Here is a 71,606-nt window from a genome sequence, read left to right as displayed (position 1 = left end):
AGTTTAAGCATAATGTGCCACATGCACCATCTATGCTTTGTATCCACCAAAACAGCACGAATAGCTGCTCTCATACCTCTATCTTGGTCGGTAACAATCATCTTAGGAGCTTGACCCATGGATTCCAAAAAGTGCTTGAAGAGCCAAGAATAAGATTTTGTGGTCTCATTGGATAAGAGTGCAGCTCCAAATGTGACTGGCTTTCCATGGTTGTCCTTGCCCGTGAAGGGTGAAAATATCATGCAATACCTGTTTCATACATGTAAATGGTAGACTGCAATATTAGAGTCCAAAAACTGCAATATAATACACAATAGACTGCAAATATTAGAGTCCTAATCTACAATGTTATCCAAACAGAAACCTAACACATGGAATGCAGAATTTATATATAATCGAACAAGGCATTACCTATTGGTATTGTATGTGGAGTCGAAGGAGACAACATCACCATACAGTTGATAATTCCGCTTAGATATTGCATCGCACCAGAAAAGCGCTTTCAACTCTTTTGAACTCCCAAGCTGATAGTGATATGTGAAATCAGGACATGCCTTCTTTTTCCTCGCCATTTCATCTAACAACATTTGTGCATCAGAACCTTCGACATAAGTTTTCAGACCTTGAACATAATTCCTAAGTTCTGCCACGGTGATTCCAACAGTGTCATAGCCGCCCAAGAACTCATTCAAGAATTTGAATGTCATGGTGGGTCCAATATTGGCTTTCGTGCAGTCCCATATGAATCGCCTGTGTACTTCACCCAACCTACGGTTAATATACATGTAACGTCTAAATGGAAGTTCAATCATACTATGATTGTGAACTTCCACAAATTCTTGAACAACATACCCCAAAAATCCAGCCTCAAATACATACTTGAGTGATATTCGCGCCCTACATTCACACCTTTTGGATGTGCGTCTACGTTTGGTTATAAAACCCTCTTGTGCATGCATCTCATCCATTTCAATCCCCACCTTCAATCCCTCTCTGTTACAAACAAGATATTGCCACGTAACAACATCTCTAGTAGATTTGATTCCACATTTACGCACATCAAAACCAGTTTCACGACCATAAGCTTCATAAAAGGCAATACCCTCATCTAATGAATGGAATTTCTTACCAACATAAGGACGGAGTTCGTCGGGGCATGCTGGCACACATGCAACTGGATAAAAAGATAAAACATGAGGCAAATTAGTTCAGATACAATTAACTGCAATAAACGATAAGGTGAACAGCAATGTGATACACATAAACCAGCAATTATTGCATACGAAAATCTGACAGCAATATGACAGCAATTACTAAAACTATTAACAGAATCAGAATGAGCAAACAGAACAATTAGTACTACATAATCAGAATATAACAAAACATAACTAGGCAATTAAAATATAACAAAACACAATCAGAAACAACAAATAGAACAAACTATGCAACCATATAACAAAACAACAAGATGTAATACGTAAAACAGCAAATCATACAAAACAGAATCAGAAACAAAGCAACATTCAACCAAAAACTTTCCCTACAATCAAAATCACAAAATACTCTTCAATCTGACAAAATTGGCAAACAATCCATCACTAAATATGACAATAATCCATAGTGCGACAGAAAACACATGAAAAATTGATCGAGAATTGAGGTAATGACGAAATCCACCTGCTGGAAAAACATCCAGATCAAAATCGATAATTGATTCACCCATATTTGAACGAATTTATGGAATGGATTGCAGAAATAACAGAATCGATTGCAGAGATCAAACTGAGATGAATCGCACAGCTCGTGTCATTGAATTGGTCAAATTGAGATGAACTCAAACTGGATTAAACATGCTGGGTGAAATTTGGCGATAGATATTGCAGAATCGTGAATCAGAATCGAAATTGGTTGAAAAATTTAAAGAAATCTAGCGACAAATCCAGAAACGAAAATCTTTGAGAATGGAAGAAAAGAAGGGTAGCGTGAATCTGTTTCTGTATCAAATTATAAAGAGATTTCCCAATTTGCCCTTCAGCCTTTTAATTTGATTAAACAAAAAAAAAAGAGCTGCCACATGGCAGCTTAGCAACGGTCGGATTTCCAGATCCTAGGGCCCCTAATGGTGGTATGGTGTTATATTAAATGGTGTTGTCATTTTAGCACAACCCTATATATATATATATATATATATATAGGGTCTTGTTAGGTTGAGATTATTTACCTTAATTGAGAAATGAGATGCAATATGGGCCACTAATCCATAAGATTCATGAAATGTCAACAACTTGCACATTATGTCAACACGAGGGTATAATTGTAATTTTATTAATAAAATGGAGGAAAACATAAAATTGTATTTCAAATCATTTTCTAATTTCGAAGACCTTCAAATATGCAAATCTGCAAATCTTCATACAATTCACACAATTGTGCAAAATCGAAAACCTTCAAAATCTCGCTGAAAAATCTGCTGGTCTTCAAATTTCAATTCGTAGACCTTCAAAATCGAACAGTTTTCTGCAATGACGATCGAAGAGCAAAATCGAAGACAACCGGCGTTGAATCGGCTGAAGCAACGATCGAAGAGAATCGGCATTCCAAATCGGCGGAGATCGTGAGAGATGAAGGTGGAGAAGTGGATTTGACAAACGTTGTTTCTACATTTCTGTTCCGGTTCATCGATTGATACTTTCAGTTTTGGCTCGGACTTTCACTTTTTTTCTTCACTCAGGTTAGAGATTCAATTTTTTTTTCGTGTTATATGTCTTCTTTTTAACTATTTGTGTATTCATTTTGATTTCGAACTGTCTGATGATTCTTGTGCAATGCCCCGATTTTCTGATGTTCAATTGCTGAGAATAAAGTCTGATCGTCTTTTCTCCTTTTTTAATTAGTTTAATTTGTGTTCTGCTTTTTAGGTTTGCTTATGTGATTTTGTTGAAATGTTTTTAGCTGATAGTGGAGTGGTGAGTCTCTATATTTACTTTTTTTACATTTCTTTTAAATTTTGTAGGCGATCTGGTAGTAATTAGGAATCTTTCATTGCGACCTGGTTCTTGAGGGCATTGGAAAATTTGAGGTTTATTTTGTCACTTAATTAAAATTTATTTTCACAGATGGTTTCAGGAAAGTGTTTGTTCTTGATATTTTGATTCGTAATAAGTAGTGAAAGCTTGAATTTTAAATTTTAAGTAATTGATTCAGGTTAGGAAATTGATTCAAATTTTAAGTATATTACTTCGATTTTAGTGAATTAAAACACATCTGCATTTGTTTTCTTATGAATTCGAGTCCTGCTGATTTTTTTTGTTGATTAGTGATGGTAGAATCAGAAGAGATGGATTTGTTTAAAATTTTAAGATTATTGACATTTTATACAATAGCTATTGACATAGCTATAATAACAAACTGTATGATCGTTGAATAGCTATTGACATAATTTTATTCACATAGATTATGCTTGTTTGAATAACTATTAGGATGGCTGTAGAAAACATATGTATGGTTGTAGTAGTAAGTCAATAGCTATTGACATAGCTATAATAACAGACTGTATGATTGTTGAATAGTTGTTGACATAATTTTATTGACATAGTTTATGCTTGTTTGAATAGCTGTTAGGATGGTTGTAGAAAACATATGTATGGTTGTAGTAGTAAGTCAATAGCTATTACTTAGATTTTAGTGTTTTAAAACATATGTGGATTTGTTTTCTTATGAATTCAATTTCTGATGATTTTTTTGTTGATTAGCAATTGAAGAAGCGCAAGCTAATTAGACAGACGTGTTCAAGGCATCAACATGCAGCAAGCCATCTTGATATATTAATGTTCAAGGCATCTTGTGTTCTTAACTCTCTATCAGCTTCAACCGTCACCACATGCAGCAAGCCATGCTACAAGTGATCCAGTTCAATTAATGATTAAGTTCATCCTCATCATCATAATCTATATTTCTACGTTTCAGTAACTACATTTCACAAGGGAGTAGAGAGTGGTTGGGAGAGTGGTTGGATGTTGCTAGCTCGACGTGGCTACTTTGCGCACTTCTCCTTGCAGTGATTGCAGTTATTAGCTTCAGTGAACTTTCCCAACAAGTTTCGTTTTAACTCGTTGCTTCATTTTTGTTAACTGTTTTAGTAAACTAGGGCAGCTGTATTGAGCTATATGTAAAAATATTTGAATTGCATTAGACGTTAAATCCTTGGTAGAAGTTTATGTATTGATGAATTTTTGTGATGATCAAAAAAATCCAGCTGATGTAACTTTGTGCATATTAGGATAAAAAAGCTAAGAAATCTAACAGGTTGTGCCTCTTCCTTGCTGCAGGAAATTCGTAAAATTCATGAACATTTCACAGTCACTACATGCTCTCAAATTTGGACATTTCTTTGATGAAGTAAGTACATCATTTTATTTACATATGTTTCTCTGAGTTGACATTAGATTACTCCTACAATTTAGATACTAACATTGTAGAACTAATTTACAAGTAGTATGCAGAAGAAAGAAACAGAGAAAATATCCCTACATCGCCAGTTTCTGATCTAAAGGGGTGAGCCAAATCTTATCTTTTGTTATTTAGAATTAATTCAAATTAATTTGATATTAATTATAAATTACTAATTCAATAGGATGCTAAAGAAGAAGAAGTTGAAGGAACAAAAGAGGACGCAGTGGGTGATGACAATAATGAATCAGCCTCTCACCGCCAGCTGTAGGCCCAATGGATGACACACATGTTGAAACGAACAAAGAAAAGCAATAGGAGAAAGGAAAAGAGAAAGAAGAGAATATTGTTAAAATAACTAAAACTAAGATTAAATAGCATATTGTTTTTATAAAATGACTGAATTGTTGTTGACATGGCTTGAAAGTGTAGTTGACATTTAGTTATAATTGTTGTTGACATGATTTGTACGTGTTGTTGACATGACTTATAATTGTTGTTGACATGGTTTCTATGTGTAGTTGACATGACTTATAATTGTTGTTGACATGACTTATAATTGTTGTTGACATGACTTATAATTGTTGTTGACATGGTTCTATGTGTAGTTGACATGGCTTATAATTGTTGTTGACATGACTTATAATTGTTGGGTTGACATGACTTATAATTGTTGTTGACATGGTTCTATGTTGACATAGTATGTAACATAGTTGACAAGGCTTGTACGTGTAGTTAACACGATATGTACCGTAGTTGACATGACACTTATAATTCACATATCAATAGTCAGAATATCGAATGTCAACAACTCGTATTAAAATGTCAACAATTAAAAAATAACACTTATAATTTACATATCAATAGCAAGAATATATAATGTCAACAACTCACTTAAAATGTCAACAACTAACAAATAACACTTATAATTCAAATATCAATAGCAAGAATATTGAATGTCAACAACTCGTATTAAAATGTCAACAACTAAAAAATAACACTTATAATTCACATATCAATAGCCAGAATATCAAATGTCAACAACTCGTATTAAAATGTCAACAACTAAAAAATAACACTTATAGCAAAATGTCTACAGCTTGTCAACAACTTGTATATTGATTTTCGCGGATTCCTCCCTTCTCCTATACAGCTCCATCGCCGCGTTCTGTATCCTAGGTCCACCGCTCGGATCCACCTCCACCTCCAACACCGCCGGCACACTGTGCCTCAGATCCTTGGACGATTTCGTCACCTCCACGAAAACTATAACTTTAACCATGTTTATGTAACCCATCAATTTGTCAAGTTAAGCCATGTTATATAATATACTATACAAATTTAGATTATTTCTTTCCAATCAAACAACAACGAAAAAAAAATCATATCTTGCATATCTTGACATGAAGCCCGTATTTTTTATCTTGTTTTACATATCTTCTCATATCCAATTTTTTTTATCAAACGAGTCCTTCATGTCAATTACACACATATAATGTCAACTACATATACAATTCATGTCAACTACACATCAAATGTCAACAACTTTATTCAATAAATACTTTTTGACATGAATTGTACATGTAGTTGGATTGTACACGTAGTTGACATTATATGTGTGTAGTTGACATGAATTGTATATGTAGTTGACATGGATTGTACACATAGTTGACATTATATATGTGTAGACATGAATTATATACATAGTTGACATTAAATGTGTGTAGTTGACATGAATTGTATATGTAGTTGACATTATATGTGCGTAGTTAACATTAAAAAAAAGAAATAGTTAAATCTTGAATCTAACTATTAGCAACTAATTTCCAACTGGGGAATATCACCAAACACCTAGAGTGCATTATGATTAACCTTGATTCTCCAATCCAGCTCACATCCATCATAATTGATAATCAAGATTAACTATATTAATGTCACTATCCAAATTTCAAACCAACAAAAGATTGTGATTTACAATAGTTTCTGCTATTTACAATACTCAAATTAAAATATAAGAAAATAAACATAATAACGAAAGGAAAGTTCAGTCTAACAAAAATAAAAGTGTTTTGCTCGAATAAGAATATTGAAAAAGGAAATAAGTTACAATAAACTGCGAAGAAACTGTAGCTCTTCCCGCCTTTCCTCACAAAATCCAGCTCCACCGCCACCGCGTCCTCCATCTCTCACTGCCGACCAATAATCAAAATCGTTCCATGCAACAGCAAGGCTGCGCCGCCGTCTCGAGATCCGGCGTCGTTTCCAGTAACTGAACCAACAATGCTTCCTCCGTCAATTTAATCTCTTTCTTAACATTGAATCTCCTTTTCCTACTGGAAACCTTACGATCGGAAACAACCACCAGATCTCTGGATTTTCCGCTTGAAACCGACTTAATCCGCCGGAGCTCCATCATTTTCCTTCCAAAATTCTTCGCGTCAAAACCTTCCAAAACCGCTTCGTCAGTTTTAAATTCCAACACTCCGTTCTGCTGCGAATTCATCGATCCTCGCCGTAATTCATCACCAATTAATCAATCTCTGTTATTACTTGTGAAAAACAGAGGTAGCGATTCTCGTCCAGCAGCACCGTCTCCGCCTTCTTCGACATCTTTGTTATTTTTTTTACTTCTTTTTCGCCGTTCTATTTGATCTTCTTGTTCGCGTCTTTGTCGCTGGCGGCGGCGGATTCTCCATTGGCCGTGGCGGTGGAATCGAATTCATTGTCGGCGGGAGAATTGTGGATTTTAGGGTTTGGTTAATTGGGGAAAATAGATGAGCAAAAACGAAAATGGAGCAGGAAAAGTAGCGCTGCAATCCTAATTAAAATATGAAATTACCATTCAGCCCTTCTGTAATTAATTAAGCTAAAATATTTTTCATGTGGCAAAATCTGGACCACTCATTTAATAAAAATGAGTGGCTGATATTGCATCTCATTTCTCAATTAGCCTAAATAATCTCAATTGATCACAATCCTATATATATATATATATATATATATATATATATCAAGCCAAAATTGCCTCTAGAGAGGACTTTTTGTAAATAACTGATCCTCCTACATAACATACGAAAGTCCAAAATCTAAGCGACCAACAGCAAAAAGATCGTGAAACCGTTGGAAGAAATAGTTTTCACGTCACAAGGGGACTAGAAATAAAATAAAAACAACTAGCATCAGGACGGCCTCATAAAAGGGTCCGTTGCTGATGGTACATAACTAACACTACTCTATCAGTCACCATCCGAGTCTAGAGAGCTCAGTCACGAGCTCCCCTCAAAGCCATCGTCGCTACTGATCTCAATCGGGTCATCTGCAGCCTCTCCTGGTAACACCTCCAGCACGGGATGAGGTATCGCAGCGTCCGGAACTGCCCAAACCTCACGGTGTATCTCATCCCTAATGATAGTGAGGTCGTCCTGGAAGTATGCCAACCATCGTCTCATGTCAGCTGCCCATCGATCCTATTCAGTGTCCAACTCATCGGGTGGGGGTAGTCCACCAGGCAACCCCAAGAACTGTCTGGGCTCAAACGGACTCCTCATCAGTGGAGCTGCTTCATCATCTGCCTGATACTCGACCAGGTACTCATCGTTGTCTGGGGCAGCAATCATGGGGGCCTTGCCCCACCATGTCGGATCATGCTCTGGGCGAGGGAACTGGTGCACCCCCTGGGGTATGTCGTAGCCCGGGAATAGGTCCCTCTTGAAGAAGATTCTTCTTCTGTTTCTTTATTTCCCGCCTTGAGTCTCGCTTCTGATTCTTCATCTACTTCCATTGCTAATTAACCCCAAAACAGAAGTCGAACTTATCAGAAAACCAAATTATGAAAACCTAAAATTAAAATTTTTGAATAATCAAACTTTGTTTTAAAAAACTAAAATTGAAGCCATATAATTAAAAAACGAATGAAATCTCTAACCTGAATTAGTCGGTTCAGTGGTTTTTTTTTTATTCGGTGTTGATCTCCAAATCGGACTCCGTTTTTCCGGCGACGATCGACGGTTCATTCGATTCCATGGTATTTTGTTGTTCGGTTGTCATTGCTAAAACTTATAATTGTTTCAGAAACCTAGAAAACTGATTTGTCTAGGAGATGAAATCGCCTTTTTATTTGTAGATGAAGGGTTAGGAAATGAAAAAGAGTCGATTTTTGAATTCTTTAGAGTTGAATATTTTTGAGAGAGTAGTTGGAAGAGAAATTGATTATAACTCTGCTTTTGAGAGAGTGTATTTTGAAATGAATTTCTTTTCCGGCAAATAATAATAAGAAGTTAAGGATTTAACTTTGCTTTTGAGGAATGAAGTTTTACAAAAAATTTGAACTGCCATTTTTTTTCCGCCATTTTATTAGAGAAATGAATAGTTGACATTTAATATTTTTCTTATTGATATGAGAATTATTTAGTTGTTGACATTTCTTACACTTTATTGACACTTTGTTATTTGTTTTTGACATTTGATTTGTTGTCTGTTGACATGTATTTTATGACCATAATTCATGAACATGTGTCAATTAGGGGGAAAAAAATTGTTTGTTTTAATTATAAGTGTTTTTTTTTTTTTTTAGTTGTTGACATTTTCTATGAAGGCTATTGACGAGTTGTTAACATTTTTTTATAAGTTATTGACATTTGAAAATCAGGCTATTGTCAAACTGTTGAGTTTTTTGCTACAATTTGATGAGTTTTGATATGCAAGCTATTGACATTTGTGTATGATAATGATGCTAGAACTTGTTTTAAATTTAAAAAATAAGGAAAAACAGTTGTATAATTTTTTATTTAAAAGGATTTTTTTTGAGCTGTTGACATTTAATTCAAGTTGTTGACATATTAATATAGACTTCATGGTTTAAAAATCAGTTGAGATAATTGTTTTACATATCCATCTAAAAAACATGATAACATCAAATATTCAAACCACTCTTTGTTCAAATCAGAATAAAACAGTTGTTTACTTATTGCTTCTACGGCTAAACCATTCCTTGTACTTGTTTTGTAACGCAGACAATCTTTGCTAGTTTGCATTCATCCAGATGTTAGCATCGCGTATCATATCCATACACTTCTTGTTGCTCTCTGATGTAAGAATTGCTTCGCAATATCTTCCTCTGAGTAACTGTAGAATCTTCATGCCACGTGGAGAAAAGCCGACATTCCAATCCCTTCCCTTGCTGCCAAAGTATGTCTCCATATGTCTCATCATATAAACACCGTTGTCTTCTTTATTGGTGCTTGTGGCTCAATCTAAAGCAATAACTTTGTACATTTTCTGATAGATCTGTCATGTTATTCTCTATAAAGTATGCCTCAAACATATCTTTCTGCAAATATATAAACAACTAAACTAAAATTTGCATACAAAGCATTTTAGCAAGATACATAAATTATGTCAACAAAACTCTAAACATGATGTTAGCTATATTTAAAAAAGCATACCAGTATTGCAACATCAAAGCTATACTTTTCCAAAAATCTAGCTAGACAAACTCGATGCATGCAATGGGGACCATTTTTCCAAAAATAGAAGTGTACGACCAAAAAGCTGCAAAATAACCAATTCTAAGCCTAACTACCTACAAAACGCAAAGCATAATCGGAATTTAACTGAAACATGATGAAAACAGAACAATGATAGTAACTCAACGGCGACCAACTGATCGGACGTCAGAAAACGCCGAGAAACCCAACAAAAACTCAGATCTCTATCTCCTAGATGAAGTAAAACAAAAACGAAAGCAGAAGTTCAAAATCCATGCACAATTCAATTCCCCTGTTCAGATCCACACTTCGAATGCTAAATCCACTCCGGATCCAAGCATCCAAGACAAACTCCGGTCGAAATCATCTCCATAACTACAGATTCACCAATTCTCCACAGATCAACAACAACAACCACAGGATACTCATATTCCCCAGATCAAGTACGCAAGCATCCAACAAAGTGAATAACAATCAACCTCCGGAAGAAACTCCTCAAAACATAGAATCAACATAAATCAACACGGAATCAACACCATCATAACAAGAAATAAAATTCATAGATAAACAGCAAGTAGCAAAACGAACAAATCGACTTCGAAACGGCGAAGTTCGACAGAAATCAAAACATAAACGCTGGAAAGTAAATGATTGTATCTTCGCCCTCCTTGAGGACGGTGTTGCATAGATTTTCCCGAAGATTAGACCTCTATTCTACCCCAAAATTCCCATTTCCCAAGTGTGTGTGTGTGTGTGAGCTGAGAGCTATCGTCCATATCATGTGTGTTGCATGCTCCTCCTTATATAGGCGTGAAAGTGGGTCCAGCAGAGGCCTTTTTTTGTGTGAATTGTCTTCTTTGCCCTCAGCTTCGGACTCCCCTTGTCTAGCCATTTTCTTTCTCGATTCTGCTCATTTTTCGCCTTCTTCCTTCGCTAGTCCACTTCCTCCAATTCTTCCTGGACCTGGCGAATTTCCTTCACACACCTGGCTTAAACAATGTGTTAGACCCAGTAAATGGTGACTTTTCATCATATAACCGATGCATGAAATTAGCCTTATCAAACTGCTCACACTTAAACCATACTTGTCCTCAAGTATAAAGACAAGAAAAAGAAATAAGGCGAATTTCAACGCATGGTTATCCCCTGACCGACTCTCTAGACTCTAACTTAACACAGACTCCTAGACCCTAGACCTAGACACAAACTGACACACAAAATGACAAAACACTTACAGAAAAACACATAAACACATATGCATGAACTAGCTTCAACTTTTAGGCAACCGTCCCCACAAGATTAAGGTCAATCCAACAGGCTACACTTCTCCAAATTGTCCCCTTCCCTTCTTCCACCTAATCAATCTGTCGGTTCGTCAAGATAGCCTATTACTTTCCCAATTGTTGGATTCACTCGATCACTCATTCCTCACAGGGGATGTTAGGACCGAATCTCTCGTAATTTATTGCCACACCACGGAAGCGTCGGATTATGAGAGTTTTCTCCTTTCTACACTTCGTTCCCCCTTTTGTTCCTGGGTCAGGTTATTGTTGCTCCCTGCCCTTAGACATATTTTCCCTGGACTTCGTCCAACTTATACCTCCATTTTTTTCTCTCTTTTTTTTTCTTTTTTTTTTTCATTCTGGACTTCGTCCAGCTTATACCTTCATAACCCAATTTCCCCCTATTTTTTCTCCTTCAGGACTCTTCTCCTTAAGCATTCAGTGGCGGCCCCATTTCACATGTGTTAGCTCAAAATTGTTTTAGGCTTATAACTCGCTCTTATAGTGGGGCTTCACAACCAAGTCAGCTAAGGCATCTTCTATCGTTCTTACTTCATCCAGACTGACCTCGTCTTATTAAAGGAAAAGGCTTCAAAGTCGAAATACATCTTGTCTTCAATTGTTCTCACTAAGGAGATCATGTCGTATTATATTCACCAGCTCATGCGACACAAACAAAACCTAGACTTAACGACTCTTAACATTCTAAACACATGCAAGCATTGACTCCCCTCCCCCTCCCACTTCACTCAAGCTTGTCCCCAAGCCATCGTCGTGAAGGGGGGAAACAGGGCAGTCAATCCAACATACAACAAGCAATATATCCAAATAAACTTCTCACACTTAGACCGAGCATCGGGCTAAGTGGGAGAAGACAACATTAAAACAGAAAACACAAATTTCTCACACTTAGACCAAACATTGGGCTAAGTGGGAGAAGGTAGACACATATAGCAATTTTCAACAGAAACACAGACAATAACAAAAACATTCTAAAAAAACAAGAATGAAATTAATACTGAAAATAAAAGTTACTTGGTCATGAGGGGTAATTCATTTCTGGGTCTGGCCCCCTCGAGAGCCAGACTGGGGTGGGATTCCGGGTCGGGTCATCTTCACCTTCTTCTTCGCCGGCAGCTCTGAAGCATTGACTTCTTGTTGTTGTAGAGATGGGGATGTTGTCTGTGGAGATCCTAGTACGGCTGTCGAGATATGAGAGTTTGATTCGTTATCACCATCACACATCATGTTCTCCTTACTTTGTTCATCTTCCTCAACAGTCTGTCTGGCCTCTTCAGGATTACCAACTGGTGAGGTAGGTAAATTTTCTATATTTCTTTCTTCTATAGCCTATTCAAAAATTAGTTCAACAATGTTAACTTTCTAAACTGTAGGAGTAATCCAGTGTCAACTAAGAGAAACATATATCAACAAAATGATGTATTAATCTCAATATAGGTTGATTATGTGCTTACTTTATCGAAGAAATCTCCCAATCTGAAAGTTGGAAATTAATTCAAATCTTCAAGTGTTTCGTTTTCTTTTTCAGCATTCCGTATTGAATCAAACACTGCTTTCCAGTTATCAACAGCAACATTATTGTCTATATGAAATGACTGGGACAAATGCATGAAAGTGTCACTCACAGATACAACCGGAGATTTTCGGCTTCCAATTGCGCTTCTAGCAATATCACAAACAAATCCGAATAAATCATTATTCTTGATCTGTGAAGAAGCTTCTTTGAGGACTCTAACAAGATTGGTCCTGCCATCATTTATCTGATTGATGTATTTTACTACATTTTTCACCATATCTGATGGGAGTAGGTTCTGAGAAGAAGACCCAACTCCACTGTCATCTACATCAATACTTTGTTCTTCATTCCCTTGCTGTTGCTCCTCATTACGAACGTATCTCTTCTTTATATGTCCTAAACCAAAAACTTCTGCACTTATCTCTCTATCTTCTCTAGCCTGAAGGTGCTCACTTTTCCATCCTTTCATTAATGGAAATGTCCGAGGAACAGGACGCTTGTCTTGTGTAACTCTGTCAAAGTAGCAGAGCTGCATAAGTTAAAAAATGCATATAAATTACTAGTTTGTAGTGTCAACTCTATACACAAGCCACTTAAATAACTAATACAACTTATGTTAACTATAGTACAATCTATATCAATTACACATACAACCTAATGTAATCATGTTTATAATCTGTAATGCAAAATGTAAAACATACCATAAGGAAGGGAAGTGGTCCAGCAAAGGCATTCTTCTCTGTGATCGACCAATTTTGTTTTGCAAATTTGAGAACTGATATTATATACGAACACCAATTGACATTCCTCACGTTATCTAGATCATCAATTATCTCCTCAATCTTAGATTTTACCATTCCACATATTGATTGCTCAATCAATGTTGATTCTAGTAAGACCAAGAACATCCTCTTGAACTGTCTTCCTCCTTGAAAATCTTTTAACATAACATTTTCAGTAGCGCTATGGTTCACACTTGCTGGTTTCGTACCACATTGTTTTGCTATCTCCCTCATGAAAGCTGCATTACTTTACACTTATCTCTGGAGTAAGTAATGTCACCTCTTGGAAATCCATATACAACTCCACATCCTCTTCAGTGATATGAATTTTTTTCCCATTATTAAGCTTTATCTTGCACTTATTTTCTTCAAAATTTTTTAATAATGCTAATGCTAATCTGCTAGGGATGTAATCAATTTTGAAATGTAGGACACTCTCGAAACCCAACTCTTTCACAGAATTAATCTGTTCCTCATTCAGTCTGCTTAATGCATCAACAAAATACATCGGCTTCCTTTTCACTAAAAGCCTTTGAGATAGATTTTCAGCAATAACAATCTGTTTTCCATCCTCTACACTTTTCTTTTGCTTTTTCTTAATAATAATTAACTCTTTCTGAGATACTGAGGTACTCCTTTTTCGCTCGGATCTTTTTCTGTTTTCTGGTTTAAAATCAAACATAATAAATCTATATCAATTATACAAAGTATCATGAGAATAACAAGTGTACTCTGTTGACATCAAGTGCATGTATATTACTAAAATTATTTCAGTAGATATACCAAGCACAATTAACAGAATTTCAGGCATTAAGTATGCTCCGTCATTAACTGGTATTTCTCATATATAGTAAGAACAATTATCTTATTACTATTATGTCAATAGTTAAAGTTTATAATGTTGACCTACCCTCTCGATTGTCTTATAAAGTTTATGGCAAGCATACTCTATTTACATAAATAAGACTATGTCAACACCTATTTAAACAATCTTACAATATGTCAATAGCTATTGACATACTACTACAACCATACATATGTTTTCTACGGCCATCCTAACAAACATTGAAACATACACTATGTCAATAGTTGTTGACATACTACTACAGCTATACATTTGTATGTTTTCTATAGCCATCATAACAACCATTCAAACAAGCATACATAATGCCAATATAATTATGTCAACACCTATTCAAACAAGCATACACTATGTCAACAATATATTATTATAGCTATGTCAATAGATATAGCAAGCACAATTAACAGAAGTTCATTTATGAAGTATACTCTGTCAATTAACACGTATATCCCATATATAGCAACCACAATTATCTTATTATTATTATTATTATTATTATTATGTCAATAGTTAAAGTTATAATGTTGACATACCCTGTCGATTATCTTATAAAGTTTATGGCAAACATACTCTGATTACATAAATATGACTATGTCAACAACTATTTAAACAAGCTTACAATAAGTCAATAGCTATTGACATACTACTACAACTATACATATGTTTTCTACAGCCATCCTAACAGCCATTCAAAAGCATACACTATGTCAATAGTTGTTGACATACTACTACAGCCATACATTTGTATGTTTTTTACAGTCATCCTAACAGTCATTTAAACAAGCATACATTATGTCAATATAATTATGTCAACGCCCAATTCAAACAAGCATACACTACTGTTAACAGTATAATATTATAGCTATGTCAATAGCTAGTATATAAAATGTCAATAATCTTAAAAATTTAAACAAATCCTTAACTGGAAGGTGATGCTTGATCTCTTCCGTTTTTTCCAGCAGTATTGTTTGTTTCCATCTCTTCCGATTCTACCATCGCTAATCAACAAAAAAATTCAGTATGAATCGAATTCATAAAATACGAAATCCAGATGTGTTTTAATACACCAAATCGAAGCAATATACTTAAAATTTGAATCAATTTCTTAACCTGAAGAAGTCGCTTCAACCGTCGCCGATTTCGAGTGTCGATTCTCTTCGACCGCTGCTTCAGCCAATTCAGCTTCAATCGATGTTTCAACCGATTCTTTTCGATTTTGCTCTTCTATCGTCATTCTAGAAAACTCTGTTTGAATGTTTACGGTTTGAATTTTGAAGATCGGTGAGATTTTGCAGATTTTGAAGGGGTTCGAATTGCATGAAGGTTTGAAGATTTTTCAGCAGAGTTTTAGAGAGCTTTTTGAAACTGGTTTGAAAAACGTTTTTATGTTTTAAGCTTTTTTTATTAATGAAATTACAATTATACCCCCTTTTGACATAATGTGGTATTTGTTGACATTTTATTAATCTTGTGGATTAGTGGCCCATATTGCATCTCATTTCTCAATTTAGCTAAATAATCTCAACCTAACACGACCCTATACATGTAACCTAAAGTTTTAATTGATTTGGATACTCTTTTATTTTTCAATTCTATTTCTCTTTTATAATTTCTCCATTCTTGAAAATTTATTATTTGTTTATATTTTTGTTTATTCTAAAAATTTGTCAAATTTCACTTTTACTTGCCATTTTTAGTAGTGGACTCTGGTTCCACATCTGTTATACGCATATTTTAATATAAAACTAATGACTGTGTATTAATCAAATTTAGTGACTGTATAGGGATAACATAATATTTTTATTAAATATTTTTAAAATATAAACTATAATGGCTATACGTATAGGATCGCCTAACAAGAATGAGAATGAATAGAAAAAAGATAAAATATTACGGGCTTAATAGGTGATGGAAGCCCAAGCCTAAAATGTTAACCGGGAAGAAACGGTATTCTATTTAAAAGAAATTTTTTTTATGAAACAGTCAACGCTTGAGTTTGCAGCTCTAGCGAGCTACGGTACGAACTAATCAACAATTTATCCAAAATTGTAAACACATAAACACCAAGCCCAAAATCAAAAATAAAAATAAAAATAAAAATAAAAATAAAAATAAAAATAAAAATAGCAGAAAGAGCACAATACCTATGAGAGACACTAGCCCAAAATCAAAAATAAAAATAAAAATAAAAATAAAAATAGCAGAAAGAGCACAATACCTATGAGAGACACTGATGCAGTATTGGAAGAGTTATATTTTTTATTTTATTTATTTTCTAGTTAATATAATTAGTAGATGGAAAAATATTAAAAGTAATTGTTTTTCTTTCTACAAATTAGGTTTTCCTATTTTGCTTATTTTACTTTCAGTTATTTTCCTTCTAGTTTTATTTTCCATAAGTTTAGGATTCCTTTTGCCTATATAAAGGTCTTATTGTTGATCTTAAAAGATAGACTTTTGATTATTAATTTTACAATGAGTTTTATACTCTAGAGTTCTTAATTAGTTGAGTTCTTGATTACCAGTTCAGTCATTCTCATACATTTCTGCATCATTTGCATCAGACACCCAAGGATTAAGCCACAACAAAAGAGAGTTCCCAAGATTATGATAAACTCTGCACTTTAGTGTGTTGGTGCGGTCGACTGACCCCACCCGACCCCACCAGGATCCGCGGCTGGTTTGAAGCTTTTTATTAAATGTCTTACAAATAAAATTGTCAGAGTTTAGCCCAAACTAGATACACTCCCGTCCCACAATAAGAATCACATTTTGTCATTTCTGTGCGTCCCACAATAAGAATCGCATTTCACTTTTATCATAAACGGTTAGTATGTTGCACATTCCACTAATTCACTTTACTTACATTCTATTGCTATAAAATTAATATAAAAAAGTGAACCTCATATTCTACTAACTTTTTCGAGTTACTGTTTTTTACATGGGACTCCTATTATACGGATGGAGTAATGTTTTATTAATGTGAGTTTTGTGTGCGAACTCTAGCGACAACTAACAACTAACAATAATACTCCAAATATAAATATTTTAGTATTAAATTACCCCAAAAATACTTTTAGTATCAAATAGATTCGCTTGAGATGATAACGAAGTTAAATTTCTAGCTATATATGTTGCAATAAGGTCTAAAACTATATCAGTGTTCTATTTCATAATATCTTATACTGTAATACGACAAATGATGAAACATTGTTATTCTCAAGCTACTATTATCAAATTGAATTCATCGATCTAGACACTTCTTTTTATGCAATATATATTTTATACGGTATCCCCTCAACTCAATTCGGATCTCAGTTATGTAATGGAACATTGTAATATAGGCGTCTTTTAGAACAAATTTAATTCAACGATGAATATATATATACCAAGATGATCTTGAGCTTGAGTACTAATTAGAAAGCTTGCTACCCAAAATTATCGAATAATATGTACCTTCAAATCCCTCCTCCTAACAAAAAAATAAAAGAAAAAAACTTCGAATAATATGTACCTTCAAATCCCTCCTCCTAACAAAAAAATAAAAGAAAAAAACTACAAATTAAAGCAAGACAAACAAAAGTCGGGAAGGAAGAAAAAAACAAACCTAATTGAAGAGCAGTACTTATCTTAGAGAATAGAGATAATGTGGATGGCAAGCTAGGAATGAAATGTTTGAGTCTATCCATCACCAATAGATAAAGACGATCATAAGTGTGGGCTCGGTGCAGATATGAGATTCTATGTAAAATTTTAATAATAATTTACAGATTTTAGATTCTCTGTAAAATGTTAATATTATCTTTCTCTCTTAAAAATAAAAACTATATCCAATATAGATTATACCTTAAAATTAGATTTTTTAAAAATTTTCTGTTTTAGAATATGGACCTCACAATCCACTAACACAACTTCTATTATTTTTTCTTCTTATTTCATTTATTTTATCAATTTTTCTTTTCTTCTCTCACTTTATCAATTTTTTTTTCTTATTTTATCAATTGTACATTAAACTTGTGATGTTTTAAAAAAATTTTAAGACAAATGTAGTAATATTTAGTGATTTGGATAGTATAGTGTAGTATATTGCTATGTTGTATGTATAATCAATTCTTAGAAATTATTTTTAATTTTTTCTCTCTTTTTTGTACACATTATATGACAATATATTTAGACTATAGAATTTTTAATTGTAAAACTTTGACAAAAATTAATACATAAGAAGAAATTTCTTTTGTGCATGAAATTATAAAAAATAAAATTTTAAGTATTAGTAAAATAAGAAATAACCTGTCTAATAAAAGAAATAATTCACTTAGTGACTGTAATACGGATGTGTAATAAATTTCAATATAGTAGAGCATGTAAAAAAAATTATTGGCAAATGAAGATAATTTAAAGCCGGGTTATAGTAAACCGAATTCATAATTTTGGTCCGAAGATTAATCATTCTATTGTTTAGCCAACAAACGCACAAAAAAAATGCAATAATTGATCTCCCTAAGAGCGGCCACGATTTGGTCACGATCCATTGATTATGACTTACTCCTTTTTCCCAGATCGCCATTTAAATTGTCACGCCATGAAATAGTATTTCTTCCGTTCCATAAAAGATATCACATTTGTGGGATGGCATGAGATTTTAGGAGGTTTTATTTGTTTGTTAAATGGAGAGAGAAAATATTTTTATATTAAAGTGAGAGAAAACTTTTTCCAAAAAAGAAAATGTGACATCTTTTGTGGAACACACTAAATAAAAAAGTGTGACATCTTTTATGGGGCAGAGGGAGTACTAATTGTTGGTGATTGGAACTAAAAAAATTAACATATAATATTCCACATCGGTGTCAATAGAAAATTATAACTAGTATATAAGTCTTATGTCCTCTCCTCCTATTACCAATTGGTTTTAGGATGGAACCCATGGATTTCTATCATGGTATCAGAGCGGGTCGCCGACTGTGGGTCAAATTTAACTGACACTGCAGTGTATCTGGACTGAAATCGAAAAAATAACTGACCCAACAGTATATCTAGGCTTAAATTTGGGTCTGGTCCAACTGATCAAAAAAATTGGACCAGTTGTCCAAACGATCAGAAAAAAGTCCAACTCCTCCAAGGTTCACCTTGAAGGGTTTGAGGGATAGTGTTGGCAATTGAAACTAAAAAAAGGTTCACCTTGAAGGATTTGAGGGAAAGTGTTGACAATTGAAACTAAAAAAAGTAACGTATAATATTCCACATCGGTGTCAATAGAAAACTGAAACTAGTATATAAGTTTCATGGTCTTCTCCTTCTATTACCAATTGATTTTAGGATAGAACTCATGAATTTCTATAACTAATATTATAAATTATACTAGGAAAATTCATTAAAAAATACAAATTGTAAAAAAAAAAAAAACCAATTCATTTACAAATTTCATTCTATTATACTCTTTATTATTGACGGATCCAAATGTATAGTTCAAAGAGGTGTTAAATTCCTAATAATTATTTATGAAACATAACATCTAGTATAATATTTCTCAGCGTTGGTTTATAGCATTATGTGGGACAAAATTACTTGTACCATAGTACGTTTGCTATTTTTGTTTTGCAATATAAATATTAATACTATAGTGCAAGAACCGAAAGAAGAAGAAGCAAAGATGATATGTTTAAATGAAGAAGTTTTCCACGTGTCATACGATTCCCTCTGCGTTATTACACGTTATCATTTTTGCTGACTTAGCTCCAAAGTCATCCACCTTATATATATTCGATCAAAATCTCTTCATCCAAACACTGTCTTCCAAAACATTTTCATAGGTCACAAAAAGTTGCTATTGCAAATTAAACCAACCATAAATGGCTCCCGAAATTGTCAAGTCAACAGCCGGAAACGCGGCGGCGCCGGTGGTGGGCGCTTCCAAGCATGCCTACGTGACTTTCTTGGCCGGCGCCGGCGATTATGTGAAAGGCGTCGTTGGGTTGGCCAAGGGGTTGAGGAAAGTCGGCGCTGCTTTCCCGCTTGTGGTGGCGATCCTGGCCGACGTGCCGGTGGAGCACCGCCGCATCCTGGTGGAGCAGGGCTGTATTCTCCGGGAGATCGAGCCGGCGTTCCCTTGCGCCGGTGCCGATCAAAGCCGCGCTTATGTTAGGAATTATTTCCTTCTTAACTACTGCAAGCTTCGCCTTTGGGAGGTATTTCTTTTGTCATAACTTAGTTGAGTCGTATTCTGGTATTTTCTAGGTTATAAATTAGTTGTCAACTTAGTTGAGTCGTATTCTAGTAGTATTTTTTATGTCATAAATTAGTTGACTCATATTCTATTTCGACTTATTCTAGTCTTTTCTATGTCATAAATTAGTTGACTCATATTCTATTTCGACTTATTCTAAGTTAGTTGAATTTTTATTTTGGCAAAAACTTGTTCAATTCCCTATTTTACCTTTTTATTTATTTAATATTTGAATATTAATTATTTTAATTAAATCTAATTTCGAAAAGAAACGGATTAACTAATTTGAAAAACTGAAGGAGTATGTACAATTTGACACATTTGATCACATTTTTGTTTAGTCACATTTTTGTGGTGCATTTAATATGGTTTTTGTATGATGATGTGTAGTTTGTGGAGTATGAGAGAATGATATACATGGATGCGGATGTGCAAGTGTTTGATAACGTAGATCACCTATTTGAGCTTCCGAGTGGCTATTTCTATGGGGTTGTCGACTGCGTGTGTGAGATGTCCGGCGATGTCTGCCCGCAGAAGCTCCGGTGGCCGCAGGAACTCGGCCCTCAGCCTCCTTTCTACCTAAATGGCGGCATGTTTGTTTTCGAGCCTGATCTCACCACCTATCGTGATCTCATTCACACCCTCAGCATCACTCCTCCCACCCCTTTCGCTGAGCAGGTACTCTATCTAAATCACAAATTTTAAATGAAATATTATAATTTTTAATATACATAATAATATGATGAATTTTAATCAAATTGATCAGTCAAATAGTAATATTACAAATTTTCAGTTTTTCTGATTTATTTATAAAATAATATAATTATATTATAAATTCCATTACAAAAAATTTATCTTTCACAACAATGGTAAGACATTTTTTTAAAATAATCACAATTCAGGACTCAACAATTGTGACACATTTTTTTTAAAATAACCACTCAAAAAGAAGTTAAGTTGAGGATAAATTATTTTATTCTTTTTATTTTTAGGATGTCTCTATATGTGTTTTTTAATTATAGTTGGGATACTGATAATGAGGATGCTCTACTTGCAATTCTGTTCATCAGAATCAATTGCGCCCCCCCTGCGGGGGATAAGGATGCTTTAGGAGATAACGTTGATGGTATAGTTACATATACAAATTAACATTTTTAATTACAGTTAAAAATATTTGTGGCCGTTATTTGTAGTATTTAATTAAATTTGATCATTACCGTATCACAAATTTAATTATGTTGTCATTCGTTTCATAATATTTGAAACAATATTAAATCACAATTTTACACAAATTTAATTATGTTGTCATTCGTTTCATAATATTTGAAACAATATTAAATCACAATTTTACATTTTCTCACTCGTTCAAGTCGAGTATTTAACAATGTTATCATATTGTGAAACAATATTAAATCATAATTTTACATTTTCTCACTCGTTCAATTCGAGTATAAATAAAACAATGTTATCTAGGTACAAAATGAAGTGTTTTTGGTTGTGCTCAAAACTGCCATGGCATTTTTATTTTTTATTTGATGAAATGATATCGGCTTTTTAATCATTATAAAATGACATTATTTTCATTTCGATAAATGAATTGAGAAAAAAGTTTTTTAATTCAATTATTTATTTGAAAATTTACAAACTTAGTTTTAAATTTGAAATCCTTTATATAGATGTAGTGGACAAATTTGAAAAAATCCAATTGACATGATGTTGAAAATTTGTCAGGATTTCCTCAACATGTTCTTTAGAGAGAAGATGAAGCCAATTTCGCCGGAATACAATCTATTGGTGGCGATGTTGTGGCGACACCCTGAAGCTGTCGACGTGGAGAAGGCAAAGGTGGTTCACTACTGTGTGGCCGGGTCGAAGCCTTGGAGGTTCACCGGTGAGGAAGAGAATATGGAAAGAGAAGACATCAAGATGCTAGTGAGCAAGTGGTGGGATATATACAACGATGCATCCTTGGATTTCAATGTAGCCCAACGCCTAAGTAAGGGTTTGCCGTTGTCACGGGAGGTGGTGGTTCACTATAGGTCCGCTTCATCTGCGGCGTGATCAATGCCAAATGTTGACAAAAATTAAATAAGTGTTAGATATCGTATGCAACTTTTGTATCAAAAATGTCTTGCAATGGCCTAGACATTATATACTCCTTTTTTTTTTCAGGAAACTGTGGTTAGTTTTGATCATTTCTTACTTATTTACTTTTGCCAGTACCTGCTTTCTTCTAGTAAGTTTTGCTTATTTTATTTTTAAAACTAGACTTCTTATTTTTACTGGTAATAAAATTAAAAGTGAACTTTTGCAAATTCAGTCTTATTTATAATAAAAAGTGGAATGTATTTTTTTAAATGTTTGTACTTTTTTTTTATACCTAATAAAAATAAATATTATTTGAGTTTTTCAGATGAGACTTTATTTTGTATATCAGTTTTTAGGTGAGACTTAATTATGTATGAAATATTTTCGTTCTATTTTCGAACAGTTATGTTTTCTTTACTTTTTTGCATTGAGGAGTATTAGTTATTTTGCCACCATTTTTTAGAGTAAATACAAGAGCATATTTTTGCTACTCCATGACATAAATTGCATTACAAATTCTGAAGTCATTTGAGATATTTTTTACTCCCTCCGTTTTTCAATTAAACTTTATCCAATTTTTCATTTTCGTCCGTCCTACAAAATTTATTTCATTTGGAATCTTTAAAAAAAATAGACATTAAATACATCCTCAATCTCCTCAATGTGTGATCCTTATTCCCTACACAACTTCATTTAATATAACAATTTCTTAAAATCTGCATCGGGTCGGGTCAAATTGGGACAAATTTTGTGAGACGGAGAGAGAACTTCCCTCCGTCCCCTATTAGTTGTCAATTTTGGTTTCGCCACGAGTTTTAAGAAATGTAAAGAAAATTGGATTTAAAAAGTTAGTAGAATAAAAGTCTCACTTTTATTTATTAGTTTTATAATTAAATGTGAGTGGACTAAGTTAGTGGAATGTACAACATATTTATCATTTATGATAAAAGTGAATTATTTATCATTTATGGTAAAAGTGAAAATGAACAATTAATAGAGGACGGATGAAAATTGCAAAAGTGACAATTAATGGGGAAGGGAGGGAGTACTATTTCTTCTCATTTTGTCCTTTCTAACGTCAAAGAAGAACCGTTTCTTATTTTTTATTTCTCTCTTCTTTTATCTCTCTGTTACCAGGCCATTCATTTATATCTCTATCTAATTAATAATCTTACTTTATGCTAAAAGTCAACTTATGTTTTTTTATTGGAATAATGTTTTATGTTGATGCTTAAACCGATACTTAATTCTACCAGTAATAAATCGGGACTAATTATCCTAACTGTGACTATTTTTCGTTTTAATACTGTTGTTCATAATAATAAATTGGACTAATTTATGCACTTCTGCTTATGACTACGTTGAATGAAGAAAGAAAATATAAGAGAAAATAAAAAAGAGTAAGTTTCGTCCCAATCATGACTAAGCATATTATATTAATGTATATGAACTATTTATGCAGTGTTGTTTATGTGTGAAATGAAAGAATAAATAAAGAGAATAATATCTAGTTAGTATAATGTTGTTATGCATTAAATGCAGAGAGAATAACGTGTGATGTCAAAGCTGGTTTCAGTGATTCTAATAAATTTGTTTTTCCATCTTATATAGGTATAATTATATCGTTGTCGGTATGTGTATGACATCTCGTTACATGATTTTTTCAACAAATTTTAATACTCCGTACTCTTCCTTTTTTTGCTCTTAGTGTATAGACATAAGTTTATCATTGTCGCTGTCGCCATCAATAAAAGATTTAAGACTGTATAAAAATAAAATAGTGCACATAAACATTTTTTAAGTATTCATAACCTTCTAAAGTAATTTTAATACCCATTTGTCTAAAGATAGTTGAATCGGGTTCATTTCTTGGTCGTTACAAGGTAGTTGAGCATTTTCTTTATTAACAAAATTCTTTATTTACTCCCGTAGTTTTCTGTATCCTTCTCTTTCTATTTTTCTCTTTTTTAAATCTCGTACTAAAAACGCATCTCTACTACCTTAAAATAAATGAAGCACAGTAGTATTTTTTTTCTTTTCGTAAAAAAGTGAAAAAATTTATGATGTTTAAATTTTGTCGCACTTCATGATTATAAATAAATCAACGAATTGTGTCCAAAATCTGTCTTCCAAAAAATGGATCCAGAGATTGTCAAGGCAACAGCCGGAGCTTCTAAGAATGCCTACGTGACGTTCTTGGCTGGCGCCGGCGACTATGTGAAAGGCGTCGTTGGATTGGCCAAGGGTTTGAGGAAAGTCGGCTGTGCTTTCCCGCTTGTGGTGGCGCTCCTGGCCGACGTGCCGGTGGAGCACCGCCGCATCCTGGTGGAGCAGGGCTGTATACTCCGTGAGATCGAGCCAGCATTCCCTTCTTCCGATGCCGATCAGAACCACACATATGTTAGGACTTATTTTCTTCTCAACTACTGCAAGCTTCGCCTTTGGAAGGTATGCATTTATTTTACACATTTAATCACTTTTTTGTTTAATCATCTAATATGGTTTTTGTATGATGATGTGTAGTTTGTGGAGTATGAGAGAATGATATACATGGATGCGGATGTGCAAGTGTTTGATAACGTAGATCACCTATTTGAGCTTCCGAGTGGCTATTTCTATGGGGTGGTCGACTGCGTGTGTGAGATGTCCGGCGATGTCTGCCCGCAGAAGCTCCGGTGGCCGCAGGAACTCGGGCCTCAGCCCCCTTTCTACCTTAATGGTGGCATGTTCGTTTTCGAGCCTGATCTCACCACCTATCGTGATCTCATTCACACCCTCAGCATCACCCCTCCCACCCCTTTCGCTGAGCAGGTACTCAAATTATTACAGGGATAATAGTTCTTTACATCACGGAATTTGGTTTGAATAGTTTCATAAAGTTTGGAAATGAAATATTAAATCACGAGATTTTAGTTTTTAATAACGGTCTCGTGTATATAAATGTTTGTTGGTGATTCTCAAAATGATGTGTCTTATTTCTTTTTCTTTTTTTCTTCCTTATTTTTGGGAAAATGATATTGTTTGAGTACGGCCAAAAGACGTCGTTTTCTATGTGAATGGAACAAATGGAATTTTTTTGAAACTTCATAATTTAGTATTCCCTTTTTAAAAATTATACAGTATATTCTATTTTTAATCTTATGAGTGAGACTCCCTAAATTTTTACCAAATTTAGTGATTTAATGAAAATTATTACTATATGTTTAAAGAGATGTAGAATGCACATTCTCAAAGTCTTGTTAACATGGAGTTGGAAACTTGTTAGGATTTCTTGAACATGTTCTTTAGAGAGAAGATGAAGGTGATTTCTCCGGAGTACAACCTATTGGTGGCAATGTTGTGGCGGCACCCTGAGGCTGTGGACGCGGAGAAGGCGAAGGTGGTTCACTACTGCATGGAGGGGTCTAAGCCGTGGAGATTCACCGGTGAGGAAGAGAATATGGACAGAGTAGACATGAAGATGTTGGTAAGCAAGTGGTGGGATATATACAATGATGCTTCCTTGGATTTCAATGCCGCCGGCGAAGGTGGTGGTTCATTATAGGTCCCCTTTATCTGTGGCATGATCAATTATAATCGAGAAAATTAAATAAGTTGTTCTTATAATGGTGTACAACGTTTTAAGAACTGGACCAACAAGTGAATTGGTCAAACTATCGATTCATGGTTCAACCGATTATCTGTTAGAAAGTTTTTCAAATGAGATTTTTGTATTTGGTTTGAACTTTTAATCATTATTTTCAAATTTTGAATTTTGATTATATTTTTTATTTTTCATCATAGTTCCTTTTTTTTATTGAGTTCTCTTTCCTAATGTTATGAAATTATGGAAATAGTTTATAGGAGTATATGTGCTTATGTTTGTTATTGGGTAACTGTGGACCTGTATTGAAGCTACTCTCTCCGTCCCACAAAGATTGTCCCATTTTTACATTTTCATTCGTTCCACAAAGTTTTTCACTTTTTACCATTTTTGGTAGTGGACCTCATATTCCACTAACACATTTCTGCTCACACTTTATTATAAAACTCATATTCCACTAACTCATTCCTGCTCACACTTTATTATAAACTAATATATAAAAGTAGGACTCACGTTCCACTAACTTTTTCAACTCACTTTTCATTACATTTCTTAAAACCCGTGTTAGGTGAAAGTGGGACTATCTTTGTGGGACGGAGGGAGTAATATTTATACTCCCTCGGTCCCACATAATTTGGGACACTTTGACCCGACACGGGTTTTAAGAAATCTGATGGAAAGTGAGTTGAAAAAGTTGGTGTGATGTGGGTCCTATTTTTAAAGTATTAGTTTTGTAATAAAATATGAGTATGAATGAGTTAGTGGAATATGGGATCCACTACCAAAAATAGTAAAAGTGAAATAGGTAAAATTATGTGGGACGGCCCAAAATAGAATATTGGGTAAAATTATGTGGGACGGAGAGAGTATTTCTCTTTCGTATTCCTATATGAATACCTGTTTAGACACTTCAATTACTACACATAGGATGATAGAGATACTGCATTATTTTAATTTAAATTATTTTTCTTGATTGTATTATGTGAGCCTTAACCCTTAAATCAATTATTCCTAGCCATGGATGAAAATTGGAATATCTGTTTTCTTCTGTTAAAGCAACTCTACACTCAACTAATTGTTGGGTGGTTTCCTTTCAAAAGAAATAAAACAGACACTTATGTCTTGGCATCAAGATCTTGTTTGTTTATACTTCCTCCGTCCCACTTAAAATGAAACATTTGGAAATTAGCACGAGATTTTATGTAATGTTGTTTTGTGAGTTAATGAAGAGAGAGTAAAGTAAGAGAGATGAAAAAGTAGAGATAGAGTTATTTCCATATTAGGAAACGTTTCAGTTTTAATGAAACAACCAAAAAAGGAAAACGTTTCATTTTTAATGGGACAGAGGGTGTAGTTTATAACAAGGCAGTTTGAATACTCAACTTCAGAAAGTAAGAAGTTCATTACACGGCAAGAGAGCTAATGGGAAGCCATCAGTTGACCGGTTTACAGAAACACTATTGTCAGAAATGATTTTTATAAAAAAAGAGTGCAGAAAAGTCCACCTGACTCAATATGGTGGACGGAGGGAGTATTAATATCCTAACTTAATGACAAGAATCAAATATCTAAGCATATATAGAAAAGATATGATAAATTAATAACTAAACTAAATAATAGGGATGCTATCAGAATGTGTTGGAGCTATCTATTTCATTAGAGATTACAATCCATAGCAAAACGAAAATAATGTATGTTAGACCATAAGAAAGCTATCATATCTCGTTTAAGTTGTTTTTGGAATTCCATAACTTGGGACTTTATGCTCATAATGATGTGATTCTTGCTTTTTTTACTCTGGAAAAGAAAATTTTGATCAAACCCATATTTGCTTAATGGATACAATCGGCTCATGGGAAAACTTCATACGGGTTCGATGTACTTTTATCTTCAACCAGCAGCCCAGCATTCAACGTGGGTCAAAGCATCTGGTGCATCCACTAGATTCTGGCATAAGCTAAGTTTCGGGGAAATAGAAAAGATCAAAGTAGATTCTAATTAAGCAGCATACATTTACTCTTGAAATGATTCAAAATCTGATTTTCTATATTGGATTAAAGTAGACTCTCTAATTGCATCAGGATCGATTGAGCTGTATTAATACTCTTGATTTGTTCAAGATCGTCTTTTTTTGGTAAATCTAGTTGGTTTTCAGCTTAACTTTCACAATTTATTTGTTTTTTCAGCTTATCTTCGCGATTGATAGAAATGTATCTGATCGTCTTTTGATTTGTTCGAAGCTTGATTTTGTTGATAAATTTTGTTGAATTTTAGCAAAACTTTGTAATTACAGTATTTATTTCTATTGTTTAGAAGGTATTTTTTTTCTAATTGGTCTATTTACTTCTTTTCTTCTTCTTTCTTCTTATTATTTTTTGGATTTCGGGATCTGATACCTAAAAAAATCCAATCAGGCATGCGGATATGGATTATACTATATTGAACACTTTTCCTCTAATATTGTTATTATTATAAATATTTTAATTATAATTAAAATTATATAAATTGTGCTTCTAATTTTTTATAAGAAGTTTATAGTAATATTCTTTTCCTAGACTCTTTTCTCTTCCCCATTCTCTTATGTATTTTTCTATTCTCTCCTATATTTTTCAACTAGAAATTTCTACAATTCTTTTTCCCATCATCTTTTCTCTTATCTATTATGTTCTCTATATAAGTTGTTATTGATCGAGCAAACGAAACAGTTCTCTATATAAGTGTGTTATTGATCGAGCAAACGAAACAGAGAGAAGAGATTTAGGCAAGAGAAAATAGACTGGAAAATGAATATTTAGGAGCACAATGTTAAAAATGGTGAACGAAAATAGTTGAGAAATCGTCATTGAAGAAGATACAAAAACTGAGATGAGATAGAGAAAAACCGTCAACTAAAAAGGAGAGGAAAAGAGGAATATTTCAATAATGGACTATATTGCGGACTGAAATTAAACTGAGGATATATATTGTTGTCTGGATCTTATCATTTCTGATCCCTTTGTTCAGTACGACATTGATTTTAGTCTTTCATTTAGTTGGATTTGTTCCCTATGATATTGATTTTAGTTTTTCATTTAGTTTGGACTAGGTTGTGTTTTGGGATTTGATATGCTTTTGAGATAGTGTTTTAATATTGGAATGAACTTGATTGACATTAATATTATTCTTCATTTATTAATATGTGTACCATTTATAGGGATTCGAGCGATTCGAAAACACATAAACAGGTTTTTTTGATGATTTGAAGGTCTTATTTTGTTTGATTTTTCGGCTTTGGTCTTTGGGAATGAAATTGTTTCAACAAGTATCTAAATTAGTCGGGTATTTGAACAAATTGAAATGAAAATAAGGAGAAGAAGGTGATTTGAAGATCCACCAATTTCTTAGGGCAATCTTAAAAATCGATCTTGAACAAATCAACACATATTCATATGCAATCTATCGATCTTAATCTTGTTGAATGATAAAGAGAAATGATGAGTCAAAGACCCGATTTATAAACAAACTTGAATTACAATTGGACCGCTCGAAGACAAAAAATTTGGAACAGACAATATGGTAGACTCAGTTGAAGCCTCTTTATAGTACTATTACCATATGAAAATTTTTTGATTGATTAATAAAATAAAAAATTTACAAATATTTTTATTAATATTTTTAAAAACTACTTTTGTTAAATTAGCTAAATTTGAGTGTTTACAGTTTTATTATTTAGATGAGACCCCTTTTTATATCTATCTTTAATATTTTCATTGTTTCAAAATTGAAATAAAAGTTGTAACATTCTCAAATTTATTAAATTTGTGTAAATCAAACAAAAATCATCAACACATTAACTTTCTAAGTACTCTATTCATACATATAAACTTGTGGAGCTTTACATATACACTGATTTTCTAGTTGGTTGTCTGAGGCTATTTCATGTTCTGTTAGCCTGCAGTGGAGAGTTTGAATTATTATCTCCCAGCTGAACTACTACTAACAAGAATTAAGATTAACATGCCACAGATCCTTGCTAATTTTGATCTATATCAATTCCGAAAACAGCCTTGTCCTCAAGGCAGGGATGGAGATGTCTCCAAATGAGATTGTGTGATTCATCCATCATAATCTTGTGGCTCAATTAGCATCCAACAACTGACTATCAACCCCGGCTGCCTCCTCAGGATATACTATCATGACTTGCAAGGTCTTCGCAGGACAACTGAGTGGTGCTAAACTTTAGACCACACCGGTACAAGTACATGCTTACATGGTGCGAATGGGACGCAACATTTATTCAATAAATGCTTTTGAGAGGCGCCAAAACTGGAAGGTGATATCAATGGTTGGGGCCGGATTTATTCTTTGACGGTTACAAATTAATAAACAAACAAATTAGTTGAAGTCATAGCATGGCTGTAAGGACTTGCATTATCTCTCCACTGTGACAGAAAAGCAACGCCTTTAATTCCGTTCAAGCGGTTGATCCATCATCTACTCTACTGCATGAGGAATGTGAAAAATGTGAGCAGATAGTGCTTCTTGAATACGCGTCTCATCCGTTTCCCTGAAATTCTGAAACGTGGCTAGGCGTTGTAATGACTCCTACCTAAAAGCAGTGCCCAGTGGAGAACATGCACACTGTTGATGCTATGTATATCTGTTTATATGCTTGTGCATGCTTCAAGTTCATTAGAAAATTGTTCTTGTTTTTTTAGTACTTGTAGCTCAAATGGATCATGAGATTATAGATAGCGGTCCTCATAGTTATGCATACGTTACTTTATTGGCAGGTGATGGTGATTATGTGAAAGGTGTTGTTTGTTTGGCGAAGGGATTAAGGAAGGTGCAAGCAGCTTATCCGCTTGTGGTGGCTGTTTTTCCTGACGTTCCAGAGGAGCATCGCAACATGCTCTTGAACCAGGGATGTATCCTTCGTGAGATTGATCCTATCAGCAACAAGGAGAGCTCCTTTGCTAGGGCATATTTCACCATCAACTACTGCAAGCTTCGGCTTTGGAAGGTGATTGATTGCATTTTTCTTTCCTTTTTTGAAAAAAAATTAACTGTCAGGTCTGGTGATTGTTACATTGGGACAGTTAGCAGTTTTCACTGTTGCATGTAATGTTTAGGCTGTCTTAAGGAAGACGTTAATGTATCTTATTAATTTATATTCATTGAGTCCATTTTATTAATTAGTAGTAGTATTTTTCTAACTACATAAGTAGGCATAATATGAGCCACAAATGTACTCAAATTTAATATGAAATGAGATTTTTAAAATTTTTGCAGTTTGCAGAGTATAGAAAGATGATTTGCATGGATGCAGACATTCAAGTGCTTGCGAATATAGACAACCTCTTCGATTTACCGTCTGGTTGCTTCTACGCAGTGATGGATTGCTTGTGCGAGATGGGTGGCCAAACTTGTCCGCAGGTGGTTCCGGGTCCCCAAGAACTGGGGGAAAGGCCTCCGTTTTATTTAAATTGTGGCATGTTTCTTTTTGAGCCTTGTCTCGACACATACGCCAGACTCTTGAGCACCCTTGATGTCACACCTTTAACCCCATTTGCCGAGCAGGTAAAAATATGCCGACTGCTTCTTGAATAAGTTAAAGATCTCCACACATACTTGTCTTAGCAGTTCAATCTGCAGGATCTGCTTAACTTGTTCTTCAAGGACAGCGCGAAGCCAATCCATCAGGTCTACAACTTGTTAGTGGCAATGATATGGCGCCACCCCGAGCATGTTGAGTTTGATGTACTGAAGGTGGTTCACTTCTGCGTCGCTGGTTCAAAGCCATGGCAGTATACGGGGGAAGGGGAGCATATGGAGAGAGCAGATGTAAAAATGTTGGTTGACCGCTGGTGGGAAATTTATAACGATTCTGCAATGGACTTCCCTGGCTTCGGAGCAAGTAGCCAGGTTTCTGGTTGATGGTGATGAACCTTTTACCTAAATAAAGAAGACTCACATGTTTTGTGGCTGTCTTTAGTTTGCATGTAGTAGTTGGATTTGCTCATAGTCTTTGCATCTTCGACGAAGGCAAATTACCTGTATTATCCAGACCTGTTTGTCTGTTGCAGAGTTGCAGTACAAACGTCTGTATAAAATCTCTACTTAGATCTGTTTCTATCGCCCGAATTCCAACAATTTCCTAGTCGACTGGCTTTCATCAAAGCAGACCGAACTTACGTTGGTCTTCAGCAAGATCTAATCAAAGAAATTAGACACACAACTAAATCACAATTATTTCATCAAGTATATTGAAGTAATTTTTACTATTATTAAGTCATTAATTTTGATTTTGCAAATATCACAATTAAATAAAATTTATGAAATGAAAACATTGATTTGGACTAAAATGGGACTGATTTTGATTGTATTGTTGTGGATTAAACTATAGATAATGAGAAGAAAAAGAAGAAAAATATACAGTGAGGCTCTAAGATTTTTTTAGTTTTGTTTGGATGATTCAAGTATTGTTGCAAAAAAAAAAAAAAAATCTTGTGTGTTTTGGCCCCAAAACACAACATAGATAAGCAACATATGGTCTCTTCAAGGAGCAGAGCACAAACCAGTGCAGCATTTATAAACAAGAAAGCAGCATGGCATATTAGTAACATAACTTATCATATGCATTTCCCATGCTCAGCACGAGTTCAAAAATCTGAATTATAAAACAATCAGCCTCGACAAGGCAGCATGTGCATATACAAATCTGTGTTTCCTAAAACTGAATCACCTTACCTTCTATCATGGTTTTCAAAACAGAACCACAAAATAATCGAAACAAGCTTACTATAGAACGAGCATGAACACGAGATAGCCTGATAGCAGGTTATGATGTTGCAGATCATCTCCCCAATAAGGAGACTCGCTCCTTCTGTACAGCCTGTGCCAAACTTATGTCAAACAACTCGCATCGAATTGGCATCTCCATCTCATAGAAAGGGTTCTTCAAGACATAATCTGTGTATAACTCATATGTATGTTTCAAGAGATTCTCCATATGCTGAGTTCCAGGCTCACAGACCACAAAGAATTTAGTACCTACACAATATGATTCATTAAACTACAGTTATTTCATACATGATACCACGTGAGATGAAAAAAGCCCACAAAGTTTCAAGAATCACTAGGCAATATATAAGGGGGGCAGTGGCGAGATAGAGAAAACCGCCTTTACATAGGTAACTGTCAGGAGATTCCCAAGAAGTAATCATATATACATGCAATTACCACATTACTGCATAGATCTTTTTCAAGAAATAACAAATTTATTCCATTTACTTTTAGACCAGCATTAATAGTAGTTGTCAAACTTGAACTGCTCAACTTAAATTAAAGTATAATGCATAAATGCTGATAATAATTGACAGCCTCAATTGAAACTAAAAAGCTGACACGAAATAACGAGTTTGTTCGAAAACTATCAAGTCGAGATACAATGCTCGGCGATTTACAGCCCTTGGTCCCATGAATCCATGTTTGGTTCATTAATGAAAATGTTGCATCAAAATCAGTGACCTGTCTCCACAAATTATCAGCTGTATTATACCATTAGTACAGTCGACCAATTATCACAATCATGGGCCTAACAATATTTCACTATTTGACCCTGTAATGATTATAACTGAGCATCAGACTAACTTTATCAACCATAAGCAAACACGACTACCGCCAAAGGTATATATTAGGACTAGGCTCAGCAATGAGGTTTATAAAGAAGGTGAAGTGTTCGTGACCACTACAACAACTTTAGACTTAACAGTTTGAGATGAGAAGGCGCAAAGAAATTTGTTGGCACTTTTATAATGGAAATGACCAGAAGCAGCAATGGACAATACCAAGTTACCAACATGCATGGATGTACCTCAAAGTTGAAATCCAAGGTGGCTGCAAGCTGTTGGGAGAGGATACTTCAAGGATACTTTCACATTTTTGACACACAAGTTTGGTGTTGTATGCAATTTCCAGGTACATCTTTATGTTACATCTCATTTTCACTATTATTAATGATATGTGTATTGCATGTTACGCCACAATACTTTATGGTATTTAATGTTCATTTGGTGTGAATTGCAAAGTGAAACATGAGTGAAGAATGGCAATCAGCCAACCAGGCTTGAGAGTACAGTTTTATTAGCTGGTATCTAGAACTTGCTTGGGATTTCTAGCTTGATTTTCTATCAGGCAACGTCTTATGAAGAACTCCTCCTCATTTCAAGATGTAGTAAATTTATCTTCGTTTAATTACATCCATGTAATCGCTATAAAAACTAAAAAGAGAGCATGAGCATGAATAAAATCAAGCAAGAGAGTTGTCCTTACTTGTATGATGGGTCTCTCTCTAACAACCCGTAAGGTCATAGCTCCCATACATGAGCTTAAATATAACTTTGCCATCATAGGTCGATTTAGAAATCATGTCAAGGATAGAAATCCAGTCAATTATTTAGTCAATCACTGTAAAGGCGAATCCAGGTTATGTACCCACAACAATCTCAGATTCTCAAATGATCTTTCCAAACTGTTTATTAGAGCACTATGCAATTGTATGATTTGAACTTTGAAGTACATGTTCAACCAGAGGACAAGAGCAATGATGAGTATAAGAGCTACCCTAAATAGCTTAAGAAATTAGATAAAATTGCTGTAACCCCAATGAGTTAAACACAAAAGCCCAAACCAGCAATAGGAGAAAAATCTAACCAGTAAGAGACTGGAAACAGTGAAGATCGAAAGTATCAGCCTGAAGAAGCTCGATCCCAAAGCAGCCGGAAACGGGAGAGAGCTGCTGCGAGATGGCGTGCATCGAGTGCCAGAGACTCGCTAACCTCAAACTGTCGTTAGTGTCCATTCTTCCGGCTGATCCATAATCCTAAATTCAGTATTAAGATTTGCTCTTGAATTCCAAAACATCGAACACTAAACAGAGTGAAAGGTACAGAAAAAAGGCATTTTACCTTATAGAAAATGAGACCGCCAGATTTATTGATGATGTAGAGGCTGTAAATCGCCGCCATGGAATTGTGTGTTACTCCGATCTGAGGTTTATGTGCTCAGTTTTTACACGATCTCTGCAAATTTGGGGAAAATTAATTTTCCGCTGGAATCACATTATTATACAAACATCACATGAATCGAAATCAACTAATAAGTGAGTTGCCGGATGCTAAAAATGAATAAGTAAATGCTCAGATGGAAACTTCACCAGAAGCAAAGTAGTAGTATGTAAATCTGTAGCAGCGCCGCCGCCTCGCCCCACGCCACGCTCGGCAACCTTCCCCGAGTAATGATTCCTGCCCTGGTATATCGTTTCACAATGATTGAAAACTTCAATTTACCAATTTCATACGTTTAAATAGAAGTTGCATTATCAATTTATCACCCAAAATCATGCAATTGACGCATTCGGATGAACATGAATTTTTTTTAGTGAACTATACGAATAGTCCATGAATAATTATAGTTTATCTCGTAGTCTCTTCACTTTAAAAATATCTACATTAGTCCTTGAATTAAGAGTTTAGTTTAAAATTGGTCCTTTTAACATTTTTTTCACCCGAAAGTCTTTTTTGGACTATTAGGCAATTTTATCTTTTCACATTTTTAACTTTTTCAATCTATTATTATTTCAATGATGATATTATTTCAAAATTATTTTTTATTACCTTTGTCATCCTTCACTTTGTTTCTTTATTTCAATATTAGATTTAATTTTATAAAACTAAATTTAAAATTTAGATTTTTAAATATTAATAAATTATTTTTAATTAAAATTATTAATTTATGTATTATATTATAAAAGAGTTTCGTATGAGCTGGTTGCATTGTTTTATTTCCATATATATAAATGTGAGACGAAAAAAATACATAAATTAATAATTTTAATTAAAATAATTTATTAAAATTTAATAATCTAAATTTTTTAATTTAAATTATAGAATTAATTTGATATTTAGAAAATGAAACAAAATGAAAGATGGAAAATGGAAGAAGAAGATAATTTTGAAATAATATCAGATTTAGACATTTAGTATATCATTGAAATAATATCACATTGAAAAAGTAAAAAATGTGAAAAGACGAAATAACCCAGCAACCCAAAAGGGCATTTTCAGGTGGAAAAATGCCAAAAGGACCAATTTTACAATAAATTTTTAGTTCAAGGACTACTATAAATATTTTAAAGTCTAGAGACTATTTACGAGATAAACCTATAATTCAGAGACCATTTTTATAGTTCATTATGTGTCTCACTTTTTAAATTTAAGACGACTTTTATTAAACGTGTCATTTCAATTTTATATTTTTTTTATAAATGAATTTTACAATTCTACTAATCACATTTTGTTAATACTATAAAACTATAAAGTAGGATCCATTTTTCACTTATTTTCCTTTAGTTAAAATTGTGAAAGTGAGATAAATCATAGTAAAGGGCAAAGAGAGTAATTATTACTCCCTCCGTTAACGAATAGGAGTCCCGTTTTTTCCATTTTGGTTCGTCCACGAATAGGAGTTCCGGTTCATAATTACCATAAATGATAAAGAGACATCACATTTCACTAACTTATTCCACTCACATATCATTTAAAACTAATATATACAATTGAGATCAATATTCCACTAACTTTCTTCTACTCACTTTTCTTAACATTTCTTAAAACTTGTGCCGAATAGAAATGAGACTCCTATTCACAGACGGAGGGAGTATTCACTAATGTCACTATTTTTGAGATCTCATCTCCCATACTCAAAATGTCACACTTTAATTTTATTATTGTAATAATATTTGTTATATCATGATAAAAATATATCATTATATAATATATTGTGATTAACATTTATAAAAAAATTGAAATTTTAAAATTCATGAATTAACAAAGTAATTATCTATTCAAGTAGATTTCACATCAATCCATTGATGAATTAACAAAAATTTTGTAGTTTCGTTGGTCAGAAACAATGGTAAGATTAGGCGAAATATTGTGGATATGTACTGAAGTATCATAGTATGTGACATTTGAGTTACGAATGGGCAGTTTAAGATGACTTTTGTTCTTGTGATTTTATAAGTTCAACCCTGCAAGACGCAAGTCATGCCTGTCCAAGGGGCAGTAAAGGACTGTGGTTGTGGATTGTGAAATGAGAAAATAGTAGGATATCCATATTTAAAAAAGAAAAACAAGTAATCACAGTACATGATCACATGAGAAAATACCGAAAAAAAAAAAAAAAAAACTCCGTACTCTAAATTGGCGCCAAAAACCATCCAACCTTTCGTCTTTAAGACTTAAATAAGATGTAATCAATTTCCATTAGCTCCTTCAGGGAATCACTCAAACTATTTTGTTAGCAATGCTGTTTGAGAGCCAATCAAGCCCCTTATATAGCCCTTCTCCAGAGGTGGCACATGTGCTCTGGATATACCTGCTCTAACATTCACGACCCAAATAAGTATTATTTAATATTTTCGTATATTTTAGTATAAGTTAGGTTATAAATATATTTAGTGAGTATTGTATAGAGTAATACTTGTACTTATTAAATCGTGCCTTTCAATATATTTAGTTTGAATTCTTGAAAAAATTTAATAATAGATATAAATATATATAGATATAGTACGTGTAAAATATGTGATCATAAATAGTAAATATTAATATTAAATGTGTGTGTATGAAAGTGTATTGTTATGAATCTAGTGTGTGTATATGGAAAACTATATGTACATACAACTTTAATTCCTATATATTTTAAATGGTTTTATTATATATGATATATATGTTTAGTACACCTACTAATTATTAAAGAAATAACAAAATAAAAGAATTCAGAAAGAAGATTAGTCATCAAATTTATATACGTGGCCTATTTACTAAAATGAACACTTGTCTATTTTATAAACCTTCTCAAATCCAATATAGGATATTATGTATACAAATAGGCTTTGAAAATATTTTTAGAGGGGAGGAACGGAATACCAAAAAAAACTCTCTCGCATGCATATACACAGATCTTTATCCTTCATAAGAAAAGAAAGGGAGATAGAAAAATCACAATATTAGACAGAAATAGTGGTGCTTGGTAAAGAAAGAAAATAGAAAACTTCACACACACTGTCAGTTAACCAAAATCCAACTTCGGAAGAAAAATAGAGCAATGATTGCAACTGGGAAGCAGGAGCATGAGATTAGGAGCTCGAATAAATTATCTATTTTAATCAGATGGGTATAGATTACACTTTTAATTACAGTGCTATATGATTGATTGATTAAGTCGACTTGAAATGAATATTTGAATTATAATGAATATTTGAATTATATGATATGAATCTAATATAGTAATGTGTTATTTGATATTGATGGTGGAAAATGATATAGATTTGTGATTAGTGTAATAGATATGTTTTATATATCATATTGAAATTATTTTGTGAAATATGATATGGATTCGTGATCGGTGCAGTTATATATGATTGATGCAATAAATATATTTTATATATCGTGAAGGAAGCATTTGACGAAGTATGATGAGAATATGTAAGTGAAGCAACTGATTTGGTTTACGTATGATATTGGATCTATTTGAATCATTTGATTAAAGAGGATATGTGACGGTCTTGTTCTGGGTCTGAAATCACAGTGGACATATTGGGACCTTCGGGTCAATCATATTGGGACCTACAGGTCAAATCATATTGGGACCTTCGGGTCAAATCATATTGGCATATTGAAAATTTCGGGCAGATATCAGGCTTGATTTGTCACAGAACAACAAAATTAGACAGATATGCATATTCATATGGATGTGAAATTATTTATGATTATTAATGCTTATGATTATATGTATTGGATGGAGAATATGTTTGATAATTGTAATATGAAATTAAAGGTGAAATTTATATACATTGGATTGTGGCTCATAGATATCTATGTAATAAATAGATGTTGGTTTTCAAATGTATATGATAGAAGTGTTTTATTTGACATGTGGATTAATATCTTTAAAATTTTTGAATTTATTTATTTTAAGAATATATATCAGCCGGGTTGGGGTGTGACACCCGCAACCCATACCAACACACCGTCTTTAGAGTAAAAATAGGCAATAATCTACTTACATATAGTAAGAGATAGAGGGAGGGGGTACCAATGGCGTTGACGAAGGGAGTGAAGCCCAAGCTTGTCAGTTATCTCAGCAGCATTCATAGCATTTGGGAGATCCTGTTTGTTGGCAAAACTAGCAGCACGGCATCCCTCAGTTCATCCTACATAGGCACCACACAAACCCTTTTATAAGTAGGGTTAAATTATTCACTCAATATAAGATTTGAGCATAATTCTTCAAGAAATTTAATTGACTTCGCCACAACCCAGCATGACAAAAAAAAAGTTGTAATAAAATGAATTACTGATGATTTTGTAAAGCAAAAACTAAAAGTAGTCATGTTTTACCTCATTTAACATTCTATGAAGCTCATCCTTAGCCTCAACAACACGATTTCGATCATTACTATCAACCACAAAAATCAACCCTTGAGTGTTCTGGAAGTAATGCCTCCACAATGGTCGAATCTAGACAATGGAGGCCATAATGAACATAGTCGGGTGCAAGCAAGAAGCATAAAAATAACAAGGCATGAATATTGCTTTAGCTAAAAGCTAAAAAGAAAAAACAAACATGAAATAACAACAACGATATGTTCGTTTAGCTTTAGATTGCGTAAAAAGATTGAGCAATTGTTCCTAGAGTGTTAACAAGTACAATTCCTGGTAAAAGTTTCAAACTATGTAAACAAGGCATGAAAACTTAGTTATGCGCTAAAATGGCTTAGGTACAATAAAAGGCAGCTAGGAAATAAATCCAAGAATGATAAGAAGACTTCACCATAGGATGAGCATCTCAAGAGATGAAGCTGAAGCCCATGAAAAACGATATGTATTAATCTCAAGTAGGAGTAGTTAATTTCGCTATTCTTAAATTTTCAGAAAGCTCATAGACTCCTAATGCAGTACAAGCATGGCACTTTCTTAAAGATCTAAACCATGCATGATGTGAAACCTGGTGTTCAACATCATATAATACAACATCGTCGAGGGTCATGGGTTCATGGGGGTCCGAGAAGAGGGTGAACACATAACAAGAAGTCAAGTCAGACCTGGGTTTGATTCAAACAGTGATATTACTATCAATATTATGTCCAAATTCACTTCTAAGACCACCGTTATCTTCATCTTCGAAACAGCTTCACTTGAGTACCTTGCAGGCTACATGAGAGGAAGTTATGGCCATTTTACGAAAATCGCGCATTCTAGATTGATTTGCGCGGGCCAGGCATTTTGATGCGTAAAAACGTGTTGTCAGACGTTTTGTACAGTGCGCAAGTGCATTCTGAGTTTGTGCGGGCTGGACGTTTTCAAATCCCAATTTTGCACGATCGGACAATTTGTCCAGAAATTAGCTATATATGCAAGACATTGCAATTTTGCTCTCTTTTTCACACCTAGTATACATAGTTATGGTTTGTTTATAGCAACTTTTGACATGTAAACACTCCAAATACTTAATTTTGAGAATCTTCTTCATCTTTGAAGATTTATCAAAAATCTCTTATGGTTGAATTGTTCTTTTGCCTGGATAAGTTCAATGTTAAGGTATGTCTTATTAGTTCTTGTTGAGTTTAGTGGAGCCATTAGGTTTTTGTTTTGGTGAAAGTTGTCTTGAATTGTCTTCATTGTTTTGGAGAAGATTCAAAGGTCTCAATCATTAATCTAACTCATACACATTCATTTTCGTTTCCTTGTCATCATTTTCTTAATGTTTTATTTCTTTGTTATGTTTATTTGAATATTTTGCAAGAACATGTCTTGCGTAACATATGTTCCTTGAATCCACAAGATCCATATTAAAGCATCTTTCAGGAAACCATCATCAGGAAAAACATACATCTATCTAAAGGAGTCAGTTTGCTAAGCAAAGTATTACATACTTTGGATACCGACTAACACATGAGAAACAATTAGCTTACCAATTCCACCTCATTGCTTCAATGTCAGTATGTCACTCAACACAAACAGAAACTACTGAGAACAGTAACATTGACCATAGTCTATTACTAAACAATTAATCAACATTTTGACATTCAAATGGTAATATCGAGAAGCAACAAAACTATATAAAGTTATCGTAAATAAACATGTTTTCCTCTATTGGAACCTGATCTTAAATTTTCCATGAATCATTAAGAGTTCATTGACCTATCCTAACATTGTATATCAAATAAATATTTGCATCAAATATAAACTAGAATATTAATTCCTTCTAAGCATTTTTTATGGCTCAAGCTGTAATATGCTATGGAAGGCTGGACTAGTCCTATGATGCCCAACTAACTCGAGTAGCTCAGTAAGATAAAGAGATGCACATAGCAGGTTTGAAGCACCTTATTTTAATGTTCTTATGAGGATACTCATTTTGATCACAAATCTCAAAGGTACTTGAATGTCAATAATGCAGTTCAAAATGAGGTAGAGCTTATACCTTGTCTTGACCACCAACATCCCAGACAGTGAAGCTTATGTTTTTGTATTCAACTGTCTCAACATTGAATCCTGTAGGAGAGGTAATCACACTTCACAATAAGTATCTGGTAGGGACAAGGGCAGTGCAATGAATATATTTGGTTAAACACAAATTACAAATACAAAAGGAACCAACAAATATACTCGATCAAATTTATTTAATCAGTCAGAATAACTGACCATGAAATTCTAGGAGTCTACCTAGTCTTAGAAGCTGAAGTATGAGATTCTACATGCAAAATACTACTGTAATAGTACTACCTCCGTCCCTCAAAATTTGCTACACTTTGACCCGACACGGGTTTTAAGAAATGTAATGGAAAGTGAATTGAAAAGGTTGGTGGGATGTGGGTCCTACTTTTAAAGTATTAGTTTTATAATAAAATGTGAGTAGGAATGAGTTAGTGGAATATGGGGTCCACTACCAAAAATGGTAAAAGTGAAGTGTATCAAATTTTCAGGAACGGACCGAAATGGTAATATGTATCAAATTTTCAGGGACAGAGGTAGTATATCTTAAGAAACGTTACTGCAACAACAAGTTCATAAGAGGTCAGATTTTATTTAAAAGTTGATCAACATTCCAAACTATATACTTCATCCGTCCATGATAAATAATCATGTTTTTTCATTTTGATCCATCCATCAAATTTAGTCTTGATCTATCTATAGTAAGTATCTCTCTCTAACAGGAATCTCTAATAGGAAGGTCTCATTTTCCACTAGTAATATGTCAACCACTTTTTTTCTCCATTACTCTTACTTCACTAATTTGCTTTAAAACCCACACAGTCCACTGCTAAGTCTATTTCTCTTTATCTCTCAAATATATTTAAAATATGTCGCACTTTGAATGAACTAGAACTCAAACATCATTCCTTCTCTAATGTGTGCCTAAAATCTACAAAATGTGAAAAACTAGAAATTATTTACCTTCATTTAAAGCCAACAACTCCGAATTAATAGATTGGAGAGTTGAATGGATTATCACTCAGATTTACCGATGCCCAAAACCAATTTTTATCACTCAAAATAGCCTCATATGTTTAGAACCCAAAAACTCTGAAAATTTATATTCTAAATTAAAATCATAAAATAATCATATATTTATAATTAAAAATAAACCTTATTCAATTTCACGTCCTCATAAAGATTATTTGAAATGATACCACAAACTTTAGATTATTTACTCGAATGTGGAGTAGGATGACCAGAATATTGCTTTATATATTTTGTCTATATAAGCCAGAGGCGGACCCACTAAGAGCCATGGGGTCCCTTGGAACCCCCACTCAATTTGGATGTTACTGTATATGTAGTATTCATAATAAAATTGGCAAGTGAATACATAGCTCAGTTGGTCAATTCGTCGGCCAAGTTACACGGATGTCACAGGTTCCTATTCTTGTGGTGATGAATATATATGTTGATTTTTGCGATTTTCTCAGGCAACTAAATAGATTTATTTATCCATTAATTTATTCATGGTTCTTTACTTTCTCATAGCTAGATTAATATATTTATGTTTTTTCTAGTTATATAAGTTTTGTTTTTTTTTTACTATCTTTGTACGTACTTTAACTTATATTTCTCATTTTCAAATTATTTATCTCACGTCATCCGTATTGTTCATGTCGTGATTGTTTCTGGCCTTATTGATACTAAAAATACGCAACTTGATAACGTTAGTTTGGGACCCCCAGTGTTAAAATCCTGCGTCCGCCACTGATATAAGCATTTAAATTTTTTTATTTCAATCTAATTGGGTTGGTAAGGATCAAAAAATATATACACCATATTTTGTAAAATAAGGGTTAATGAGTGAAAAATGAGCTGTATATAGATTGTAGAATACGGAATTTTCGAAAATTAGTCAAAAGATTGTTTTTTTATGTATCTCCCAAATATAAAGTTAATAAATACAATGTCCTACACATTGGGTTCTTCCAATCAACCATACATTTTTTTTGTCTTGATATGTCGTTCCAGACAAGTGGCATATAATTTCGACCGTCCTCTTATATATCAAACTTTACAAGTTGAAAAGTGAAGGATTTAAATTGTGAGCGCATCTGCGTCTTGAGCACTAAATTAATAATTTAGTATTAGTATTCTCGTTTTTTAAGCAATATTTATAATCCTTGAGAAGTAACATTATTCACTTACTTTATTTTAGACTACTATTTTCTAATTTTTTAAAACTTATATTTATAAATTTTAATCAAATTGATTTTAGAATATAACACAATTGCATCAACTATACTATATATGCTGTGGTTAATTTGTGGCAGATCTTAGTAGCAGTATTTCGAGGCGAAAGGATGACACATTTATTGCTGCTGCATGGGCCGTTATTGGATTATATTATTTGTTAGTATTACCTATAGTATTTATTTTGTTTGCTAATTAAAAAGAAAAGGACACCAATCTTAACATATTCAACTTCTTGAAGCTTCAGAATCAAATAGTCTTGATTTACAGTTAATACAGATTTCAGTGTTACTAATTTATAAATAAAGAGACAAAAATAACTAAAATGTTAGGGGTACTAATGCATGACTTGCTAAAAATAAAAATAAAAAATGATTGATTTTTGTGTATAATCAAAAATGGAGCCATAACTATAATCTCGATTGTGGATAGAATCATGGAGAGATTATTAGTACTCCATATAGTAATAAGCTTTGTGCAGGAGTATTATTTAGATTTTCCTTCACAAATATAGATATATAGTTATATATATAGCAATAGTATTGTATAGCAATTTCTGTATAATATTACTACATAGCAATAATAATATATAGAAAATATATAGCAACAATATCATATAGCAATTTCAGTATTATAGTATTATATAGCAATAATTTTATATACTGTACATAGAAAAAATGATACTCCTTATATAGCATAATCCTATTATATCCATCATCATCATTATTTAATTCCATGGTAGGTAGATTAAAAAAAAATAACGTATCATAGGATTTTATATATACGTATACTTAAAATGACAACATCTCTTAAAGTGACACCGTGACACAACATATCCAGCAATATTATAAACGATACACAACAATATTATAAACGTTATACAACAATCTATAGATTGCTGTATAGCGTGTTGGATATTGCTGGCCGAGAAAAAATTGTTGTATACAGTGTTGTAGTATATTGTTGGCCGAGATTTTTACATTTGAGTATTTTTATTATTGTCATATGACAGCTTATTATTCGTCCACGTGTACAAATAATTAGCTAAGAATGGTGGTATGGTGTTATTTTAAAAGGTGTTTTCATTTTAACGCACTCCTATTATGCATGCATACAAATTGTATTACGAAGTAAAATATATATACACTTTCATTATTAACATTTTTTTGGACTACAGCTATAAATGTTTCACCCAGGATTTCGATAAGAAACTAATCATGTATATCCAAATAAAATAAAAAGGAATGAAGAAAAAGAATTCACACGGCATACAAAACTATATTTGATCTTACTAAGTAATTTATTTAGGGGTGTTAGCGCCTAATATCACGAAATTTTCAAAGTATTTTTTTACACAAATTTTAAATTTGACATGTAATATTATAAACTTATATAGTTGTTGCATTTTATCACCGTCGACAAAATCTGACTATCGCTTAATAATTTGATTTGCGTAAGCTGCAGCATTATTCCAAATAATGTTAGAAAATCAGTCAGAAAAGATTATCATACTGTTAACAAACACATAACTATATATAATTGTGAAGTACTAAAAATCATTGTTTTCAATTAATAAATTTGTAATAAAAGATAGTCACAATCTATTACAATTAATTCATATTTAATTGAATTTGTTATAGTAAGAAATGAAATCTAAGTCATCATCTTACAAAACTCATGGAAATCAAGAACCCCATTGCCATCAAGATCAAAGACCCCAATCATGGCCTTGCATTCACGAAGCGACTTGACGTGGCCGAGGCGGGTGAGCACCTGCCTGAGCCCCTCCGCCGTGATGCAGCCGCTCCCCTTCTCCTCCTCGTACACCTCGAATGCCTGCCGGAGAACCTCCTCCTCCGCGCCTCCCTCCATCACCCTCACGAACTCCTCGAACTTGAGCATCAACGACCCTCCTCCCGAGAACTCCCCGATGATCCTCTCCGCCTCCTCGCGCGACACCGCCTCCCCCACGCTGCCGAAGTAAGCCGTCAGCTCGTCCGCCGATATGCTTCCGTCGTTGTCGGCGTCCAAGAACCGGAAAACCCGCCGGAATTCCTCTTCTCTGCTGCCGGATTTTGGCAACGGCGGTGGATGAGTGGCGGTGTTTGGCTTGGAGCGGAGGTGGCGGAGCTTCGAAACCCCGGTGCTGAAGGGCTTTGTAATAATGGTTGCAATCGCCATTATTATACAATTTTGAAGGTTTGGAAATTGGAAACAACGATGGGGTTTATATAGAAATTGAAAATTGTGTGACAGTAAACAGCCAAATATTCACAAGAAATTGCTTAGTAGTTTCCTCTCTACTTACAGTTTAAATATTCTACCATCTGTCTCGGAAAAAATAGATATTTTTAAAACGGCACAGATTTTAATGTAAAATAACTAAAATAAGAGAGGATAGAAAAAAAAGTGTGTTAACAGAAAAATGGGTATCACCTTTTTAGAGAGAGAGAAATTTCGTTAAATAAAAAGTTTTTATTTTTTAGAAGATGAGCCAAAAAAGAAAGAGTTTCTATTTTTAGAGGATGGAAGAATTATTTAAGTATTATTTCCGTTGCACTATAATTGACATTTTTTTCTTGAAAACTTTAGTTTTAGATTTGAATCTCATTAATGCTTGTTGTTATGGATATGGGGAATATTTTCTTCGTGTGAATAAAAAATAAGGATAAAGCTTACGCTTTCACATTTTATCATTATCAGTATTATCCAATGAAATCTTTTTAATCCACAATGCTATGTTCTTTTGTATTGGATTTTCATGGAATCAATTCCTGTAGATTGTCTTGGATGAGCATTACAACTCTGATAAAAAATTTTTTACTAAATTACAAATTTAGTCTTTTATATTTGTCCTAAAAATATTTCGATTCTATACAATAAAAGTGTTATTTTTGGATCATAAGCAATAATCCCTCCACTACTATAGAACATACAAAAATAGCAAAATAATTCCACTGTTATGGAACGGAGGGAGTATGTTTTAGTCCAGAATTCGCATTTTTTAAAAAAAAATTAACGGTCAAACGTGTTTTGACCAATTAATGAATAAATATAATTTTAACTAAACCAGATTAATCTAATTAACTTAATATTATAATTTATAATTTTCATTTTTTATGATTTAAATTGTGTCCTTTTTAATTTTTAGGATTTAAATTATGTAAATTTTAATTTTGGGAATTTGAAATGTAATTTTCAAGTTTTGTAATGACATTTTATTACTTGTATTTTAAATTGAAGAATGAAATAGTGAGACTAATGAATAGTTATGGGATGTGATGAATTGTTGCAGGTGTTGTCTCTTAATTTAAGGATGAAATAAAAAATGGTTATAAATGGTGTGAGGTCATGAATAGTTAAAGGATGGAATGGTAATGAACGTCAACTGATTTAGTATGATCGATTAATTATAAAAAGGAATAATTATTTAAATCATGAAAATTTGGTTAAAGAAATGTTCTACAATATTCAAAAACATAATACTCCTATTAAATTACAAAATTGTAACTTTTCTCAATTATTTCATCCTTAAAAGACATTTTTTGTTGATGCTTAAAATGAGTTTTTCTTTACATATTTTAAAAGGGGTAACTGCTTTTAAAGTCATCAACTTTCCATGAATTTTGGTTTTTCCCACGAACTTTAAAAAGTTTGTGTAATGACACGAACTTTATTGTCGGTTGCCATTTTCCCATGTCAGGTTTTCCGGTCTGATTCAAACTGTTCGTTTTCTATTAAGACAGTCCAAATTGTTTTATCTTACTAGCGTTATCTTCGTCTTTGAAATAGCTTAGCAGGGGTACATTGTACGCCTCAATCGGAACTCGGATGAAGAAGCCATGGCCATTATGATAGTACAAGGTCGCACAAAGGTCGTAGCCTTCATCAAATGACCATAACTTCTTCATCCGAGTTCCAATTGAGGCGTACAAGGTACGCACACGAAGCTATTTCAAAGACGAAGATAACGATAGTAAGATAAAAGAATTTGTACATTGTCTTAATAGGAAACGAACAGTTTGATTCAGACCGGAAAACCTGACATGAGAAAATGACAACCTATAATAAAGTTCGTGACATTACATGAACTTTTTAAAGTTCGTGGGAAAAACCAGAATTCATGGAAAGTTTGTGACTTTAAAAGCAGTTGCCCCTATTTTAAAACAATGTTCTTTTAAACATCGCTAAAGACACTTTGTATGTTGACGGGATAATTGAAACTTTTTTATTTAACAATTCAATTTCAAATCGTAAGAATCTGATTAAAATTTAACCAAATTTCGTGATTTTAAAAACTATATTGAAAATAAAAAACTAGGATTCATAAAATATAAAGAACACGTTGTCTATGTCGCTACATATGTTAAATAAATTACTCTTGCAGTTGCTATTATATGTGATTTCAACTAGGGGTTAATATTCATTTTTGCTTCATTTTTTTGCTTAAATTAATTGAACCAAAAATTGAAATTGAACCGAAAATTGAAACATATCCGGATTATCTGAAAAAATCAAAATCAATAAAAACCTTTCCCAACATTAAAAAAAAAATCAAAATTGCATAAAATTATCCAAAAACTAAAAACTAGAAAACTCACACTCATTTTTCTAAAAGTACAATATTTCATAAAAGTTTCATTAACTTAAACCATCTAACTCAATTACAAAAAAAAAATTCAATACAATAAATCTAAACTATTATAATTTTCATAAAATCTGAATAACCTATTCTGTAAATTGGAGAGTCTTCCCATGTATACTTCAAATAATATGTAATTATGAAAATAAGGTTAATAATTTGAACAGATTATAAGAATGAAGACAACAAAATTCAATAACGCAACTTTGAACTATAATGGAGAGCACCTTTTCTTTTTTCTTATTTTTCCAAAAATTCTGCAAAATTATCTTTATTAATAGACACTATAAAAATGATCCATGTACTTTTTCGTTTGCACCGTCCTTGAACTTTAAAATTATCATTTGCGGTCTCTGGACTATGAAAAAATGAAAAAAAAAAAAGTGCAAAAGGACCAACAAAAAAGCGTGCAAATATTAAAGTCCAAGGACCGCAATTGATATAGTACTAGTATTTAATGTTCATGGACTGCATACGTGCAAACGGCAAAGTCCAGAGACAGTTTATGTAGTTCACTCTTTTATTGATAAATAAACATAACTTTTTAAAGGTCGTACTATGATCGACTTGAACTCGTGACATTTGGTCCAAGCATTAATCACTCTATCATTTGACCCACACACGCAAAACATAGTACTCCTAGTTAACTCTTATTAATAAAAGCAGCTCCATAAATTGCTAAATCAAGATTTGGAAAAGAGTTGATTCAATGGATAAAAAAATCCAGGGAAAAGAGTTGATTCAACTCGTCAATTCCTCATCTTAATCCTAGCATATAGATACGCACATGATCCGAATTTGATATAAGTCAGGAACCTACTTCTTTATAAGAAATCAGTATTAATTTAAGACTGAAACATGACAATTAATTAATTTCTTAGTACATAATATCACAAAATCTCAATTTCACAAATTCATTTTTAGTTCTCGTATTTCTGTATACCCAATCCCAACCAGATACCTAGTGGATTTTGGGAGCCTGAAACCCTAAATTATGGGTTCAAATACGAGAAAACTGGTGTAATGGTTTTCCTCTTTATTGGATTAACTGATGTCAGGATTGGGTTTCAGGTACCTGAATAGTTCCCGATTATGAGTGCCAATAGTTATTAATATCTTTTGTTGTAGGCCCAGAGCTGCAACGCTTAGCGTTTAAACGTGTAATTAATAAAAACAGTTCTAACAGTGCCGATTCATCTCAACATTTCTAATAGACAACGTAAACAGTGACGATATTTGTAAGAGAATTTTCATACAAAGTGCAACGACCACAGATTTTGTCTCTGGACTTCTTAGAGACGAGCTATTTTTGTAGTGCGTAGCACATTCAAAGAGATGAACACATGGATTGAACGTCTAATTGATTGAAAGCACAATAATCAATCTGTTCAATAACTTTTCTTCATGGATCTACCTTTGACGAATGTATCAGCAGACTTTAGTCTGACATTAAAATAGCTAGCACAAGCTAGGTATACACAAGCTAAACAAACGTAAACTTTAAACCAAAAGGATGAGAAAAATGTTAGAAACAAGAATAGGCTAGTAAAAGCAATCACTACTGCACAATTAGCAACACATTTCACTGTTGAGAGTTGCTCTTCTGTTCCTTGGTCAGGAAAATGACCGTTCACGATGAAATCGGTGAGCAGCTGATCCTTTAGTACAAAAGCATCCATTAACCACGTAGCAGCTTCGTTTTCAGTTGAGGGGATTTGCTGCAGAGGGATGCGTCTAATATGCATGTGCACTTCAGCAGGGTCCACACCGAATACGTTGTCCATGAAAGAAGGGCATCGACTCTTGTAGGCTATAGTTACATCATAAACTGCCAATATATGATTTCAAGAAGTGAGATTTATGAAGCCTCAATATTATGACAGCAGATTATTTGAGGTTTGCTTAATAGTGAAACTTGTTTGGTCTCTAATCCTTCAAATTTGATCCTATCACACAAAGTGAACGCCCATGATCCTAACACATCTTGTTCAAGTGACATCAGTAGTCATGTATGTAGTGCCAAGCAGAACAGACAGAAGTGACAGACAGACAGACAGACAGACGCGAATATGCAAATGCCAAACAGAACCATTACAAAACTAACTCATGATTCACGGTACAAAGGTTTTATGCATTAGGCCAGGATAACCAATAACTGATTATGATTAGTAGACAAAAGACTGGTTGATGAAGGCATATTGCTCTAGATCATAAATTTTAAATGACCATCCCAAATAATTAACAGAAAACAATCTAGAGAAAAAACCTGCATCCAGAGAGTCCCTCAAGATCTTCAAACAAGCATTGAAGCCCTTTGTCTTCGGAAGCAAGACATTTTTAAGTATTGGCAATCCACCTTCCCTTGCAAACTTCTGACTTCTCATGCATTTCTGTTCTCTGCATGAAGCAAGAGGGCAGTATATCAGAAATGTCATAAAAAGAAGAGGGATAAAAAAAAGCTGATATACGAATGTCTGAAAAAACTGCAGCGAGCAAGAGAAAAGCAGAGGCTTTACGTGTAATCTGTTCCTTCAGGGAACACAGCAAGCCACAATGGATCCTCACGATCGCCAAAGCTTGAGAGCATCTCATTCATTACTGGTTCATCAACTTCCCACTTTCTCTCCACTGGGATGAACTCTAAAATGTGAAATCCCCAGCCAAAAATTGGCAGCTTCATCAAGCTGCTCTTTAGAACATACTTAATGTACCCCAAACATCCTTTCCGTAGGGCGAAATCCCATAGATACATCCAGTCAACCTCGGTTCTGTGGTTGGAGATTATGAGAACACGCTCTTCCACTGGAACTTGATCACCAGAAAATATAACCCTGGTTTTGTTTATCTTCTCAAACAAAAATGGCCAGAGACCAAGCCATAGGCCAAACAATAACGACACAGCTTTTCTACTGCAGCGCAGACTGAATAGCCGTAGGATAACAGCAGCTGCAGGTGCGAAATACACTAAGAACATAGACGCAGTCAAAAGGTATACTACTAAACATAGCAGACCCCTGAAAATTCTAAACGGAGTCAATGGGAAATGCTTCAAGTTTTTGGTAGATTCATTGGACTGATTAATCTCCATGTTCGACTGAATTAGCCTTCACTTCTATGGCCAGAACACAGGCACCAGACAAGAGAGCTTCTTAACAATCAAGATATTCTTCTCTTCGAGAATCTCATTACCAAACTGCTTATAACACTGCTAAAGTCCATCGATCGAACTCACATCTGCAACAATATCAGTATCTATCATCAATACTAAAAATAGAAAATGCAGAGATCGCTCAATATTTTGAACATCAGATTAATAAAATAAAAGCAATGCTACCACATGTGTATCAAAATTTCCTTCACTGTTATAGCCATTTTCAGTATATACAGTTATGGAAATTTTAAAATGACAGTGCCACAACCCCATGATCGAATCAGAAGATGATGATGTATCAAGGCAAAGTTAGTGACACGATTTCCTTTTTGTAGGTAACTATCACCTCAAACATCGAAACTCTCAAAAAAGCCAGAGATTCAGTTTTTACCCCAAATAGAGTTCATCGAATGCTCAGTAGTCAATAACGAAAGAGCAGCATGAAATTAAATCGCAACATCAATATCAGTAACATATCAGGAGAAGAAAGAAAGAGACCATTAACATATACAGCAGCTGTCAGCCGACGTCATATTTTATTCCAATAAAACAGAAAAGTCGTATGAATCGCGTTGTTCCACCTCATAATTTTTCAAAACTGCATGGCAGCCCCAAATTTCCACAAATATCCATTTCATACAGCTAAAAATTTCCAGATTTGCGAATCTATCGGATTAAACGAAAGTCACCGCAGCGAATCATTCGATCGCATTCGTTGAATCACCAAAAACAACGAAAAATCATATATAATCATCTAAAAACAGGGGAACGCGCGAAGTAAATCACAATTAGTGAAGGAGAAGATTGAGAAAGAGATAAAATCCATGTTTTTCGATACTTTGAATCTGGTTTAGGCTTATACCTGATTGGAAACGACGAAATTTGTGTTCCGAAAGCGAGAACGGTGCACGTCCAGCTTCCAATATATATCCAACCGATGCAAATACAAATTAAGCGATGGGTATTATATATATATATATATGAATAAATATATGGTGTTGGTATATGCGTAGAAACTTGGTTTCTGGAAACCTTGCAAATGGTTTGGAGAAGCAATCTGGTGTGGACCATCCTATCGTTATGAAGTCATTTTAGCGGTTGGCAAAACATAATTAATGTTGGGTTCACGCTACGCACGAATCATATTAACTTATTAAGTAGATGCGACTTTTTATTTACTCTATAACTAATAATTACTATAAAAATCTCTAACCAGGTTTAATTGCTATAAGAAGTTAATTAATATAGCAACTTATTGTGAATATATTATCTAACCTTAATAGAGTTTTTCCAGGTTTAATAAACGTAATTTCAAACCAATTCATGACTGTATGATATTATGAATAAACTATTTGGCAGAGCACTGATTTATTATTGTATCGTTTATGGACACAAACTGCGTTGAATATATTTTTAATTCAAAATAATGCTAGTAGTACTATAGAAAAATTTGAATATTCGATGACAGAGTCTAATCGCCTGCAAATGATTGGAACGCGACCAGGCCGATACATCTGCCGAAAAAATTGTCATATACTCATATTTGAATACAGTTCATCAATATAATATTTTATTTAGTTTTGATTGTATAATATGAACCCTGTATTTTAATTATTTTTTGTTAACGAAATATGAAATCATTTATATAATATGGACACCCCATTTTAATAAATTGGAATATTTATTGGCAGGCGAAGTATAAAATATAGTGAAGTAACATAAAGATATAGGAGTAGTTTTTTCTCAGTCATCAAAATTCAAAACTATGCTACAACTTAATATAAATGATGATGGGTAGTGATAAAATACAAACTTATATATTGTACAAACTCAAAACTCCTCAACACAGTTTCAAATATCAACACAGTGTAAAATTTCAAGATATTAATGTCAACACAATATCAACACAATATCAACACAACATCAATCATTGACTACCGTTGAAATTTTGTTGACATTTTCCTGTTAATGCTTTTTTGTGATCTGTTGACATTTTTCAATGATTCAGATCATAGTTTTGAATTTATACAATATTTAGAGTTTTCATTTGATTACATCTCAATCCCAATGATATTACGTGTGATAGAAATTTTCAATTTTGATGATTTGATAGATGTTTGACCGTGGGATGCGAAATAGGACTCCTTCGTTTTTAATGACAGTCAAATAATAATAGAGTTAACTACTTAACTGCAACTTTCCTTTAAATTTCAATTAATGGAGATAGTTGATTCTAATTATTAGTATCTGCTATCAAAATGCTTTATTTATGGAAAAGGGCAATAAACAGATCACCCAAGGCTAATCCAATTTAACATTATTGACGCATTCTCGAAACTAAACATGTGAGTTGTGTTTTTAATTACCAAAGTAGTAATAGTCTGGATAAACGGTTCCTCGGTTACCCGATAATTGAATCGGAATCGATCGGATGTCGGTTAAACAATAACTAACATGTCGGTGTTTAGGTCGGTACCGGTTTTGTATTTTGAGTGAAGTCTGCTATTGGTCAGTGCAGATAACTGCAATTAGATTTGCTTTTAGTTTCAATATTGATTTTCAATTAATAATAGTAGCATGTTTTGTTGGGTGAAACTCAAGCACTTGATTATGTGCTTTTTTTTTAAACTTTTATTGGTGAAGTATGAACGTCATGAATTGTTGTTTTACACATTGTGTTTGAATTTTGTTTATTAGATGAAATTTTGGTGAATTGTTTTGCTCTTAATTTGTGATTAATTATGCTTTAATTGTCGGACTTTGATTAATTTTATTATAGTGTTTAATTAGATGTTTCCTCTTATTTTGTTTAATTTCTAACTCTTTATAAATGTTTAAACTACAAATATATTTGTATCACGTAATATTTCAATGAAATTCAATGTAACTATTTTTGAATTGATATCGATTCGATTCCAATTCGGTTAGTGAAGTAACGAACAACTGTACCAGTTAGCTTTTCAACCCTTTTTAAGAGTCAGTTGACTAATGGGCTGGTTCAGTTATTGATCGAACCGATTATTTAGCCAGGGCTAATTACTACATGGTCCATAGCCAAGCCTAATTACTACATGGTCCATATAGATATACAATAATTAATTGATATATGATAAATTAGTAAGAAGAAAGCACCGCCTTTTCGACCTTTAATTGGTGCCGTACTATGCACAATGGAAGACATTTCAGTTACAATAAGAGCATCCGCAATAGCGGACGTACGCACGCCCTCCCTAGCGACCAGCTAGCGGCTCGAGCGTCGCGTTCGCCACTATTGGGGCGGCGAAAGCGGGTCGGACGAACGGGGTAGATGAGCGGTCGTCCGCGGTCGGAGGGTGTTAGCCGATCGCTCGTCCGCTATTGTGCTAACGTGATCGGCGAACTATTTTTTATTTTTATTTTTTAATTTCAACTCTATATATACGGGGATGCCGTTGGGAGAGCTGTTGGGGATGCCGATGCCGCCGGGAATGGCCAAGGGGACTCCGAAGAGTGAAACAGGGGCCGTGTATGTGAAGCTTGGAGATGGTTTTTTTTTTTTCACTATGTATTTTTTTTTTTGAATTATGTATGTTTTTTTAAATGAAATAAAATGGTTGCACTTTTCCGTATTCATGTCGAATTTTTAATTCAAAATTTGTGAATTTGTGAAATTGTTTTATTGGCTAGGGCGTCGGCTAGTCCTAGTGATAGGTGGGAAGTCCTAGTGATGTGGCAGAAGGTGTTTTTAGTTAATCCTAGTACTAGGCTATTGGCTAGTCCGTCCTATTGTGGATGTTCTAAAGAGTACGTAGTTATGTTCTCCCTCCATTCCAAGATAGTTATATCGATTCTTCTTTGAACATGTTTTGCAAAAATAAATATAAACAATTAAAATGGAGAGAGAGTAAAGTAAAAAAGAGAATAATAGATAAGGAAGACTTTCTCTATGTTATTCTCTCTTCACTTTAACTATTTATTAGTATCAATTTTGTAAAATGAGTGAAAAAAATGACTCATCTACCTTAGGACGGAGCCGCGGAGGGTATTGTATTAGTATTAATAAATTTTGTGTTGCTATATAGCAAAATTAATTTGTATTGCTAAAACAAAATCATATCCATTTGCATGTCATTTTTTATGAATAAAATGATTATAAATATGGCCAATCGATACAATTATGGTATGTAATTCTAATTTAAAATAGTCGGTTTTATGTACAATCATGATTGTTTTAAAAATGTAGCAGTTGAAAAATATGAAATTAAGACTAAATTGAGTTTCGTAGAGCTATTCTATGGTTATGCAAATTGAAACGCATTTGATCATAATGAATCCAACATTAAAATTGAACAACTAACAACATAAAAAAATTATTAAAGTTATATATTTAATCACAAAACACATGAAATGTATTCATGTTTCCATCATATATTAGAAAAAAGTTCTTAATACACTACATTGACAAAAAAACCATGAAATAACATCATATTTCCCTCAAAACTTATTTCAAATACGAGTTTAAGTTAATCTCTTAGTTCCACCACGTTCTATATATTTAAAAGATTTTTGCATTGATATCTTGCACACCTCAATCAAAACTCGGTAGGAAAAATTATGCTTATTTTATTGAAATTGCACGAGACAGAACATTTCTTATCGTATATTGGTGTGGTAGTACCAAACCCGCTATCCGTGGAAGAAGTCGTCTTGTTGGTATGTAGTACCGAACCCACAATCCGCATAAGAGGTCATGCAAATGTTCGCCATTTTTTGAAGATTTATTTTCAATCAAAGCTCAATCTCTCCCCATCATATATCACTATATATGTCTTATAGAATCCGAATCATATCAGATCTCAACCTCCTTTGCACTATAAATGTGTCTGTTGAAACTTGGAAATAACTATCAAATGATTTGTTATGTTTCTCCATGGTCTATTCTCTTAATCCATCAGTAGAATTTACTATTATCCACGGTGGCGTATCCAGGATTTTCAGTTTGGGGATGCAAAAATAATTAGAACGTCTCAAAATTTTATTTTAAATAAAAATAAATTATTTTATAGTATCACATAAATTATACATTTGAAATACATGTATTCATGTTTTGTTAATTAGCAATATATAATATAGATATGAATATAATGAGGAAGTTAGTTTTATAAATATGGAGTATTTTATAATACTTATTTCAATTTAGTAATTTACATTGAGTTTTTTTTTTTAAATTACAAATATATATTTTATATTTGTCATATAAGTATCTATTAAAAAATTAATTAATGAAAGTTAAATATGAAAGAATGCATTTAAATTAAAAAAGAGCAAGTTAGTGGTTAAACTAATAAATATATTTGTTAAAAACAAAATAATTAATAAAACTTAAATATGAATTGAGAACAAAAATAAAATTGAATTAGATATGATATAGATTAAAATAAACTTAATTTGGAGAAGAGAGGTAACTTACCACTAGGCCACGGACGAATTTTGTCTAAACCGGACTACGTATTAATGTACAAAATTTTGGGGGTACAGTTCTACCCCTTGTACCAACGTGTAAATCATATTTTTTTCACATGATTCTTCGTTTGAAGAAAGCACATGGAGTCTTAAAAGCAAATGACTTAAGAGAGATCCAGTTAATCAACGATTCTACTTTACAAATTTTATTTAATTTTATCATATTTCCTTTCTAATTGTTTTATTTATCTATATATTGATAGATTAAATTAGCGATGATATTTATTTGATTTATAGTACTCCCTCCGTTCCCGATTAGGAGTCACACTTTGACCGGACACGCGTTTTAAGAAATGTAAAGAAAAGTTGGTTGAAAAAGGTTAGTGGAATGTGTGACCCATTTTTTAATATTGGTTTTATAAAAAAATGTGAGTGACTTGAGTTAGTGGAATGTGAGACCTACTTACTATTTATGCTAAAAATGAAGTGTGACTCTTAATTAGGGACGGACCGAAATAGAAAAATGTGACTCTTAATCGGGGATGGAGGGAGAACTATATATTTTAGATTCATAATTCAATTTACTTAAATTTTTTTGTCCTCAATGTTTTCGGGGGTGTCAAACAGGCTAGCTGAAGCACATTTTCAACAGTCAACTGCATAGCTAACGACTCTGTTCACAGTTGTGGTACCAATTACAACATCTGTGTTAAATCAAGAACAAATATATCGATTAGACGACGCGAGAATTACGTGGTTCAATCTCTTGCGAGATTTACATCCACGGACGAAGTAGGAGGTGATTTTATTCAACGCAGAAACAAAGAATCCCAATACAAATCAAACCAATCTCTAAAGCTAATCCCTCAATTGAAAATCCCTGCTTCAATTGTAAAACTCAGAATGGAAAAGCTATGTGGTTTTTGTGTGTGTTGTTATATCTCTCTCTCTTATTCCCCTTATATATGAAACACAATACAAGAGATGAAACGACAAAACCTAGCCGTTTTAAAACAGAAAAGTAACGCCTTTCAGCTTCAACAATGAGCTGAACGATATATCCAAGAGCTTGAGCTTCTTTCTTGGGCCCGGACTTGATTTCTGTTTGGGTTTGAGATAATTCAGCCACATTACTTTCAAATCTCCACCTTGGCTGCATTATCATCACCTCCACCTTCATCAATATCCCTTCATCGATCAATAAGCTTAACCAAGTCTAAGCAATTATTAAACTTAGAACTTGGTAATGCCTTTGTCAGCATGTCTGCAGCATTCTCTGCAGTGTGTACCTTCTTCACTTTCACCCTTCCATTTGCTATCTCATCTCTCACAAAATGGAGTTTAACATCAATATGTTTACTCCTTTCATGGAAAACTTGATGTTTTGCCAAGATGATAGCACTATTGCTATCACATAAGATTGTTACTGAACTTTGATCAACACCAAAATCATTGAGTATCCCTTTTGGCCATATTGCTTCCTTGACTGCCTCCGCAAGAGCAATATATTCTGCTTCGGTCGTTGAAAGTGCGACCACAGACTGAAGGTTGGACTTCCAACTGATTGTGTCCCATAAAGCTTGAAGATATATGCAGATTGAGACTTTCTGTTATGTTATCTGTATTTGCAGCAAAATCAGAATCACAATAGCCAACAAGCTCTTCATCCTCAACTACTTCTTGCTTTGAAAAAACCAGTCCATGGCTTTGAGTGCGCACCAGATACCTCAAAGTCCATTTTAGAGCTTGCCAATGTTCATCCCCATGATCAGCCATGTACCTGCTGGTTAGACTAATAGCATGAGATAAGTCGGGTCTTGTACATACCATAGTGTACATTATGGTATCTTGGACATCTTCTTCGTTTCCAAATCAGATTTAGGGCTCTGGTCGATTGAGAGCTTGAAATGCTGACTCAATGGAGTAGATACTGGCTTCGAACTGATCATCCGAAATTCACTCAACTTTTTCATGATATATCCCTGTTGTACCAGCAATAAACTTCCTTTAGCTTTGTCACGTATGATGTCCATCCCAAGTATCCTCTTTGCTTCTCCTAAATCCTTCATTTCAAAGACACTTTCAAGCTCCACCTTGACCTGATTTACCTCTGATATGCTTGGCCCAACCACAAGCATATCATCAACATACAATAGGAGATATGCTACTTGTTTCCTGTTCTTGAATTTAATGTACACACAGCTGTCAAAAGCTGACCTTTTGAACCCCATCTTGGACATCTGATCATCAAATTTCAGATACCATTGTCTGCTACTCCGTTTCAAACCATAGATGCTCCTTTTGAGCATACAAACTTTGTCTTCATCACCTGGCTTCACATAGCCCTGTGGCTGCTCCATATATATGATTTCCTCCAATTCTCCATGCAAGAAGGCGGTTTTTACATCCAATTGATGTAATTCCCAGTCTTTGCAGACCACAATATCCAACAAGATCCTTATAGAGCTATGCTTCACAACCGGGGAAAAGATCTCATTGTAATCGACTCCCTCCTCTTGTGTGAAACCCCGAGCCACCAATCTTGCATTGAATCGAATTTTGTCGTCTTGTGAAGCCTTCACCTTCTTCTTATAAATCCATTTGCAACTAATAGGCCTTTGCTGAATCTGAGATCTTAAAACAAGAATCCACGTTTTGTTCTTCAACAAGGATTCTATCTCTTCGTTCATTGCCTTTATCCACTTCTGTTTATCCTTGCTGCCAATGGCTTCTTTATAAGTACTTGGCTCTGTAAGCTCTAACTCTTCTGCTATGCAAAGTGCATAGTAGACAAAATCTGCATCTCTATATCTGCTAGGTGGTCTGACCTCCTCTCTTCTTATCCTATCTCTTGCCAACAAATAATCACTTCCTCTATCATGATCGTTTGATGCTTCAAGTATCTGCTCAGGTGGTTCACTTTCTTGATCTGAATCTGTCTGGACTGATTCATAATCATCGCCACTTTGACCATTCTGATTATTTAGATCAAAAATCCACAAACTCAGTGGTCTCCTTTGTTGTATTGCCAACCTTGTAGGGCATTTCTGATTCATTGAAAATAACATCACGACTGATTACAATCTTCTGATGACCAGGTTCGGTACACCATAATCTGTACCCCTTCATTCCATCTTGATACCCCAAGAAAATGCATTTCAAAGCTCTTGCCTCCAATTTTCCTTGTTTGATGTGAGCATAAGCTTTGCAGCCAAAGACTTTCAACTTCTCATAGCTTCCAGGATTACCAAACCACCTGCTGTCCGGCGTATCAAAATTTATGGCTGAGTATGGACACTTATTTATCAATTTTGCAGCAGTAGAGACGGCCTCTGCCCAAAACTTCTTAGGAACCCCAAATGTAAGCATCATGCATCTGACCTTCTCCAATAAAGTCCTATTCATTCGCTCTGCTGTCCCATATTGTTCCGGATTCCCAGGTGAGGTCCTATGTCTCTTAATCCTCTTTCCTTGTAGAAGTTGTCAAACTCGCTAGACAGGAACTCCATACCATTATCAGTCCTTAAACATTTCAGACTGTACCCCTTTTCCACCTCCACAGCTTTGCACCATATTTTGAACTTATCAAAAGTCTCTGATTTTTCTTTGAGAACATATATCCAAACTTTCCTACTGTAGTCATCTATTATACTCATGAAATACCTTCCTCCCCCTACAGAATTGACTGGACTCGGCCCCTACAAGTCATTGTGACAGTAATCAAGAGGTTTTGTGGAACTGTGTTTACCCGAACTATAGGGCAGTTTCTTACTTTTTTCCCAATAAGCATGATTCGCACAATCTCGTTGTACCCGGATCACTGCCGTTTATCAAGCCTCTCTTCAACAACTCCTTTATTCCTCTTTCCCCAACATGGCCCAAACTCATGTGCCACATATTTAAGCTGTCATCCTCAGCTATACAAGAGCTCCCAACAACAACTTCAGCTTGAAGATAATAAAGGTTGTTCCTCCTAATGGCAGTCATTACAGCTACAAATCCCCCTTACAAACCCTCATACAACCATGAGATGAAGTAAAAGAATAGCCCTTCAGTTTCAACATTCCCAAAGAAATGAGATTTCTCTTTATTGTCGGTATGCATCTTACACCCGTGAGCAACTTAACGATACCATCATGAATTTTAAAACGTATATTGCCAATCCTTTAATGGTACATACCTGATTATTGCCCAACAAAACCGATCTATCGGCCTCAACAAGATTCTCATTCCAATCCTTGTGCGAGCATATATGGAAAGAGCATCCCGAGTCCATGATCCAAGAATCAGCTATCTCCTTCTCATCCACATTAAGAACTTGTGCCGGCTCCAGTTCAGCTACACAATCAGCCGTGCTTGCCTCGCCATTCAACTCTGACTGCTTCCGCTTCCATGCATAGCAATTCCTTTTGAAATGGCCCAGTTTTTGGCACCAATGGAACTTCCTCGTTTCCTTTACTTCTTCACCCTGCTTCTGGCCCAAAATACAATCACGACTCGAGCCAGAAACTTTCTGAGGTTCCTTCGCCTTTAGAACACATTGAACCTCGTCTAGAGTGATGGTCTTCTCTCTCCTATACAACATAGCATCTCGGAGATGATCGAAGGATTTTGGAAGCGCATTTAGAAGCAAGATAGCCTTATCTTCATCATCAAGGCTAACGTCTACAACCTTATTAAAATCATCTAACTGCTCTTCGACTGACTTTCCATCTTGAAACTTGCAGGAATACAACCTCTGCTTCATGTATAGGCGGTTCACAAGAGATTTCGTCATGTAGAGAGATTCCAATTTTGCCCAAATCCCAGCCGCAGTAGTTTCTTTGGATACCTCCCTAAGAACCTTATCTCCAAGACACAACACAATAGCGTTGTGAGCATTCTCGAACGTTTCCCACTTCTTGGCCAAGATTCTCTCATCCTCTCCTTCTACAATTTCCGGCATATCCGACTTGATCGCCTCGGACAGCCCCTGTTGTATCAGTAGGGCTTTCATCTTGATTCGCTAGAGCCCAAAATCATTTCGACCAGTGAACTTTTCAGCCTCCATCCTCGGCGTCATCATCTTCCCACAAACGGCGCCAATTTGTTAAATCAAGAACAAATATATCGATTAGACGACGCGAGAATTACGTGGTTTAATCTCTTGCGAGATTTACATCCACGGACGAAGTAGGAGGTGATTTTATTCAACGCAGAAACAAAGAATCCTGATACAAATCAAACCAATCTCTAAAGCTAATCCCTCAATTGAAAATCCCTGCTTCAATTGTAAAACTCAGAATGGAAAAGCTGCGTGGTTTTTGTGTGTGCTGCTATATCTCTCTCTCTGATTCCCCTTATATATGAAACACAATACAAGAGATGAAACGACAAAACCTAGCCGTTTTAAAATAGAAAAGTAACGCCTTTCAGCTTCAACAATGAGCTAAACGATATATCCAAGAGCTTGAGCTTCTTTCTTGGGCCTGGACTTGATTTCTGTTTGGGCTTGAGATAATTCAGCCACATTACTTTCAATCTGTAATTAAAAATGAAGTCCTTGGTTGGTTTATATATAATCACGATTTTTTATACTATCAGGAAATACTGACTAGGGGCAAATAAATATCCAAACTGAGCTTGAGGAAAAATTTGAAGTCGGTTCAATTTGATTTTTAACTTTTGTTTTTCAAAATTCATTTTATTAGGTATGAATAGATTTTTCCTTTGAAATTTGATTGATTCAATTTGGTTAAATATTTTTTTAAGGGCAAATTATCGTAAAAAATACTCACTCACTCCCATAAAAATACGTGTACTTTCTATTTTCGTTCGTCTCATAAAAATATGGGAATTTATGATTATGGAAAACCATCAAAATTTATTTTCCCTATACATCAAGTTATTTATAACTTATATCACTATAAAAACACTAGTAATAATGAGGGTCTCACTATTCACTAACACCACTTTAACTACCCTTCTCTTTTACTTTACCAATTTTGTCTTAATTCTCGTATCATATCATATGCTCATACTTTTATGTAGGTCTGTCAAAATGGATATTCGGTATTGGATACCCGATATCCAAATCTGAAAATGTCAGGTAATTGGATACGCGAAACCTGATTTTTTCGGGTATCAAATCAGGATCGGGTAGTGAGAATTTTGGATGATCGGGTGTTGGATCAGTATCAGGTTACCCGATACCCAATTGGGTATACCCGAATTATCCGATTTGTTTTCTAAAATTAATAGATTATGTTTTTATTATAATTAAATATAATTTAATTTCTTAATTACATGTAGATGGATGAAAGATGTTAATATGTCAATTTCTTATTGTGGAAGGATGAAAGATGTAATTTAATTTTACTTAATTTCTTATTGTAGAGGGATGAAAGATGAAAAATGTAATTTAGTATCTTAATTACATGTGGATGGATGAAAGATGTTAGTATGTAATTTAATTTCTTAATGTAATTTATTTTCTTATTTTGGATGGATAAAAGATGTTAATATGTTACTATAACTTATGAATTTTGTATTTATCAAAGTTTGTAGTTATTTTTCTCTTAAATTCGAACTACTACAAGAACTTTGTATGGCTAAAAGTTTGCAGTTATTTTCTCTTGAATACTACTTCAATTTTGTATTAAATTCGAACTAAATGATATTAAATGAATTGTAAAACTTTGTAGTTAATTTTCAAAAAAATATAAAAAAAAATAAAATTACAATCGGGACTGGGTACTCAATTTTTCGGGGCTGGATACTCGAAATCAAATTCGGGCCGGGTATCGTGTATTGGATTTTGAGAATTTTGCGATCGCGTACCAGAAAATTTCAGATTAGGTATCCATGATAGGGCTGGTTATTCGGTCGGTTCGGTTAATAACCGAACCGACTAGTCGGTTAACCGACCCCAAAATGCCTTCAAAAAACTAACCGGAACCGACCCGATCTTCGGTTCGGTTACTTGATTAACCGACTCGGTTAGAACCGGTCGGTTCTCGGTTATAACCGAACTAACCGAATTGATTTAACTTATTCAAATGTTTATTTTGCATGATTAAGGTTGTGATAGATAACTCAACCTACACCTAATCACACTATTAGTTTATCACCGAAAGTTGAATTAACTATTTCACGGTCATCCTTCAATGATCAATCATTCAATTCAATGATTCAATCTATAATATATAAAATTCTGAAATTTTCTCACTTGTTAATTGATTTTGTGTATTCTCAATTCTACGCATTACTGCATGATTGTAAAACCGAAAACGTCAAATTTTTTATCATATTTTTTTGCATTTTAGTCATAATCATTCAATTTCATCCTACACCATAATAAATTCAAATTAAAATAGACTTTTTTGACATTGCAAATTTGCAATATGAGACTTTGATAAAATTTAGAAGTAAATTACAGATGATTATTATTATTATTATTATTTAGGCTCTTTAATAGACTTAAACTTTAAATGATCTAAAATTTGAAAACTTTTCTCTAATAATAAGTGAAAGGTTATCTTATTTTTAAAATAGTAGTATTGCTTAAGCACTCGTTAACTTTGAGAGATCTTATTTTTTAAAATATATTTAGAAACTTTATTGAATTTGATATATTATAACTTTATAAGTATAAATAACTAATAGTTAACAAATTAAAATAGATTTTTTTGACATTGCAAATATGCAACATGAGACTTTGACAAAATTTGGAAGTAAATTACATATTCTTCTATTGTGACAAAGTTTAAAAGTAAATTACAATTTCAGTTATTATTAATTAAAAATATAATTGAATTTAAAATTATTTATTGTTTTAACTTTTAAGTTTTCATCTACTTTTTATTATTATTATTATTATTGTTATTATTATTATTATTATACTCCTATTTAAAAGTAATATATAAATTGTTTAGGCACTTTAAAAGACTTGAACTTTACATGATCTATATTCTATACTTAATACTCTAATTGATAGTGACACAAATTAAAATGGACTTTTTTTTGACATTGATTTAGACAAAATTTAGATATAAATTACAATTTCTTCAATTGTGACAAAGTTTGAAGTAAATTATACTTTATTCTAGTATTAAATAAACATATAATTAAAATTAAAATTGAATTTAATTCGGTATCGGTTATAACCGATAACCGGTCGGTTATAACCGATAACCGACATTTAGCAAAACTTAAAACCGGAACCGAACCGATAATCGTAAATGTCGGTTATCGGTTAACCGATAACCGACCGGTTTCGGTTCGGTTCTCGGTTAACCGATTAACCGAAAACCGTTTACCCACCCCTAATCCATGAGTACTCAATTTGACAGGTCTACTTTTATGGGATGGAAGAAGTATATAATCAGATCAAATTCGGATATGTCATACATCTTCAAAATTATGTCAAAAAATTATAAAGAATGGATTTGTTCGCAATTAACTCATGACATATTTGATTTGTTTGGTAAAATTATAGTACTACTTGACATCTCAGTCGATAAAATAAAATGTGGATGTAGGGATGTCAAATCACGTATTCGCAGACATGACACTATCTTTTCAGACACCCAATCTCGAAAATTCAAAAAACAAACCCAAACCTCATCACAAATTACTATCGGTTAACCGGTTACCTAAATTAAATAGGTACCTAAAATAAAAATGAGTGTGAGAAATAGACCGGAAGAACAATGCATACACGAGAATTCCCATTGGTTTATAGTAGTATTATTTTTTTTTGGAGGATTCTCCAAGGAATTTATCCTAAATCAGTTTAGATACTGTCTACACATAGTATACATTTACTCATCCTACAAAAATATAATTTAATCTTACAACAACTTAAAATACTTTGGAGACTCTGATACTAGAGTCTTGGATCGCAGGCGGCATGCGGCAGTCCTCGAGTCGACGCCTCAGCAGAGGAGATGGGAGTGGGAGAGGGGTATATACCCGATATTTCAACAAATAGTACACCCGAACTCAAAGCAGACCCCCGCAATCTTTTGGATTAGGTCGGATATTACCAAATACTCTCATTGAACAGTTTTATGTGAATATCTTTATAGGTGAATTAAATAATTATCTATTCATAAAAGAAAACAAATAAATAAACAATATTATATTACACAAATAAAAATAATTTATCGCCCTTCATGATATACTACTCCGTATCTATGACAATATCGAAGAAAATTCTATGTTTGACATGCTCACCAATTTCATATTCCTAATTTTAATTATAGCCCTAAACAGTGTTTAGTACTCAACCAAACCCAGAAAGTTTGACAATATCTTTTCTCCAGTTTCACATTTACTCCTCCGTTCCTTTCCCCCAAGTTTTCTTTCAGAAATCGGTCATCTTCTATTCGATCTCTCATCGGTTAAGGTTTTTCTCTCTCTCTCCCTATCTGGTTTGTTTGCTCTTCATCTGCTAACTTTAACGATTACAAATTTATCCGCCATTTTAAGATTCACAAATTGTGAATTTTGGATTAGAATTTTAGTTTTGATCTGTGGATTGAATTTATAATCGATTTGAGGTTTAATTATCTGTTCGAAATTTCACAAGGTGTTTTGAGGTCAAAAAATGGAGGGTGGGTTTGGGGAATCGATGAATAGGCAGCCCCCAAGCCCTTCGTTTGCAAGCAGCAGCAGCAATAACAATAGCGATGCTGGATATTTTGAGTGTAATATTTGCTTCGATTTGGCTCAAGACCCTATAGTTACTCTTTGTGGTCACCTCTTTTGCTGGCCTTGCCTCTACAAATGGACTCACATCCACTCTCTTTCACATGAATGTCCTGTTTGCAAGGCTCTTATTGAAGAGGAGAAATTGGTTCCTCTATACGGCCGAGGAAAGAATTCCACCGACCCTCGCGCCAAGTCAATTCCTGGGACGGACATTCCACATCGTCCCACGGGTCAAAGGCCCGAAACAGCTCCTCCACCTGATCCGAATGCTAATGCCAATGCCAATGCCAATGCATTTGCACAGCAAGGATATGGATTCACGGGAGGCTTCGGCCCCTTTGGTGGTTTTGCACCTGTGGCGAGTGCTAGGTTTGGGAACTTCACATTTTCCGCGGCACTTGGGGGACTACTGCCTTCGTTCTTTAACATTCAAGTGAATGGATTCCCAAATCAAAACCTGTATGGAGCAGGTCATGGTTTTCCATTCGGGTATCCTAATACGTTCCATGGTGCACATGCTCAGGGATTCCATCATCATGGAAACCAGCAAGAGCAAGCGGATTCCACCTTGATGCTCCTGTTGCTGGTGGTCGGTTTGAGTGTGCTTTTAACTTTAATTTGGAGTTGAGGTAAATCATCAGTTGGGAGCTTGGATTTCAAATCTCTGTTCCTTGCCTGTATTAATATATGTTAGTGCATTTCTTCTATGCAAGTTGTGTTTATTGTACCCTTCACTTTTTTGTGAGACAACTTTCACTTTTATAACGTCCAAGTGCTATCAATCAATTGCTGTGTTTGATAAGTTTCTTTATATGTATGCACGGTGTATCAAGGAACGGATATTGCATTTTGGAGTTTTGGTGGCGAGGTGAAGCATCATCGGAGAGTTTTAGGGCTCTGTAATTAGCAGCGTCTTGAATTGTAGGGCATTGCTGTTGTCGATAGGTACTTGAATTTAGCTTCTATTGCATTTGATACTAGTATAGCTCAATAAGTTATTCCAAATCACAGCACTCTAGACTCACTTCTTTGATTTATGTCGGTAGCCCTTGTGATACAAGGTTCAATGTTTCATATAGATTCTTATTTCTTCTATGAAGTTCAAATGTTTTTAGTATAGGATGCTAGTTTACTTTTGAGGTGAAGGAAAAGTGAATGAATCAAATAAATGAAAGCTTTGGAGTTTGTAGTTTTTCTATTCGTATAAGCTTGTGAACAACCTTGATTTTAAACTTGAAAACAGAATGTCTAACTAATACTATTAGTTATTAAAATAGGATTTGATATTTATGTGTTACTTGGATTTACATTCCTTAAACATGTCGATTTTTCAACAAGTCTATTCATTACAATCAAATTTTGTTACCATTTTTATTCAGATATTCTGTATTGACTAATTAAACCACATTTGACAAATCACCCTTAACCGTTTTCGTGGACACTTAACCAATGGACTCATAAAACTGAAAAAAAAACCTTTTATGGGCATCAGTATTATGAAAAATTTAATAGCGAATGAGAAAATATAAGAAATACTAACCCGAGACCGAGAGACAAGAGAAGATGTGCCTGAACGAGATATATAGCAACAAGAAGAAGGAGAATGATTGAATAGAAGAACTCTCGAATATTTGGCGATCTAAGATGTATAGATATGAGGATTCATTATTTAGATCAATCATTTTTATGCAAACAAAGGAAAATTAAGACAGTAATTCAAATAATTATACCACTTTGGAATCATAGAGGTCCATCTGTTATTGTTAGGCCCAAACCAGAAACTAAAGCCCATAAAAGAGCCCACGGAAAGCAATTTTGGTATACGTGAAATATTTCCCGCCTGTGTCAAAACGATTTAAATTTCCGTTCCCCCAAAATTCAGCATTTCAATTCTCAGTGAAACCACTTGCGAATTCCCCCTAATCTTCCAGACTGTTCCAAATTTCAACCAATTGAGAGAGGAAATGCACATTAAGGAGATCTGTCTCGAGGGGTTCAAATCCTACGCAACGAGAACCGTGGTTCCGGGCTTCGACCCGTATTTCAACGCTATAACAGGCCTCAACGGCTCCGGCAAATCAAACATCCTTGATTCGATATGCTTTGTGCTGGGAATCACCAATTTGCAACAGGTCAGGGCTTCTAATTTGCAGGAGCTGGTGTACAAGCAGGGCCAAGCTGGAATCACCAAGGCCACTGTGTCGATTGTTTTTGACAACTCTGACCGCAGTCGTAGCCCTCTTGGCTACGAGGATTCTCCTGAAATTACAGTAACTCGTCAGGTATGCGGGAGTTCTAGCGTTTCATTGTACTAGTTCTTGCTTCTGGTTTCTGTAAAGCTGTCTCTGATATTGGGGAACTTCTTAGGGCGGTTTTGCAACGATTTGAGGGCTTTGTCCTTGCAATTTTGTGAAGTTATAGAATTGTTGCAGTTAAAGTAGCAATGCATAGTAGTTATGAGTAGTATTTGATTATTTTTTAGTAGTCTGTTGAACCTGAATGAATTCTGCAGATTGTTGTTGGTGGAAGGAACAAGTATTTGATCAATGGGCATCTGGCTCAGCCTAGTCGAGTTCAGAATCTATTCCACTCAGTTCAGCTGAATGTAAATAATCCACACTTTCTTATAATGCAAGGGCGTATTACTAAAGTCTTGAACATGAAACCTCCTGAAACATTGTCAATGCTCGAAGAAGCTGCTGGGACAAGAATGTACGAGACGAAGAAAGAGGCTGCCCTTAAAACACTTGAAAAGAAGCAGAGCAAGGTTGATGAGATCGACAAGCTTCTGGACCAGGAAATACTCCCAGCTCTGCAAAAATTGAGAAAAGAGAGGATGCAGTACATGCAATGGGCCAATGGTAATGCTGAATTGGACAGACTTAAGAGATATTGTATTGCTTATGAATACGTGCAAGCGGAAAAAAATAGGGATAACACTGTCCAAGGTGTTCAAGCCATAAGAGATAAGATGCTGGAGATTGATTCAACTGTTGGAAAATTGCATGAGGAAACACAGGAAATGGAGACGCAAATATCAAAACTGATTGCTGAAAAGGAAGCAAGCATGGGTGGCGAGCTAAAGATATTGTCAGAAAAAGTTGATGTACTTTCACGTGATCTGGTGAAAGAAACCTCTGCATTCCAAAGCCAAGAAGATAATCTTAAAACTGAGAAAGATAGCGTAGCCAAGGTATGATGCATTTGTTAGTAGGATCTATTTTGTCCCAATATGCTCATGAAGTTTATTGTCTTTTGCTACGTAATATAGTTTGTGTTTCATATGCACCTGATTTCTTTTACTATATACAGATTGAGAGGAACCTTCAAGAATCAAAACTAGCAGCTGAAGAGAAAGCTACGGCTATAAAAACTGCTGAAGACGGAGCTTCTGATCTTAAAATAAATTTTCAGAAGCTTTCAAATAGTTTGGATGAGCATCAGAAAGAATTCCAAGTAAATTGTTGAATCTTTTCTGGATTAGTATCTACTTTATACCAGATCTCAGTATAACGTTCATGTATTGCTGCAGGGTGTCATGGCAGGTAAGAGCAGTGGAAATGATGAGAAGTGCCTCGAAGACCAATTGGGAGATGCCAAGAAAGCTGTAGGAAAGTCAGAGACAGAACTGAAGCAGCTGCAAAATCAGATAAACCATGTTGACAAAGAGCTGAAGGAGAAAAAAACTCAATTAGTGTCTACATCTGCAAAAGCTGCTGCTATTGAGAATGAGCTTAATGTCAAGAGGAAAGAAGTTGTAACAGTTGAAAAGGAACTCGAATCTCTTTCTTATGATGATACCCTTATGGAGTCACTCCAAAAGGTACCTTTCATTAAATTGTATCACACGGTTATTTACTACTTGGTGCATGCATCTTTGCCTCATTTGGATTGCTGAATGCTCTTAGGATCGGATGATTGAGTCAGAGACGGTGCAGAAACTTGAAAGGAAAGCACGTGAGGTTTCTTCAAGATTGGGTAGGGTTGAATTCAATTACCGTGATCCAGAAAATAATTTTGATCGGTCAAGGGTGAAAGGTGTGGTCGCAAAACTAATTAAAGTAAAGGATGGCTCTGCAGCGGTTGCCTTAGAGGTTTGTTATTGTATTTTCGACATGTGGTACTTCAAATTGTTTCTTTTAGATGTCTTCCTCTGATGTGATCTCAAGGTCTTAGTTGATTTTGTTGAACTCTTGTTCAGGTAGCTGCTGGTGGCAAGCTGTTTAATGTTGTTGTAGACACAGAAAATACTGGAAAACAACTTCTTCAGAAGGGTGGTCTGCAAAGGAGAGTCACAATTATTCCTTTAAACAAGATCCAGAGCCACCCCGTCTCAAAGCGAATCCAAGATGCTGCTGTTAAATTGGTTAATATGCAACCCGCCTCTCTGATGTGTTTTGTCTTTGACTTGTTATGTCAATAAACATGTTATTTTCATTTTTGCAGGTAGGCCAAGGTAATGCCGCAGTGGCACTTTCTTTGGTTGGATATGACCACGAACTTCAAGTAAGCTCCTAGACAGCAAAATTGATTTTATTTTCAATTTTAGTTGTTGGTTTATCTTGTTATTCACCTTTAGGTATTTATTTTTGCTAGTATACTAAA

General features: G+C 34.1%; 7 protein-coding genes and 3 pseudogenes across 10 annotated transcripts in view; 5 read left to right on the top strand and 5 right to left on the bottom strand.

Moving 5' to 3' along the window:
• Window positions 1–1,723, bottom strand: part of LOC148927443 (protein FAR1-RELATED SEQUENCE 5-like) — a 2,081-nt gene extending 358 nt beyond the window's left edge. Inside the window, exons 1-4 of the mRNA XM_089056594.1 lie at window positions 1,678–1,723; window positions 1,267–1,359; window positions 412–1,174; window positions 28–249 (exon numbers count right to left, since the gene is read on the bottom strand). Of these exons, the coding sequence (XP_088912720.1) occupies window positions 28–249; window positions 412–1,174; window positions 1,267–1,359; window positions 1,678–1,723 (1,124 nt within the window). The remainder of the gene's footprint in view (window positions 1–27; window positions 250–411; window positions 1,175–1,266; window positions 1,360–1,677) is intronic.
• Window positions 1,724–20,172: 18,449 nt separating this feature from the next.
• On the top strand, window positions 20,173–22,817 carry LOC125194127 (galactinol synthase 2-like). Its single transcript, XM_048092176.2, has 3 exons — window positions 20,173–20,584; window positions 21,013–21,300; window positions 22,354–22,817. Exons 1-3 carry the CDS (start codon window positions 20,249–20,251, stop codon window positions 22,681–22,683), a joined length of 954 nt encoding a protein of 317 aa, XP_047948133.1. The 5' UTR covers window positions 20,173–20,248; the 3' UTR covers window positions 22,684–22,817.
• A 2,020-nt stretch (window positions 22,818–24,837) lies between these two features.
• On the top strand, window positions 24,838–26,266 carry LOC125194821 (galactinol synthase 2-like). The gene is made up of 3 exons (XM_048093039.2): window positions 24,838–25,158; window positions 25,234–25,521; window positions 25,976–26,266. Exons 1-3 carry the CDS (start codon window positions 24,847–24,849, stop codon window positions 26,252–26,254), a joined length of 879 nt encoding a protein of 292 aa, XP_047948996.1. The 5' UTR covers window positions 24,838–24,846; the 3' UTR covers window positions 26,255–26,266.
• A 4,738-nt stretch (window positions 26,267–31,004) lies between these two features.
• On the top strand, window positions 31,005–32,407 carry LOC125194352 (galactinol synthase 1 pseudogene; annotated as a pseudogene). The gene is made up of 3 exons (XR_016128886.1): window positions 31,005–31,295; window positions 31,565–31,852; window positions 31,928–32,407. The product of XR_016128886.1 is annotated as a galactinol synthase 1 pseudogene (transcript).
• A 479-nt stretch (window positions 32,408–32,886) lies between these two features.
• LOC125194353 (uncharacterized) lies at window positions 32,887–35,715 on the bottom strand. Of its 3 annotated transcripts, none has more exons than XM_048092527.2 (4): window positions 35,490–35,715; window positions 35,242–35,355; window positions 34,988–35,143; window positions 32,887–33,325 (listed from the first exon to the last, which is right to left on the bottom strand). In XM_048092527.2, exons 3-4 carry the CDS (start codon window positions 35,133–35,135, stop codon window positions 33,129–33,131), a joined length of 345 nt encoding a protein of 114 aa, XP_047948484.1. In that variant the 5' UTR covers window positions 35,136–35,143; window positions 35,242–35,355; window positions 35,490–35,715; the 3' UTR covers window positions 32,887–33,128. The 3 variants fall into 3 exon arrangements, with proteins under 3 accessions (XP_047948484.1, XP_047948483.1, XP_047948482.1); XM_048092526.2 differs by having other exon boundaries at window positions 34,988–35,156; window positions 35,242–35,384; window positions 35,490–35,714; XM_048092525.2 differs by having other exon boundaries at window positions 34,988–35,156; window positions 35,490–35,714.
• A 1,905-nt stretch (window positions 35,716–37,620) lies between these two features.
• Window positions 37,621–43,482, bottom strand: LOC125194820 (ADP-ribosylation factor 2-like; annotated as a pseudogene).
• A 2,138-nt stretch (window positions 43,483–45,620) lies between these two features.
• On the bottom strand, window positions 45,621–46,264 carry LOC125194819 (putative calcium-binding protein CML41 pseudogene; annotated as a pseudogene).
• Window positions 46,265–50,059: 3,795 nt separating this feature from the next.
• LPAT4 (lysophosphatidyl acyltransferase 4) lies at window positions 50,060–52,922 on the bottom strand. The gene is made up of 4 exons (XM_048089139.2): window positions 52,729–52,922; window positions 51,232–51,949; window positions 50,982–51,112; window positions 50,060–50,543 (listed from the first exon to the last, which is right to left on the bottom strand). The coding sequence occupies exons 2-4, from the start codon at window positions 51,801–51,803 to the stop codon at window positions 50,104–50,106; spliced, it is 1,143 nt and encodes a 380-aa protein (XP_047945096.1). The 5' UTR covers window positions 51,804–51,949; window positions 52,729–52,922; the 3' UTR covers window positions 50,060–50,103.
• A 13,593-nt stretch (window positions 52,923–66,515) lies between these two features.
• LOC125192167 (RING/U-box superfamily protein) lies at window positions 66,516–68,199 on the top strand. Its single transcript, XM_048089669.2, has 3 exons — window positions 66,516–66,696; window positions 66,880–67,630; window positions 67,835–68,199. The coding sequence occupies exon 2, from the start codon at window positions 66,898–66,900 to the stop codon at window positions 67,627–67,629; it is 732 nt and encodes a 243-aa protein (XP_047945626.1). The 5' UTR covers window positions 66,516–66,696; window positions 66,880–66,897; the 3' UTR covers window position 67,630; window positions 67,835–68,199.
• Window positions 68,200–68,862: 663 nt separating this feature from the next.
• LOC125192520 (structural maintenance of chromosomes protein 2-1-like) overlaps window positions 68,863–71,606 on the top strand; it is a 7,955-nt gene continuing 5,211 nt past the window's right edge. Inside the window, exons 1-7 of the mRNA XM_048090119.2 lie at window positions 68,863–69,283; window positions 69,514–70,194; window positions 70,314–70,457; window positions 70,534–70,824; window positions 70,910–71,095; window positions 71,203–71,367; window positions 71,448–71,507. Of these exons, the coding sequence (XP_047946076.1) occupies window positions 68,966–69,283; window positions 69,514–70,194; window positions 70,314–70,457; window positions 70,534–70,824; window positions 70,910–71,095; window positions 71,203–71,367; window positions 71,448–71,507 (1,845 nt within the window). The 5' untranslated portion in view covers window positions 68,863–68,965. The remainder of the gene's footprint in view (window positions 69,284–69,513; window positions 70,195–70,313; window positions 70,458–70,533; window positions 70,825–70,909; window positions 71,096–71,202; window positions 71,368–71,447; window positions 71,508–71,606) is intronic.

This window comes from Salvia hispanica, chromosome 4 (assembly GCF_029641045.1).
Source record: "Salvia hispanica isolate PSC_SH4W2 chromosome 4, Shi_PSC_v1, whole genome shotgun sequence".
Lineage (NCBI taxonomy): Eukaryota > Viridiplantae > Streptophyta > Magnoliopsida > Lamiales > Lamiaceae > Salvia > Salvia hispanica.
This window is presented reverse-complemented; position numbering and strand designations above follow the sequence as displayed.

What these genes read in the sequence shown, in the direction of transcription:
- LOC125194127 (XM_048092176.2), top strand. Translation starts at nt 20,249, where the DNA reads ATGGCTCCCGAAATTGTCAAGTCAACAGCCGGAAACGCGGCGGCGCCG. An exon ending in GCAAGCTTCGCCTTTGGGAG is followed by an intron (nt 20,585 to 21,012) that starts GTATTTCTTTTG and finishes GATGATGTGTAG; the next exon opens with TTTGTGGAGTATGAGAGAAT. An exon ending in CCACCCCTTTCGCTGAGCAG is followed by an intron (nt 21,301 to 22,353) that starts GTACTCTATCTA and finishes AAAATTTGTCAG; the next exon opens with GATTTCCTCAACATGTTCTT.
- LOC125194821 (XM_048093039.2), top strand. Translation starts at nt 24,847, where the DNA reads ATGGATCCAGAGATTGTCAAGGCAACAGCCGGAGCTTCTAAGAATGCC. An exon ending in GCAAGCTTCGCCTTTGGAAG is followed by an intron (nt 25,159 to 25,233) that starts GTATGCATTTAT and finishes GATGATGTGTAG; the next exon opens with TTTGTGGAGTATGAGAGAAT. An exon ending in CCACCCCTTTCGCTGAGCAG is followed by an intron (nt 25,522 to 25,975) that starts GTACTCAAATTA and finishes GAAACTTGTTAG; the next exon opens with GATTTCTTGAACATGTTCTT.
- LOC125194353 (XM_048092526.2), bottom strand. Translation starts at nt 35,301, where the DNA reads ATGGCGGCGATTTACAGCCTCTACATCATCAATAAATCTGGCGGTCTC. An exon ending in GCGGTCTCATTTTCTATAAG is followed by an intron (nt 35,157 to 35,241) that starts GTAAAATGCCTT and finishes TACTGAATTTAG; the next exon opens with GATTATGGATCAGCCGGAAG. An exon ending in CTGTTTCCAGTCTCTTACTG is followed by an intron (nt 33,326 to 34,987) that starts GTTAGATTTTTC and finishes CATATTGTGTAG; the next exon opens with GTACTAAATTCTTTGTGGTC.
- LPAT4 (XM_048089139.2), bottom strand. Translation starts at nt 51,803, where the DNA reads ATGGAGATTAATCAGTCCAATGAATCTACCAAAAACTTGAAGCATTTC. An exon ending in CCTGAAGGAACAGATTACAC is followed by an intron (nt 51,113 to 51,231) that starts GTAAAGCCTCTG and finishes TGCTTCATGCAG; the next exon opens with AGAACAGAAATGCATGAGAA. An exon ending in GAGGGACTCTCTGGATGCAG is followed by an intron (nt 50,544 to 50,981) that starts GTTTTTTCTCTA and finishes ATATATTGGCAG; the next exon opens with TTTATGATGTAACTATAGCC.
- LOC125192167 (XM_048089669.2), top strand. Translation starts at nt 66,898, where the DNA reads ATGGAGGGTGGGTTTGGGGAATCGATGAATAGGCAGCCCCCAAGCCCT.